At 40.1% G+C, this 72,089-nt stretch overlaps 3 protein-coding genes across 6 annotated transcripts in view; 2 read left to right on the forward strand and 1 right to left on the reverse strand.

Annotated features, from left to right (window-relative positions):
- Positions 1–7,783, forward strand: part of ocm1.S (oncomodulin 2 S homeolog) — an 11,996-nt gene extending 4,213 nt beyond the window's left edge. Inside the window, exons 2-5 of the mRNA XM_018239177.2 lie at positions 1,071–1,138; positions 3,637–3,769; positions 6,608–6,717; positions 7,545–7,783. Of these exons, the coding sequence (XP_018094666.1) occupies positions 1,078–1,138; positions 3,637–3,769; positions 6,608–6,717; positions 7,545–7,573 (333 nt within the window). The 5' untranslated portion in view covers positions 1,071–1,077 and the 3' untranslated portion in view covers positions 7,574–7,783. The remainder of the gene's footprint in view (positions 1–1,070; positions 1,139–3,636; positions 3,770–6,607; positions 6,718–7,544) is intronic.
- Positions 7,784–17,385: 9,602 nt separating this feature from the next.
- Positions 17,386–46,253, forward strand: ccz1b.S (CCZ1 homolog B, vacuolar protein trafficking and biogenesis associated S homeolog). Of its 4 annotated transcripts, none has more exons than XM_018237235.2 (17): positions 17,386–17,544; positions 19,381–19,460; positions 20,172–20,262; positions 22,269–22,366; positions 23,628–23,721; positions 23,929–24,003; positions 24,889–24,936; positions 26,177–26,260; positions 27,278–27,453; positions 37,489–37,570; positions 38,734–38,795; positions 40,574–40,685; positions 40,854–40,887; positions 41,071–41,188; positions 42,403–42,561; positions 43,055–43,182; positions 45,908–46,253. In XM_018237235.2, the coding sequence occupies exons 3-17, from the start codon at positions 20,173–20,175 to the stop codon at positions 45,961–45,963; spliced, it is 1,416 nt and encodes a 471-aa protein (XP_018092724.1). In that variant the 5' UTR covers positions 17,386–17,544; positions 19,381–19,460; position 20,172; the 3' UTR covers positions 45,964–46,253.
- Positions 46,254–56,353: 10,100 nt separating this feature from the next.
- rsph10b.S (radial spoke head 10 homolog B (Chlamydomonas) S homeolog) overlaps positions 56,354–72,089 on the reverse strand; it is an 18,498-nt gene continuing 2,762 nt past the window's right edge. Inside the window, exons 5-19 of the mRNA XM_041578762.1 lie at positions 71,708–71,881; positions 71,000–71,085; positions 70,647–70,767; positions 69,791–69,967; positions 67,144–67,285; positions 66,484–66,608; positions 66,137–66,326; positions 65,220–65,331; positions 64,958–65,037; positions 64,722–64,870; positions 63,371–63,472; positions 62,828–62,989; positions 61,717–61,804; positions 57,901–58,081; positions 56,354–56,614 (exon numbers count right to left, since the gene is read on the reverse strand). Coding sequence (XP_041434696.1) covers positions 56,401–56,614; positions 57,901–58,081; positions 61,717–61,804; positions 62,828–62,989; positions 63,371–63,472; positions 64,722–64,870; positions 64,958–65,037; positions 65,220–65,331; positions 66,137–66,326; positions 66,484–66,608; positions 67,144–67,285; positions 69,791–69,967; positions 70,647–70,767; positions 71,000–71,085; positions 71,708–71,881 — 2,103 coding nt within the window. The 3' untranslated portion in view covers positions 56,354–56,400. The remainder of the gene's footprint in view (positions 56,615–57,900; positions 58,082–61,716; positions 61,805–62,827; positions 62,990–63,370; positions 63,473–64,721; positions 64,871–64,957; positions 65,038–65,219; positions 65,332–66,136; positions 66,327–66,483; positions 66,609–67,143; positions 67,286–69,790; positions 69,968–70,646; positions 70,768–70,999; positions 71,086–71,707; positions 71,882–72,089) is intronic.

The raw sequence follows: 72,089 nt of genomic DNA on the forward strand, positions 1-72,089 counted from the left end.
ATATTAGCAAATTAGCGTAGTGGTAGTGTAGTGCTAGCGAATTTGCGCCTGGCGAAGTGATGCAATGTGTGCGAAGCGGTCGCTGCCGACAATTCGCCCTTTAGTGAATCTGCCCCCAGGTGTTCAGCAACTCTATCACATAACTGATCCTTGTCTTAAAATGTATCCACAGCAGCTCTCCACCTTCTCATCTTATTAGGCCATCTTTTGATTGTCTGCACATGCTCAGTGTTTTCTGGGCTGTTGTTAAGAAGCTAAGCTTAGCCTAAGCGGTTGTGGCAATTCATCACAACATAAGCAGAAGGCGAGGTTACAGTTCTCATAGAAGTTGATGCTACAGGGCTGTTTATTAATCAATTATGGTGCAGAATACACTGGTTTATATGCTGCCTTGAAGAGAAATCTGAAATAACAACCATTCAGCTTGGTATTGTGAATTTGATATTTTCTCTATACTGTGTATTGTGTGTTAGTTTCTAAGCTCAGGTAACACAGCAGCCCAGAGCATGAAAGAAGATAGGGGCATCCTCTGAGGCACAGATCTGCGCTGTAAGGGTTGTGGATTCAATAAGCCCAAAAAGGTGCTGAATTTCCAGCCTGATTCTTTGTTGAGCTTTAGTTTTCTTAATTTTCGAATGGGGCTGACATGTGCCTGAGAGCACTGTACTCTTGTGCCAGATGAGTGAACACATGCACAACCAGCATAAGTGTGCACATCGCACCTGCACCGAGGTATTGGGTAGATACGGGTGCAAACTGCGTGCAATTTGTGAAAAGTTGTCTGTCCCTATTTTTCATTATAGTATTCTCAGATGAATAATTATCAGAGATATTTGATTTTGCCTAGATCTTTCTAGGAAGGCTGGGAACACTATATACACTGCTGAATGCAGCCTCCCGACTTTCAAAATTCTGGAACACACTGTAATAAATGCAGAGATAGCAGGGCTGCAAGGATTGCAAATGAATAGCATTACACGGAGAGGCAGTTACCATAAACCCCCTTGGTGGCCCCTTTGATATATTCCTTAATTCCAGGTTCTGATGATGGGTTCTGTTTCTATTAACAGCTTCAAGATGAGCATCACAGATGTCCTCAGTGCTGCTGATATAGCTGCTGCTATGAGGGAGTGCCAAGGTAATGTAAGACTTTTTCAACACCCAGTATTATGTGTAACACAACTCACATCCCTGGACACAGTGTGAGCTCTGCAGTTCCTGTAATATTCTACTGTTTCATTATCAAGAAAACTAGTATCGTACATTGGGAGCTTCAGTTGTCTAACAACTCAGTTCAAGGTGGTGACATCTACAGTATTCCGTCTCTGAAGTGCCACCCCCAGGAGCATTAGCCAAAATCACAAATGCAACCAGGGTCACGACAAGCTTTATTTCAGAATTGATTATACCCCGAAGATGGAAAAAGTCAGAATCAGAAAATCCGGCATCTCAGACCCGTCGAGGTTGCATATAAGTCAACGGGAGAAGTCCCAATGATTTTTTGATATGCACTGTGTTTCATGCAATAACCCGAAGATTTCGGGAAAAAGCATACAAAATCTGAGTTTTCGGGTGGAAAATCCGAACAATTAAGATTTTTCCCGCAAACCAGATTTTCGGGAAAATGTAATAATAAATAAGTGGAAAAAACCCGTGCGGATGTGATCAGAGTTTTTGGCAGAACATGTTGAGATAAATTCAGACTTTGATAAATAACCCCCATAAACTACGTAAGAAGCCACAGCCCCCTCCAAGAGGCTGTTATCTCCAGCTGATATGATACACATTATCGTCATCTCACATTATTGCACCTGTTATCCCACCAAAGGCTTTCATCCTCAGCTGCTACTACTGGTCAATACTCACCCTTTATTTCTTCCTATTGCTCCTGTAATAAATACCATTGCCCATGGCCTAAATTTGCGGAAAGGCCACAAAGGCCCGGGCCTAGGGCGATACAAATTAAGAGTCGGCAATCAGCCTAGTGGCTTCTATATTTTTTAGGCAGGTTTCAGAATTGGGAAAGAAGCAGATTTTGCAGCTTGAATCTCCTGCGCACTCAGTCCCGAAAACGGAGAAGGAGCAGAAGGGAGGGACAGATGCATAATTAAGTGAGACTTGGCCTTGGGGCGGCCAGCTGCTAAATCTGGGCCTGCCAATTCCCAGGTCAGAAAAAAAACTAGGACCTTGGGTTATAAAGTCTCACAGTTTGTAACATAGTCCATAGACAAATAGACATTGTTAAGCTCATTCTAATGTCTAAAAGCTCATGAGGTTCTGTAAGTAGTCCTAAAAAACAGCATGTGACCCCTTCTTTCAGGGCGAATTTAGAAATAAATAGAGCAAATCGTTTTAGTACCCCCCCAGACTTTTGTAATAAGAGATATTGCATAAACAGTATTGCAGCTATTTATCAGGGCTCCAACAGACACAGAATCTACTTCCATTATGGCAGATTTTGCCATGTAAAATGTGAAAGTATGCATTTTTGCACCAAATTCTTCCTCTTGTGTGATTCAGAAGCATTGGTTTAATAAGTCTATGCAGGATAATAACCCAGTAACACTGGTTCATGATTCAAAAGGACATGAAACCAAAGCTTACATTTTGCTCTGTTTTAGTGTCAAAAACTGGTAAATATTATCCCCCATCTCTCTCTTAGTGAGATAAAAAATGTGCACCAAATATTTCATGTCAGGTATATTTGGATACTGCCATTCAAATCAAGGATTAAGCAGCACAAACATACATATACCAGAAGACAAAATCTCAGATGGGTCACCCTTATCCCAAATTCCATCATCAGCCTATAGGTACCGTTGCATTTGTTCTGATACCTCAAAAAATGATTCTTAGAAAACTGATACATAAACATACTGAAAGAAAATGTCCTCCACTATAATAAGTGGCAGGAAAAAAACAACCAGCTACCTACCAGAATACTCCATCAGAATACCACAATTTTTGGTTCTTCTCCCAAAGATCTCTTGCACCACTGGGGGCACAGCACAGTTTACAAGTTTAATTTTGCATGAGAACATAAAGTGATCCCTAAAAGAATAAGACAAAATGGCATCCCGTCTGCTCTAATGCAAGGAAACCTGGGGCAGTATATTATTTAGAAGAGGAATATATTATTTGGAAGAGGTATGCCATGCCGTGGTGTTTTTTGTGACCTTAAGAATGCAAGCTGACTGCATCAGTATATATGTTTTTATACACCTAAGTGCATCTTTGTATTTTATTGCATTATGAAAATGCATTGCTGGCACACAATTGATTTCATAGGTATGGAATCCCTTATCCAGTAACCTGTTATCCAGAAAGTTCAGAATTACAGGAAGGCCATCTCCCATAGAGTTCATTTTAAGCAAATACTTTTTATTTTTTTTAAATGATTTCCCTTTTCTCAGTAATAATAATAATGTAGTTGATGACGACTAAGCTGCACAAATCCATACTGGTAGCAATCCTATTAGGTTTAATGTTTAAATGTGTTTTTAGTAGTATTAAGCTATGGAGATCCAAATAACGGAAAATTACCTTTATCAAGAAAACCCAAGTAGTCTGGATAAGAGATGCCATACCTGTAACTGCAAAGCTGCAAAGTAAGACTGTTCTTTTTTTTCCCTGTAGCTCCTGACACTTTCAGTTACAAGAAATTCTTCAAGACCTGTGGTCTAACTAAAAAGTCACCTAACGAAATGAAACAAGTTTTTGGAGTGATGGATAATGATGAGAGTGGCTATGTTGAAGAACACGAACTTAAGTAAGACATATCCTGCATGATTATTTAAATTTGATGTGACATGTGTAATGCAGTGTAGAAGGTTTTATAGAACATTTAACAGAAATATGACTTAAAGAGCTAGTTCTTCTAGAGTTACCCAAGAATTATTCTAGCAACCAAGAAGTAACATTAAAGTCACGGAGATAAACAAGAGTCTGAACAGTAAGTTAAGCAATAATCCTCTCAGTAAATTAGCAATTGGTTTCCAGGGTCAGTGACCCCAACAAACACTTTTTTTATGCAGGCTGGAAAGTAGTAGAATAGAAATTTTAATAAATAAAAAAACATACAAAATAAAAAAGGAACACCATCTGAAAAATGTCTCAGAATTGGGAAGCTCATTTAAAAGGTAGGCACCTCCTTTAAGAAAAAGTTTTACAATTCTTCATACACTTGTCAGCAACATTTATACAGAGGGAGCATATTCCCCAAATAAACTGGAACGGTGCACTCTGCATCAGGTATTATATTCCCAATTTATTTGTACATCAGGAACATGGAACTCAATACACATAAGTAGCCCGCACAAACGTGCTTAGTCGGCGTTTGCTTAATTTTATTTCAGTTCAGAACCGATGTTGGCATCCAGTATGTTAAAGGAGAAATAAACCCTTAACAGGAATATGTCTAAAAATTCTAAAAAGACCTTGTTGCATCAGCCTAAAGTTTCAGCTTGTCAATAGCAGCAATGATTCAGGACTTCAAACTTGTCACAGGGGGTCACCACCTTGGAAAGTGTCTGTGACACTCACATGCTCAGTGGGCTCTGAGCAGCTGTTGAGAAGCTAAGCTTAGGGGTCTGTTACAAATTATCCAGCAGAAAATGAGGTTTGTCTGTAATATAAGCTGATGCTACAGGGTAATTATCTGTATTAATTACTAATCAGCCTTATACTATGACATTTCTATTCTATGTGTACTGTATATTGTGAGTGGGTCCCTAAGCTCAGTAAGTGACAGCAGCACAGAGCATGTGCAGTGAATCAGCAGAAAAGAAGATGGGGGGCTACTGGGGGATCTTTAGAGACACAAATCTTTACTGCTGTGGTTGCCTTGGGCTGGTACAGAAGCCCAAAACATAATGTACAACAAAGTCCAAAGTTGCTGTAGCACACAAATCCGTTTTGGTGATGCAAAAAGTGATTTTTTATTGGCTCATTGCAGACTTCAAAACAGACGTGTTTTGAAGTCTGCAATGAGCCAATAAAAATCACTTTTTGCATAACCAAAACGGATTTGTGTGCTACAGCAACTTTGGACTTTGTTGTAACTGTGCTGGCTCTTAGCAGGGGGCCTTCTATGCTGTTTAGCACAAGACACCTGAAAAGGTCTATGGAGTAATAGGTGAGCGCTCTAACTGCTGTGCAAAACATAATGTACAACATTTCTAGCCTACTTCTTTAGTTAAGCTTTAGTTCTCCTTTAAGCTGCTTTTCTGGCTGTCTGGGAAAGCATTAAACTAAACCCAACCATAAAACTATCCTAGTGCACCCCCTCTTTCTCGGAAGAATTTGGCAACAGAGGTTATAGTGTAATTTTTGAATTCATTATAGTTTATCAGACATGGCGATAAAGGACAGACATGTTGAGCTAAAAGCTTCCAACTACAAATGCGGGTACAAAGAACATGGAACCAGATCAGGTGGGATTGTCATTGGAGGATTATTTAGCATTTTAATGCAGCCGAGAATTTGAGAGAGGTTTTATTCAGCAATATTGCTTTAAGAATAGAACTTAAAGTATAACATAAATCTGATAGTATGTTAAAGTATACTGGGATTTAAAGCTGCAGTTAACCAACTTTGAGTTATTGAAGTATAAAAATCTTCCTTTTGTTTTGCTGCCCTGGTGAGGCTCCAAAGAACTGATAGGAGGCAGGTGCCTATATGTATTTAAAGGGATACTGTCATGGGAAAAAACATTTTTTTCAAAATGAATCAGTTAATAGTGCTGCTCCAGCAGAATTCTGCACTGAAATCCATTTCGCAAAAGAGCAAACAGATTTTTTTATATTCAATTTTGAAATCTGACATGGGGCTAGACATATTGTCAATTTCCCAGCTGCCCCAAGTCATGTGACTTGTGCTCTGATAAACTTCAATCACTCTTTACTGCTGTACTGCAAGTTGGAGTGATATCACCCCCCTCCCTTTTCCCCCCAGCAGCCAATCAAAAGAACAATGGGAAGGTAACCAGATAGCAGCTCCCTAAAACAAGATAACAGCTGCCTGGTAGATCTAAGAACAACACTCAATAGTAAAAACCCATGTCCCACTGAGACACATTCAATTATATTGAGAAGGAAAAACAGCAGCCTGCCAAAAAGCATTTCTCTCTTAAAGTGCAGGCACAAGTCACATGACCAGGGGCAGCTGGGAAATTGACAAAATGTCTAGCCCCATGTCAGAATTCAAAATTTAATATAAAAAAATCTGTTTGCTCTTTTGAGAAATGGATTTCAGTGCAGAATTCTGTTGGAGCAGCACTATTAACTGATTAATTTTGAAAAAAAAAAATTTTCCCATGACAGTATCCCTTTAAATATTCCTTTTGTATCATTTACACTATTTACTGAATAACAATATTCAATTGACACAGCACTATCAAGAAAAGTTATGGTTAAGATAGTGTAGCAATGATTAAAGTAGGCATATCAGAAATGCAGAGTAGGCTTCCCTCCAAAGTAGCATGATAGGTGTACGCTTCCAGGGGTAGGCTCCAGTAAAGAACTAATGGTATTGCTGATAATGTTGTTGGCAGTGCACACCCAATATTGTGCCAGAAGATAATTATGCCAATGTTTGCCATTTCGCTTAGGTTTTTTCTTCAGCGTTTTGATTCTTCAGCCAGAGTGCTAACATCCTCTGAGACAAAAGATTTCATGGCTGGAGCCGATCATGATGGAGATGGGAAAATTGGATTTGAAGGTGAGTAACAAAGCAAAGTAGCAATGCTTCCAGTGCTGTATATTATAGAGAGGTTATCAGAAAAATATAAGTGGAGTCAAAGTAGTTTTGGAAAGCTGACTACATGGCAGGGATGCGGTAAAGATCTGTAATGTTAGTTTCTTGCCTTGTATACCTAATACCCAACAGAAAAAAATCCTCACTGATGTTTCCAGCTGCTATCTAATAATTTTAATTTAAAACCAGTAATGGTCATTCATACTGATCCACTGTTTGTCTTTCTAAATAATAAATCAAATTCCATAACCTTCAGACTGAACCCCAGGGTTAATTCTTGGCCACTGAGTGGGTGACTTGGTACTTGTTGTGGAATTTCACATTGACCACAAATCTGCAAGATGAGCAAAATTGTGATTCATAAAGAAAGCAATTAAGCCAATAAGCAAGAGTGGGGTTTCTTTGTCATTCCTAAAACAGGACAGAAAATATTCCACAGCAGCTGAGATTTTTTTTAAGAATATCCATTATATAAATGGTGAATGTTGTAAACACCACCTTTAGACTAATGACCAAGGAATTGCTGATTCTAGTTTTATCTATCTATATCTATATTTATCTATAATGGATGCAAACGGCTGAAAATTAAACCCACTTACAGATGCAATCTAATTGGCTTTTGACCCCCACCCCTCATTCAAACCAGATTCTGTATTTTAAGTCATCAAACTTAATCAATGTTCCTTTGATCCTCACTAATGTGGCTCTAGGGATTTAAATTCCCCAAGATAATGTTACACTACCTGCAACGTATATTTTGTCCCTAACTGTCTCATGTATCTTTCACACAGAGTTCCAAGCAATGGTTCATTCCTGTTAAAGCCAGTGATGAGCAAAGCCTGGTGATTTTTTTTTTTGGCAAAACCCATTTTACACTGAAAGAAGAACAACCCTCAAAACATCAAATGACTTTCAATCCTCATCATAACATGTGAATTTCTGGCGCACTAGTGGTGGGGCCTCCTAAAATGTGCTGTTTTATGTGGGACCTGCTAACACTGCATGTGTTAATTATCCAATAAACAATAAACCACCAAAAAGTTGTTTTTTCATATGTATGAAAGATCATAGAAATATAAAAATATATACTTCTTAAAGTTCTTTCTGTATAGCATAACACAAAAAAGAGCAAGCCCATACCTGCATACTGTAAATTCCAACAAAACAATAATTAAATATACCACAATACAAATAATTAAGCTGTAAATTTAAGCCTATAGCTGGATACCCTAATGAATTAGTTTGAGTTTTGCATGTGGATGAAGGGTTTAGTGGCATAAGATGACTGTGGCTGGGCCCCCTTATATGTCATGTTAGTCACAATTACTCTGACCCCAGTGCAGGAGGTAAGGTATGGCTATGGAGAAGTATGTCCCTGCATGTTGTACTAAAGTTATGCCACCGGATTCAACTGGATACCATCTCTTTAGTCTAACTAGTAAGTCACATGGCTCTTCGCCTTAGGTTGCAGTAGGAGTTTCAAATGTGGACCTCCTTCCAACAACTGTGTAATGTGGTCTGTGGTCCTGTGCATGGCCTCCACCAGAAATCTATTTGCCTTTTAGGACCCTGAACAAATAAGACATAAGGAATCCCTTTCTGGAGGGTAGTTCTTTTTTTAGAGCCACTAGCCACTAAAGGACGAAGTGGCTAACGCTAGCGACAATTCGCCAGCATTACCATCCGCAGGGACATTGCCTATTCACTAACAGGTGCAGGTGTCAATTCAATATTGAAAGAGACCGTCGCTAGCATTCTTTCGCATTTTATCATCAGACGACTTTTTGCTCTGGCGAAAGGTTGTTACTCTCGAAATTCAGTAAAGTGCGGATTTTACTGAACCATACCTCTTTGTCAGAGTTGACTTCGCCACCTCAGACCAGGCGAAGTGCTTAAAAGAAGCTAGATCTTCATCAATCTTCTGTAACTTACATCATATCCTGTGTGCCGAAAATGCATTAAAGTTCAAAAAGTGCTGGTGACTTTTCCTGTTTTTAAGAAAGGAATTGCCTGCAAAAGTCCTAGCTTTTTTTTGAGTAACCGGTTTTCTTCAGACATTTCATAACATATGGAACATACATTTTACAGTGTAGGGCATTATATTAACTCTCTTGTCTTTATTAAGGTTCCCTGGACATTTGTAATAAAAAGTAGTAACCTCAAGCATTTGCACCAACATTTATAATAAACAACAACTTTAAATTACCCGCCCTATGCAAATTGACCTAAGCGCAAGATCACTAGCAAATCTTCGCTAGGCACAAATGAACGCTAACACATCTTCGCTATGAAATGCTCACACTGCCAAAGTAACGCTAGCGAAAAGTCGCCGACATTCGGCGCCCAAGACGAAACTTCTGTGAATTGGCGTAGTCATAGCGCATTTGCGCCTGGCGAAGTGATGCGAGCTGTGCGAAGCTGACGCTGGCGTAAATTAGTTAGTGAATCTACTCCATGGTATCTTGTAAAATAACACACCTTCTTAACAAACTGACAAATGTGAAAGAACTGCAATTTTAGGGTGGGTTTCACATATATATTTTAAATCGAATGGAGCTATTTGGTTGTGAGACCAAGTAAGAGATATATGATACAACAGAGAACTCTGCTACACTATTTAAGCAAAGTAGATACAAGGTGACCCAACTGAGGAAAATACAGTGTATAGATACAGGATTAGGCATATACAGGCAAACAAATAGACCAGCATCACTACCAAGTGTGATATCATCCTCCTGTCAAAAAATCCAGGTTCATCAGTATAGTCCAATTGAGGAGTATCAGTATTGGTATGATAGAATAAACTTGATTTAGCTGTATCACCTACATGTAATAAAGCTAGCTGCAGTAAACTGTAACAATAAATGCTACCCACGGATTGGTTACGATAGGTGACCAAAACTGTAGTCAACGTTGCACTTTTTATTACATAATCTCATATCTGGATATTTCTGCTCTCAAGGTTGTTAACAAAGAAAACTGTAATAGCGGATTTGACAATAGCATAACTTGAAGTTATTGTACTCTGCTGCATTTTATGTTTCCACTAAACTTTAAGATGTATGCCCTTGGCTATTGAGGACTTTTATAGTGGTCATACATGCTAATGATAGGAGTAGAAACACGTCTTCAAAACATTCATTGGCATTACATGGCAGATGTTGGCTCTGTGGAAATTACTATAGTGTGTATTCCATTATTTTTAATAGGTGTTCATTTTGTGCATACTTAGGCTTGGCTGCACGTTTTTAAAAACTCCACCTGTGACCTTGCCCTAAAGGCAAAAATGAAAATGTAATATAAGCTTCCTCATACTGAAATAAGCGACTTTCCACTGTAAATACAATCAATTAAATATTCTGCATCTTTTATGAAATAATCAAGTTTATATTCACTATTCCTCTCTCAGCATCTAATAATCCATAATATATCTAATAGGGGGTCTCCCTTTCCTAGCAGATGTATTAGAGCTCACTAAAATAACTGATTCCAGTACAAACAAAATCTAACAAAATAACTGCCTTTTATACAAATTCTACATGTAAAGAGACTTGGGGGCAGATTCCCTAAAGGGCGAAACTTCACCAGCATGACATCATTTTGAGATAGACTCTAGTGCTTCTTCACACTCTAACGGCAGGCACATTTTCACTCTGGTGAAAGAGCGTTACTCCGCAAATTCACTAAGATGCAGATTTTACTGAACGTTACCTCTTGCGCCAGACTTGCCTTCGTCACCTCAGACCAGGCAAAGTGCAATAGAGTAGATAGGACTTCCTCAATTTTTTGTGAGCTCTAATACATCTTCTAGGCAAAAGAAGCCCCTATATAAGATATATTGGATCATTCATCTGACACCCAACTTCTGAATGAAGACAGAATGAGGAGAAACAGATGCTGAGGGAGGAATAGTGATGATAAACTTGATTATTTCCGAAACGGTACAGAATTTTAAATTGATTGTGTTTAGAAAGTTTCTTATTTCAGTATGCTGAAGCTAATTTAAAATTTTCATTTTCACTATAGTTCCCCTTTAACTAAAGAAGTAGAAATGTTGTACATGGCAACCACAGCCCTTTAGCAGGGAAGACATGTGCCTCCAAAGATGTATGTATGTATGTATGTATGTATGTATAACTTTATTTGTTAAGGAGCCACAGCGATGTAAAGTGCATAAACGTACAATATATATAAGTATACATGGGGGAGACAAATCACTTAATAAATATATACAGAATCATATGACAAAGAGCATAAGTGTTATGTGGTAAGAGACATAGTGGGAAGGAGGTGCCTGCCCCGTAGAGCTTACAGTCTAAGTGAATGGGTGGCTAACATACAGGTACAAATTGGAGATAAAAAGTGCACAAGGTAAGGTATAGTCAGTAGGGACAGGACTAGGCTAATGTTCTACTGGTCCAAAAGGTAGACTCTTCATTTTTTCTTGAAGAGATTAAGAGAGGATTCCTTACGGAGGAATTTAGGGATGGAATTCCAGGTAAGGAGCAGCAAGATAGAAGGGTTTCAGACGAAAGGTGGCAGTGGATGTGGATGGTGTGAGGAGAAGGTGGCTCTGAGAAGAGCAGAGAAGAAGACCAGGAACATATAGTGAGACAAGAGAAGAAATGTAGTGAGGAGCAGAGGAGTATAGGGCTTTGAATGTTAGTATAAGGGTTTTATATGTTATCCTTTGCTTAACAGGCAGCATGCTAAGGATTTTAGTTGGGGTTGAGCAGGTTCCCTTTGCAGAGTTTAAGATTGATTGGAGGGGAAAGAGATGGGAGTCAGGAAGACAAGTTAGGAGGAGATTGCAATAGTCTAAACGGGATACGATAAGGGCATGGATCAGTGTTTTGGCTGTTGTTTGTGAAAGAAACTGGCGTATCTTGGCCTTTTTGCAGAGGAAGAAGTGACAGGTTTTGGCAGTATTATTAATATGATTAGAGAAGGAGAGGGACTGGTCAAAGATGACCCCTAAGCAGCGTGCTGACTTAACCGGGTTAATAGTCATGCCATCAAAAGTAATGGTGAAAGGAAGAGAAGGGCTTGGTTTGGTGGAAAGACCATGAGCTCAGTCTTGGCCAAGTTCAGCTTGAGTTGGCGTTGCTTCATCCAGGAAGAGATAGCTACTAGGCAGTCTGCTATCTGGGTTTGAACGTCAGAGGTTAATGAGGGAGTGTCTAAATATATCGGAATGTCATCGGCATAGAGGTGATATTTAAGGCCAAATGAAGATATAAGGTCTCCTTAAGATGCCCCAGTAGCTCCCCTTCTTCTTTTCTGCTGATTCACTGCACATGCTCTGTGCTCTGTCACTTACTGAGCTTAGGGACCCACTCACAATATACAGGACACATAGAATAGAAATAAACTCACTTTATGGAGTGCTCACCTCCCAGAAAAAACACTTTTTTTGGGTCAGGTGCTGTACTGGAAGATTCATTCCTGTTACCGGATCACAACAACATGTAGAAAAAAGCATATAAGAATATAAGGTTGATTAGTAATTAATACAGATAATTACTACATGGCGGCTCAGAAACCAGTGCAATTAGCACCAGAATTTAATCATCAGCCCTGTAACATCAGCTTGTATTGCAGGCCAACCTCATTTGTGACAACCCCTAAAATTAGCTTCTCAACAGCTGCTCAGAGCCCACTGAGCATGCGAGTGTTGCAGACACTTTCCAAGATGGTGACCCCCTGACCCCCTGACAAGTTTGAAGTCCTGGATCATTGCTGATTTCGACAATCTGAAAGTTTAGGCTGGTGCAAGAAGTTCAGTATGTAAAAAATGGCATTTTATCCATATTAATTTTTAGGGTTAATTTCTTCTTTAATAGGTGGTTTTGTAACATGGAAAACTTTGTTGAACGGATTCAAACAACTGTGCAGTTTGGGGAGATTAGTCGCCGGAAGAAGAGGCTATTTTTCGCCAGGGCGACGAAATCTCTCTGACTCTCCCCGTGTGTCTCTGCCCTTAAGAAAACAATGTCAGCAAAACAAAGATGAGAATTGAAGCTGTGGGCCTATTACAAAAACATCAATTGAAAAGGCTAATGAACATAATGATTTATTTCTAAAGTAAATGCAGGAGAACAAGTGTCAGCAGAATTTGGTCCTTTAATATTTAAGAGAAAAAATTGGAATATATTTTTAAAGCTATAACCCAAGTCGTAGCTTAGTTTGTTTACTTTTATCCAGGCCACGGTTGGAAAATCAATGTAATTCCAATATTTACAAAAGGGTTTATTGGCTCATTATGGTTGTTACTAACAAGACTACAGTTTGATGCCAGGATATGGAAATTTATTTGAGGCTTTGTAAAAAGATCATGTTTAAGAATATATCTTAATTAATTTTAAAATGTTTTAATGAGTTTGGTTTTATAAAGGCCAAATATACTTGCTTTTCATTATTTGGTAAATGGAAAAGTGGGTAGTAGCACTGCGGTAGGTGTGGCTTATTTAGATTAGGCCAAGATACTTGTTACATTACCACAAAGATTCTTGAGAAAGCATAAACTGTGAAATGTGTTTGCTCTGCCCGAGTCCTGCTGGAAAACTAGGCATGGTGAGTGACACAGAAAGAGAAGCTTACGTGGTGTGATATCAAACTATGCACGGCAGGGTACAGAGAACGGAGGGCCCTCATTTTTAATTTTAACATGTAGACCCCAGCTGGGAGCAAGATTGTTATATAGGTAAATTGTTGTATCCATAGGATGGGGGTTCTTAGTGCTATTTTAAACTGCAAAGTAGAGGATTTTTAAGGGGAACTCTAAGTAAGTGACCCTATATAGATTTAAAAGGTGTTTTATGTCACTAAGTTCTATGTGCAGAAAATACACAATATAAAAGCTGTGATTTGCATCTAACTTTCATCTAACCTGTTTATCAATGGCATTAAGATGGGCATTGAAAGTAATATATCTGTTGTTACTGAAGACAAAAACTATAGGGTGCAGGGACCTGTGGCAATGCTAGAAGACAAGATGTGCTAGAAGTGCAAGAAAATGGCTGAGGCCTGAGCTATATGGATAATTTCCATTGTTTACAGCAGTATGAGCCCGACTTTTTAGTTTTATCCCATCTTGAGGAAGATCAGCCATTAGCTCAAAGTCAAGGTGAACACATCTTTTGCGTGCATCCCCCAGAAGAAAATACATATAACGTGTGCTGGAAGATTGCTGTTTGAGGATCAGCCATTAGTCAGGGCCCCCTTAGGTCATAAAAAGGTTATAAATATAAGAAATCTTTGTTTTTTTAAGCATAGCCCCAAGAATATATAGAACAGCAAATAAATGTTCAACACCAAATCTCATTCGACAACTGTAGGTGCATATAGGATAGCAAACAGGCATTATTTCTAATTCTCACCCTAACTTTAACATGACCCCCCCCCCCACTAGTCTTAGGCATCTCATGGGGGCCAGCCCAACAGTTTAGATACCACTGCCTTAAGGGTTCAAGCATACGGGCAGATTCAGGGAGATTTAATTGCCCAGCTACTTATCACCTCTTCTTCGGGCCGACGATTTCCCTCAACTGCCTTCCACCTGCCTGCCGTCTGCTATAATGAGAAAACGACAGCGCCGATGCACTCGCGGCACTTCGATTTCCGAAGTCGCCTCAAGAGGAAACTTCGGGCGACTTGGAAATTGAAGTGCCGCAAGTGCATTGGCGCTGGCGTTTTCTCATTATAGCAGGCGGCAGGCAGGGGGAAGGCAGTTCGGGGAGATTGTTGCCCCGGAGAAGACGCCATTAGTTGCCAGGCGACTAAATCTTCCCGAATCTGCCCGTGTGCTTGAACCCTAAGGGATTACTCAAATTGCCATTATACCTTCCACTAGTTCTCTTGCTGCACAGCTGCCATCCATACAGTTAGGTATTATTGGTATTATTGACTTGCATATATAATGCTGTATTATGTACCAGTTAAAAAAATGTATATAAAGGGGCTGAGTTACATACATACAGTAGGTGCTAAAGTTCTACTGGCAAGACCAATTAGTTATTCTTGAGCAGTCTACTACATGCAACCAATACCAGATTGGTTGCAACGGGTGACGTAATTGGTGCTTTTTAGCACATCTGTTCACAAATATGTTTATTGAGTTATATGTGATGGCAAGGTAGAACCAGAAACCAGAGAGAAAGGTTACTTTCTAAGAAAGTTATTGCTGACCCCTACCTTAATTATATCCCAGACAACAGGCTGTCACTAAGTATCTCTCTTATCATCAAACACTCATGACTATTAAATATGCAAGAACTGTGTAAGGATTAAATGTACCTAAACAAAGGCCATTTATGATTTGTTGGGACTTCTACCAGAAATGAGGTAAAGGGGTAACTCTATGCTGAATAAAAAGAACTATATAAATGTTTACAAAGCAGGTGGAAACTGTACTATGGGTTCAAATTTCACCCATCTCATTAACTGTATAGACAGTAACCACACACCATGATATGTTCTGATGCTGCACTTAATTGTTGTTTCAGAGAAATGTGACTCTTCTCATCTTCATCATACAAACTGACACCGCCACACAAAAAAAAATGTACATTATTTATAAAACAGGGGAATCCCTTGCATAACCCAAGGAAGCACTGGGTATTTCTGAAAGGCAAAACTCCATCACTCTCTAATAATATACTCCAGGGTTATCTAATGTTTACCTGAGTTGTTATACTGCACTTTAAAGCACTTACTTACTCATTCTATCCTCCCAGAATAATTCAGAGGGAACACAAGGGGTGTTTTGGCATGTGGATGAGATTTTAGTTGTCTGTGCAACAGAGTATTCAAACCACAGCAGTTTGAATTTTAGTTTTTGAAGAAAATTGCTTTTCCAGGTTAGTTTTCACCATATTCTTGTGTTCCTGCAAGAAAATGCCTTTTGATGTTGAACTGGGAGAAGACATTTGCTAAAAGTGACATGTACTAGAATTTTAGGACAACAATCATCTACTAACACTCTAAAAGAAGATATTATGAAATGCACATTGCACAGAAGTTTAAAAAATCAGCCATTCTTAACCAAGTTATAGCAAGCGAAGTTCTTTAGCTCCTCATAATGACTCGTATTGTCCCTAAATTGGGAACAATTTGGTTCTGATTTTTATGTAAAACACTGGTATCATTTTTGCCAGAATAAAAAACTTGCCCCTAAAAACTTGATTACTTTTTGACACTATTCTCCTAAATTAGCCTTTTCTGTCCCTAAATTGTGAAGAATGTGGTCCACGTTTTTATATGAAACACTGGGACCCTTTTCTGCTAGAGAAAAAAACTCCAGAAAACTCAAGATTACTTTTGGCCAATTTCATCCATTATCTTCTCCTAAATAAGCCCATTTTTATCCCTAAATTTTCAAAAACATGGACCTAGTTTGCACAAAAATCCCTGGAACACACTGAAGCCTGAGGAAAATAAAGTTTTTTGGTCAATTTCAGTCATGGTATTCTTCTGAACTAGTCTTTTGTTTCATTCTTAAAACCTGGCACTTGTTTGCAAACACTTCACCCCTCATAGTACATAAATACTTGATTTCTGCTGGCTCTAGTTAGCACAAAAACAGTGCCCCTCATAGAACATAAATACTTGATTGCTGCTGGCTCTAGTTAGCACATAAATACTTGATTTCTGCAGGCTCTACTTAGCACAAAAACAGTGCCCCTCATAGTACATAAATACTTGATATCTGCTGGCTCTAGTTAGCACAAAAACACTGTGTTCCTCATAGCACATAAATACTTGATTTCTGCTGGCTCTAGTTAGCACAAAAACACTGTGTTCCTCATAGTACATAAATACTTGATTTCTGATGGCTCTTGTCTTCACAAAACTTTTATTTTAGTCAGCTTGGAAGCACAGGCTCCGGTAGGGTTGCCATCTGGCTGGTACTTTACTGGCCTGGCCGGTTAAAATGATGGTTGATGATCCCAATGTTATTAATAGGGAAAAAAGATAAATATACAGGAAGGCTGGTTATTTTCTTCCAGAAAAGGTGGCAACCCTAGTTGCCACCTGGCCGATATTTTACCAGCCTGGCTGGTAAAAGTGATTGTTGATCCCAATGCAGTGGCGTAACTACCGGGGAGCAGGGGGTGCGATTGAGCCAGGGCCCCACCCCCTCGGGGCCCCCCCGCAGCTCACGCGCCACAATTCCCGGGCGGTTCCCTTCCGGGTGTAAGGAGGGGGGCGGTGGGCCGGCAGCGTGTCCCGCGCCAGGGCCCGTCCCCCTCTAGTTACGTCACTGTCCCAATGTTATGAATAGGGACAAAACAAAAATATATAGGAAGGCCTGTATTTTTTCCCACAAAAGGTGGCTCAGGTGGGGTCAGCAGGTAAAACTGACGACAGGAAAAAACACAATTTTTAAGTTACAGAGACAAAAAAATAAACTGTTACAGTTGTGAGCAGCAGTGGTGATGGCATGTAGTGATCTTTTTAAACAAGAAAACAAAGTGTTTATTCTTTATTCCCTCCCTGGTACATGCAGAAGCTGTGAGCATAAACACACATAATGACTGCTGACTAATTATTGACCGTGCAACCTCCCATTATCAGCTTTGACACTAGCCGACAGCAACCAGGAAACGGCGCTTATATACGTGTCTGGCTGTGACGTCGTGGCCTCGCGAGATTAGACTTCTGACGTCGGGAATGCGGAAGGATGCGAGAAGCTGAACAGCTGCCGTGGGGGGACGTTTAAACAGCGACCCGGAACTGCCGGCTGTGTTGAGAAAATCGAGACTGTCCTGCGAAAAGCTGGACTATTAGGCGGTACGATATAAGGAAGGAAATCTATAAGATCTAGTAAGCCCTGTGCATAGAGTGATATATGCCTGCTGTGAATGCTCTGTCCTGTACTCCAGTTCTATAGCAGGGATTCCATTCTCTAGCCCTGTGTTACAGTGGGAATAACCTAGTCTTTTTCCTCTCTGGCCTGCACTTTGAGTGCTAGTTTAGTTCCAATATGGATTTATTTGTTTGTGGGGGCAAATGCTGTTCTGCAAAGGAGTGCTTGAACCTAATAAGTATGAAATCCCTTTGGGGTATATTTATTAAAAAGTGCAGGTAGAGATCACCACAGTCTAGGGTTGACTCCTTTTTCCACTGGTGGAGACTGGGCAGGGGCCAGTGTTGTGACATCGTGAGGCATGGCAGCGATTGGCCGATCAATCATGGGGAATCCTGGCCGGTTTTCCTTATTTTAAAGAACCGGGCAGGAAGTTTTGATCCGGGTAGCCCTTCAAAATAGCGGTCCCCAACCTTTTTGGCCTGGGGACCAGTATAGAGCCAAATTTTTTTTTCAAGGACTGGGGAGGGGGTCGGCGTCCAATTCAGCGCGTCACGTTAATTGTCCTCTAGGCTCAGTGGCCCAGATCAAGACTGTCTGAGGCCCGCGGTTGGGGACCCCTGCTTCAAAATACCGAGCTGTCCGGGTCAAAACCGGACAGGTGGCAACCCTATCACAGCCCTCTAGAGTGAAATTCCACCACTCTCCATTCATAGAAATGAATGGAGAGTGGCGGAATTTCACTCTAGACGACTGTGGATATAACTTAACTTTTTGATAAATATACCCCTTTGTGTAAGAGCAGCGATCCCTTACCAGTGGATCATGGAGCAACTTGTTGGCTGTTGCTCCCAGTGGCCTCAAAGCAGGGACTTAAAGAGATACTGACTTCACAAAATAACCTTTTTTTATTATCTATCATTACATTGTCTTTGAATAATTTTGGAATAAAAGCAGTTGCCTGATGCTTTTACATTACCTTTCTTACTAGCCTGTTCCTCTATGAGGGGGCTGCCATATTTGTGCAGCAGTGTTCCGTTAGCATTAGAAACTCGAACTGACTGGTTAAGAAGGGACAGTCAGGTTGGCAAAACAGTCAGGTTTAGGAACTTAAAGTGACAATTACTTACAAAAGCTGAACTATCAATGAAAAACGATCAACATGACCTATAGGTCTTTTAATGTAGATTAATATTTTGAAAATAAATTTTTTTTTGGCAGTATCACTTTAAGCTGGCCATAGACGCAAAGATTTTCGTACCGTGTGTGTGTGGAGTCCCGACATTTTTTGTCCCATGGAGATCGGTCGTTTTGTCGATCGGACAGATTTCTGTCGGCTGCCGTTAATATCTCTGCGTGTATTGCCGATCTGACAATATCAGTGGGAGACTGTCACCAGCTTTTGACAGACATAACTTTCGTACGATTGCTGTCAGGGGCCGAACATCGGCTGATCTGTTCTTTTACTACTTTATTTGATCTGAATGGTTAGTGGCAGGAAAAAAAGTTGGGGAGGCGCCTTGCAGACCGTGCCTTGGCTGGATTCAATCATAGAACCCCAGTGTTACAAAACAACAGTGCTAATCACTGCACCATTATGTATTATACTTTATTGATGTTGTGAAGCCATGTTTATTTCTAAGTCATTATTAAATTCTTTTTTGTTATGCTCACTTAATTTCACAATGACTATGGCTTTGTTTCTAAAGGAAAAGTAATCATAAGTGGTGAACGGTGTAGAAGGTCCACACACATATTTATGGGTAGAGCTTCCATTAATTCCTCCTATCAATCAGTATCTTTGTATTATTTTCCTGCAGTGCCATGACAGATAACACAGAAATATTGTCATCAAGGGCATATACTGACCAGCTTATCTGAATCCACTTAGCAAATGCAGGTAGGTGCATGTGTTAGATTCACAAAAGAAGTTCAAGATGTGTTAGTGTTCATCTGCAACATGTCCCCCCCCCCATTCACAGTGAAGTTAGCTGCAATTACAAGTCCTGCTTCTGATGGGCCCTGAAATCATTTTTATTACACTACTTTGTGAACAGACCCATAAATACTTGTCTGTACTTGCTCAAAGAGTATGTAGATAGACAATTATTTTACTTGGCAGACACTACTATGTATGTTTTATATCAGCCTGAAGTTCTTCCAGCATCTCAAAGGTTCAGGGCACACGAAGATTCTGGGAGTTTAGTTGCCTCGCGAGGAAACTTTGGGCGACTTCGGAAAACAAATCTATCCGAGTGCCATCCCACTGGCGATTTACATTTTAGCCGGCGGGGAGGCATTTTGAGGAGATTATTCGCCCCGAAGAAGAGGAGATTTGTCGCCGGGCAATTAATCTCCCTGAAAGTGCCCTGACCCTTAGCATCAAAAAACAGATTTATGCCACTGATTCCTGTTCACTTAAACTGCTGCCCAGTGGAACTTACTACCCAAGGTCCCAGTCATATACAAATACACTATGTTGAGTCTTATAAGGAGCCAGTTTGTGGTTCTACCTTTATTCTTCTATAGGTGTAATGATTTGCTAAATGTTATACTGAAGAACTGAACAGAACTATTTCTTTGACACCTGTGCTCATTTCTCTGTCTGCAGGATGGCATTTGCAGGCCAAGATAAGCGGTATGCTCCATCGTTATTAAGTTTTTTCATTTATAACCCAAAGTTTGGTCCAAGGGAAGGAGAAGTAAGTGTAACTTTTACTTGACTTTCTCTGTGAAAATGTTTTTAGACAATGTGCTATCTTATCCTTGTTGAATTATGTTAATCTAATGTACATATTCAGTGTTAGTAATAAGGGAGGTGTTTGCCTTGTTTGAGTTAACCCAAAGCATCAGTAGGCTATTTTTTAAATTCTGCTGTATAAGTAGCTATGCAAACATTTGATTGGTTGCTCTGGGTAACTGCACTGGTGCACTTATTAACTACACTGAACATAGTCATTTAATGTCACACAGTTGATCATCTGTTAATGTTCAGCTTCTGCTTAAACTACAGTTGCCACCTTGTTAGTGATTAGTATTAGATCCTAGCAGTCACAGGACCAGTGTAACGACGGCTTACCCTGGTGGTCTAGTGGACCGACGGGGACGCCCGCGCGCTCTCGGCGGGGACGCCCGCAGCGCCGTTCTTCTCCTTGATGTGCCGGTCAACTAAGGGCACACGCGGCACGTCTCTGTTCTTTTTATAGGCGCAGTGGCGTGTGACGTCAGCACGCAATGGCGCGAAGCCTTATGGGTATTTAAAGGGCCATTACACTATATTCTTTGCCCGTGATAGGATTTGTTTCCTGGTGGTTCCTGAGCCTTGTGCTAGTACCTGTTTTTGCCTGAATTCTGTTTTGAACTTCTGTGTTTTGACCTGGCCTGACTTCTCTGACCTCCGTAACCTGACCCTTGCCTGAAACCGACTCTTATTCCGTCTGTCCCTCCTGATTGACTTCCTGGTTTGACTCCTGCCTGTTGTTTGATCCCGATTCTGCCTCACTCCATCTGATTGATTACCCAGTTTGACCCTTGCCTGCCTGACAATCCTGCTATCTACCTGCCTCGATCCTGCCTGTCTAACCACAAATTTGCCTATTCCTGCTTGTACCGTGACCTTTGGCCTTAAAGACTTTATCTACAGTCGTGCCCCTCTGCCTATCCAGAACCCTCATCTTGCACCTCTCGTTTAAGTCCAGGTGGCATCCAAGTAAGCCGAGGACTCCTCCCGAGGCCCAAAGGCGGTCACACTACTGGTGAAGCACGAGCCGAGACCAGGGTGCCTCGTGTTTGTTCTGGTGTTGGGTGCCGACCGTGACATCCAGAAAATAAAGTGTAGTCTGCACAAAAGGATTTGCCACCTAAGCGGCCACGTGGCATAAAGTGAAATTTATCCGGAAAGGTTTTAGTCATACGCAGTTAATGGAACAGTAAAACCAAAACATTAAAGAAAAAAAGATTTTTGTATGCATTTACTGCAAATGTAATGTTTGGTTACTTACGCTACTATAGTTTCTATAAGTAAGTTATAAATGGCGGGAGGCAGCTAATAAATATGAAAAAGGAAAAATAGCACACATTAAAAAGTTGTTTGCCTGTGTGTATAGCACCCAGGTTTGTCTGTTCGGTGTAACAAACCAAGGGTGGATCAGAATTGTATGACATTCCACTGTTGATTGTGAAAGAAAGTCATCCTGCTATTGTTGTACAGGTATGGGACTGAAAATGCTAGGGGCCTGTCGTTTTCCAGGTAACATCTTTCCGTAATATGGATCTTCATACCTTAAGTCTACTAAAAAATAACTTGATAAGCCCAATAGGCTGGCTTTGCCTCCAATAAGGATTGATTATATCTTGGTTTGGATAACGGATCCTATACCTGTACTGCATATCCAAGAATGCTGCATACAACTCAAGCGAACTATATGGCATTAAGAATTCTAAGAGCGGAATACTGCTACCTGAACATCTTGTCTAAACAGGAAGGATTTACCCTGCTGTACTCAATACATGAATAATATTGATTTTAGGTCTCCAGAGACTATCTCGGAAGTCTAATACGATTATATTAAGATGAGCAGCAAAGTGTCTGCCACATGTTTTCATTCATCCTTATAACCGTATATAACCGTACATTCATGTTGTGTACCTTGTTTTGTTACCAAATCCCTGACTTATACTGTTGTTTCCTTTTTTATTTCCATGCAAGGAAGAAAAAAAGATTCTCTTCTACCACCCGAACGAAGTAGAACAAAATGAAAAAATTAGAAATGTCGGCTTATGTGAAGCAATCGTGCAGTTTACTAGGTATTATATTTGCTGAGTCAAATCTTCATCTTGCAGTAACAATGTAGAAATAGCTGTATGAAAATGTTTCTTGGACAGAGCAAGGTCAGACTAACGTAGGGCATGTGGGGCAGACACCCTATTGCCACTTATTTGCTTTACTTCAGTGCAAATTATTGTTCTAAGGTGAATATGCTCCTATAAGTACCGAGGTATTTTACAAATATCTTTTTGTTGTGTACTATTGTGGAACACAAAGATGGACAAATTGCAGCAACAAATGCCAGAATCTGGGTATACTGAGAATATAAGGGGGAACTATCGTGAAAATGAAAATGTAATATAAGCTCCATCATACTGAAATAAGAAACTTTGTAAATACAATCAATTAAATATTCTGCATTGTTTCTGAAATAATCAAGTTTATCTTCACTGCCCCTCTCTTGGCATCTTTTTCTCTTCATGCAGCAGTTGGGTGTCAGATATTCATTGACAGCTAGGTGCAATATATCTAATAGGGGGGCTTCCTTTCCTAGCAAATGTATTAGAGCTCACTCAAATAACTGATTCCAGTACAAACAAAATCTAACAAAATAACTGCCTTTTGCACAAATTCTGCATGTAGAGAGACATAATGTCTGATTATTTTAATAGAGTGAGCTCTAATACATCTTCTAGGCAAAAGGAGCCCCCCATAAGATATATTTGATCTAACTGACAATGATTTATCTGACACCCACTGATTATCTGACACTCCTGCATGAAGAGAGAATGAAGAGAAACAGATGCCATGAGAGGAATAGTGAAGATGAACTTGATTATTTCCGAAACAGTAAAGGATTTTTAATTGATTGTATTTAGAAAGTTTCTTATTTCAGTATGCTGAAGCTTATATTGAGTTTTAATTTCCGCTATAGTTCCCCTTTAACATGTGAACAACTGGAAGCTGGACAATCCTGGTCCTTTAACAACTTACCATCTGGACTTAAACCAGTGTGGTACGTAAACTTTACTCAGCAATTTTGTACTAAAGAATCTAATAATATAAAAAGTCTGAAGCAGATTTCTAAACAGATACAAACGTGGCATTATTTCTGACCATGCCTCTGTTTTAGAAATAAATGTATAGGCAATGGTTGTCTTTAGAAGCACTACTGTGCCAAGCAGTCTCTTCTAATACAGTGACAAGGTCAGAGTACAGCAACTCAGCCCATAGCATCAACAATAGTCACTCTTTATGTATCTGAAGAATTGATATTGAACTGTTTCCATTTTTTTAAAGGACCTTCAATCCAACAAAACCTGCTAAATCTTTACATACTCAAAAAAACAGACAGTTCTTCCATGAGCCAGAAGAGGGGTTTTGGATGGTTATGGTAAGTAAATCCATATAATAATTACGCATCTCTGCAGGGTAATTCCTTGCATATAATACACACCAATCAACATGTCTTGTTGTCATCTTTCATAAGTCAGACCCCTTCATATGCGTTGTCAACGCTTAATTGATTAAAATAGTATTCAAGTACTTTTGTAGGCATGCACCATCTTTGATGCTCACTCTGCCTGTCAACTGTCTTTAGGTGGTGAAAAATCCAGTCGCAGAGAAGCAAAAAGATGGCAAAACAGTGTTGGAATACCAAGAAGATGAGTTATTAGTGAGTATGAACTGGTTTTATTTTTTCCTGTGTTATATATTACTCTTTCTTTGAAAATGAGTGAATAGGATAGAGGAAAAGGTGCCAAAATTTACACATTAGGTAGCAGGGGACCCCCACATCCTAGGTCTACTTTTTACACCCTTTTGACCCTCTAGGACATCCTTACACCTAAGCAACTTAAGGTTCATCAGTAGCAACAGTGACATCACACACAGACATGCATGTGATGACATTTCTGCAAACTGAGGGCGAAGTTAGGTCATGGGGTTTTATAGCATTACTATTTGCTCGGGACCTGGGGTTTTCTGGATAATGGATCTTTCCATAATTTGGATCTTCATACCTTAATTCTACTATAAAATCATGTACATATTAAGCCCAATATGCTGGTTTTGCTTCTAATAAGGATTAATTATATCTCAGTTGGGATCAAAAACAAGGTACTGTTTTATTATTACAGAGAAAAAGGAAATAATTTTTAAAAAATTTGGATTATTTGGATAAAATGGAGCCTATGGGAGACAGCCATTCTATAATTGAAGCTTTCTGGATAACGGGTTTCCAGATAACAGATCCCGTACCTGTACATGATTGGTGTTCTACGTTTTTCTTTCACAACACTCTCCGCTAATCGGTGTGTAGTTTTAATCACAATTGGTGTATTTCTGAATTCTAGAACAATCTGCTGAATTTCTCAATTCATGAGCATTTCTGATAATAATGCACTATAGTAAGTTACAAAAAGCATGATATAATTACCCTGCCCCCCCCCCCATTCATTATTTTCTATGAATATAGCAGTTGATGAAACTGAATACACATTTCAAGGAGTGCAAAAAAATTAAATTAAACTTAATGCCTTTTTTTCTTATTCTCCTACAGGATAAAGTTTACTCCTCAGTGCTTCAACAGTGTTACAGAATGTACAAGGTAACTTTGCCAGTATTGAAAAAATTCTGCCTTAGGCTGATGTTCTTCCACAATGAGCTTCCAACCCAGTTTTTGGACACTTTTTTATAGAGCGTAGAGCTATCTTATTATACTAATGCTTCACAAGCATTTAGAAGTTTAGGGTTATATTCCTAAACATAAAAATTATTCTTCATCCGACCATCAAACATTGATATGTCCACTTCTATAGCATTGGCTGGTTGGTTTAACAGTAATGGGTCAAATATATGATTTTTTATGGGGGGGGGGCTGAATTTTATTTTTATGGCATTATTATTTTATGGTTCTGTAGAACCCTTTGGAAGTCTGGAGTATAGTAATATGCAACATCTGTTATAAGCTTTTAGACAGCACTGTCCTAAAGAGGTAATTCAAAACATTAAAAAGTACCTTTGGGCTTAAAAGGAGCATGAAAATTCCAATTTAAGAGGGGCTTGCAAGTGCCCTGGGCCAGTGCTGTTTTCTGCTAACAGGAACACCGACCCATATTAGGGTATTAGGTAAATGTTACAATCCTTGGGGGGTGCCCAAATATTTGGCATCCCCCTTGGATTGGAACTTTCCTTCTCCTTTAACTCCATTATGGCTTTCACTTATTTTATTAAGCCACAGACATGACTTTTGACAAAGATTCAAGATTTCAGGAGGGAAACAGAACCCTCTTATCAGGAATTGCCCTGATTGAGGTTAAAGTGAGCGCAGTTCCTAAATTTGTTATGGAAATTTATGCGTAGTAAAATGAAGTTTTACTATGATGTAATTAGTGGTATTCATTAGCATTTTCCATTTCATATGTGTATTTTGTTTTGCAGTCGTAATGTATGATTAATGTTGCAGACCCTTGAATATAAATATAAGCATTATGTAATAAGAAATAAAGCCTCACAGTCAATATCCTTTAGGTTGCCAAGGTCACTGACCCCAACAACCAGAAATGGTATGTTACTAATTGAAAAACCATAAGAAAAGGAAGGCCAATTCAAAAGTTAGAATAGTTTAACCTATTACATAACAAAAGATTATTTAAAAGTGAACCTAACCAAAGCTGTGTCTTTGGGATATGCAGTCATACATTTTGATCCATTGCCAGCTTTTATGTTTGAAAGCAAGTGAACTTTAGCTTGCAAATCCAATATATATGTATATTTATTAGATGTAATGTTTTTGCCTATTTTACATAGTTTTGCAATGCAGCTAATGGCCTGTTTTCTCAATTTAGCTATTTAATGGCACTTTCGGCAGGGCTATGGAAGTTGGACAGGTAGAGCTGCTAAAGGACAGACTGGAGAAATTCTTTCATCGGGTAAGTGTATTAGATTATTGCTTTATCCATAATACTCTGGATAACAAATATTTTTTTTCTTTGGCCTTCTTACCTTTTTTATCTGGGTATTTACCAATATTAATTCTTATCCCAATTTGCATTCCATTCATATTATCCGCATAATTCTGTGCTTGTGTGCAATTCAAATCACTCTTACTAGTCTGTTACTCATACCACTGTTGTCTGCCTTAGTGCAGCGCTTTTCATCCATGGACCTCACAGGTCTTTAAACAGATACTGTCACAGGAAAACAAGTTTGTTTTTTTTCAAAATGTATCGGTTAATAATGCTGCTCCAGCAGACTTCTGCAATGAAATCTATTTTTCAAAAGAGCAAATGGATTTTTTTATATTAAATTTTGAAATCTGACACGTGGCTAGAAATATTGTCAGTTTCCCAGGAGCCCCTAGTCATGTGCTCTGATAAACTTCAAAATTTGAGTGATATCATCCCCTCCCTTCCCCCCTCCCCAGCAGTCCAACAACAGAACAGTGGGAAGGTAACCAGATAACAGCTGCCTGGCTGATATTAGAACAGCACTCAATAGTAAAAATTCCGTTACACTTCTTCAGTTATATTGAGTAGGAGAAACAATAGCCTGCCAGAAAGCAGTTCCATCCTAAAGTGCTGGCTCTTTCTGAAAGCACGTGACCAGGCAAAATGGCCTGAGATAACTGCCTATACACCAATATTACAACTAAAAAAAATACACTTATTGGTTCAGGAATGAACTTTTAAACAGTAGAGTTAATTATTTGCAATGTACACAGTGTAGACATTAATGTAAATCGCATGAAAGTCACTCGTCAGCACTTTTTGGCCAGAACTATCCTGGAAATGCATACATATGTTGACACAAGCTATTCAATTAAATTCAGATTGCTGATGAAATCATCCATGACTTGTGATGCTACATTTCTGACCTTTGTCGTGTGTAATACTTTGGTCCGATGGATAAGATCTAATGCCATGATCCATCTTCCTTCCCTATCACAGTATTTGCAGACATTACATTTGCATTCCTGCGACCTCCTCGATGTGTTTGGCGGCATCAGCTTCTTTCCATTGGATAAGATGACGTACCTAAAAGTCCAGTCTTTTATCAACAGAATAGAAGAGAGTCTGAACATAGTGAAATACACAGCTTTTTTATACAACGACCAGCTTATATGGTAGGTACCAACCAGCAGTGCACATCATTTTAAAATTTGTGGAGCAGTATTCCCTACTGAAGGCAGGTGCGTTTAAACACTAACCCATAGACTGACCCATTACAGTCTAATTTTGGAGATTAAAGGATGGGAAATTGTATTTTCATGAAGCCACCAGAGAAATTAAAACATTTATCACTGCCTCAGATGTCTAAACAGGTTTTGCCACAATTTAAAATAAGTTCTGTACAGAAGTGCTCCCAAGTAAAAGCATGCAAACAAGCTACAGTTTTCATTCAACACTGTCAAGTGTTTTAGTGCACATTCAGCAGTTTTATTTTCTCAAGTATTATTGCTGAGTAATTGAACTCCGAACTCTTTAACATTCAAGGCAACCATGAAAAGCACCCTAAGGCTAAGGGGCACACGGGGAGTACGCTCCACTCCACTCTGCATAAAAACACGTTACAGTATTCATTCAACCCTGCCATGGTACGCTAAGTGTTTTTGTGCACATTCAGCTGTTTTTATTTTATTTTATTTATTGCTGAGTAATTATATTTGTTGAGGGATAGTGGGAATTAATTGGTAGGATGGTGTTAATAGACTTCTAGGTAGTTCAAAGTATTTTATTAATAACTTTGTTGTGTGTGTTCTCAAATCACCCATTTGATTTGAGTTACACCAAATCCGACTATGTTATAGTATAGCCAGCTCTTAGCAACTTTTCAGTTGATCTACATTTTATATATCTTAAATCATTTGCCTTCTTCTTCTGACTCTGTCCAGCTATTAAATGGGGGTCACTGACCTTGGCAGCCAAAACCTCCTGCTCTGTGAGGCTACAAATTTATTGTTATTGTTGCTTGTCATTACCATTACTGCCCTCTCCTATGTCTATTTCTAACATTCAAACCACTGACTGGTTACTAGGTTAGTTTGAAGCCCAACAACCAGATTGCTGCAGAAATTCCAAACTGAATAGCAACTGAATGAAAAGGCCAAATGCAAATTGTGTCAGAATATCACTCTGTGCATTAAGTTAAGTATAACACGTTAATTTAAAGGTGAATTACCCCTTTTCTAGAAAACATACTTCTGGCTTTTCCCTGGAATTGAACAAATCAGTCAGGAGGAAAGTTAAATTTAAGCAGAATGCCACTAATACAGGGCTAGGTGCAGAACACAGAGATAATGTTTATTCTAGAGCAGTGGTCCCCAACCAGTGGCTCGTGAGCAACAGGTTGCTCTCCGACCCTTTGGATGTTGCTCCCACGAGCCTCAAAGCAGGTGTTTATTTTTGAATTTCAGGCTTGGAGGCAAATTTTGGTTGCATAAAAACTAGGTGTTCTGCCAAACAGTGGCCCCTGTAGACTGCCAGTCTTCATGGAGGCTACTAAATGGTCAATCACAGCACTTTATTTGGTACCTCCAGGAACATTGTTCATGCTTGTGTGGCTCCCCAACTCCTTTTACATCGGAATGTAGCTCACAGGTAGAAAAGGTTGGGGACCCCTGTTCTATATTAACCTACCTAATCAGACCAGAAATATCAGCCTTGTACTTATCGGCTGAAGATCTAAGACCCAGGCTGCTTCAGCAAGGCAAGAAATTGCATGTGTAGTTTACAACCCATGTGTAAATTTGTGTGAAAGGGGAGAGCAGGAATATGTGTTACTTCTCTGGAGACTTCTCATTTGCACAGCTCTCTATTGGAATGGAAGAGATAGCGGTTTAAGAAGTCACACGCTGTAAAGGCTAAACGGAATGGTGTTTCTTTTTCCCAGAGAAACTTAGTGGATAACAACTGAGAAGTCCTTTTATTAAAGGCAAACTACACCCCATCAATAAACATGTTATTTTACATTTATAGACTCCTAAATCACAGGGACCTATCATTTCTGCATAAATTCTCAGAAATTTAGTTCTGTTAAGCTGCTTTAATTGAGGTAAAGCTGAAAATGGACTGTAGACGCTGATAGCAATGATATTCCTGATGGTTGCTCCTTGTGAAGCTAGTGAGCCAGCTGGACAGTTTCTTGTGAGTGACATCACTTGGGAATGCTCAGAACATGGGCTGTGACTAATTATCTTAATCATCATAAGCCAGTCATCCTTAACGTGAAGCTGGCTGGCCATGAATGTGATCATGAGGTTGGCATAGCCAGCCAACTGGCATTCTGTGTCTTCTGAAAAGGAATGCCTACCCTGGCAGAAATTAACTTAACCAGTCCATCAGTCATCCAAATACAAAATCTTCCATAACAAAACAAACCCTCATTTTCATATTAACTCTGAAAAAAATGTGCTGTACAGATCTTTAAAATTTTATGACTTTTAAGTGTTCAAATTAGATTCACCAAACACTTGGAGTCCGATTTATTAGCATTCACGTCATCATTTATGTACGCAAGCGCATTGAGTAAAGTGGAATTTCAAATGCAATCACAATTTTAGTGCAATTGCACTTCCTTGCTAATCAGCCGCAATTTGTGTCAAATACAGTCTGGTTGGTATTATTTCTGGTGGTCAGAATGTGAGTGACATGTACAATGTCTTTTAAGTGCCCGTTGACATAGAGTAATAAGGAAATCTTAACCTACTGTTCCTAATCAAGCCTACTGATGCAGAGGAACCCTGGAGCTACCACCACCCCTGGTGAAGGCAGTAGCTCCAGGGTTCCTCTGCATCAGTAGGCTTAATTGGGAACAGTAGGTAGCGCCTGCAAGCACAACTATAGACGTGTGAGCAGTGCACCTGGTCCAAGAGTGGTGATAAGTCCAGGGTTCCTCTACTTCAAGCTTCATTGGAAACAGTAGGTAGCACCTGCAAGCACAACTATACAGGAGTGCACCTGGTCTAAGGGTGGTGGTAGCTCCAGGGTTCCTCTGCATCAGTAGTCTTGATTGGGAACAGTAGGTAGCACCTGCAAGCGCAACTATATAGAAGTGCAAGGAGTACACCTGGTCCAGGGGTGGCGGTAGTTTCAGGGTTTCTCTACTTCAGGCTTGATTGGGAACAGTAGATAGCAACTGCAAGTGCAACTATACAGACGTGCGAGGAGTGCACCTGGTCCCAAGGATGGTGGTAGTTCCAGGGTTCCTCTGCATCAGTAGGCTTGATTGGGAACAGTAGGTGGCACCTTCAAGCACAACGATATAAAAGTGCAAGGAGTGCACCTGGTCCAGGGGTAGTGATAGCTCCAGGGTTCCTCTTCTTCAGACTTGATTGGGAACAGTAGGTAGCACCTGCAAGTGCAACTATACAGATGTGTGAGGAGTGCACCTGGTCCAAGGGTGGTGGTAGTTCCAGGGTTCCGCTACTTCAGGCTTGATTGGGAAAAGTAGGTAGCATCTGCAAGCGCAACTATACAGGAGTGCACCTGGTCCAAGGGTGGTGGTAGCTCCAGGGTTCCTCTACTTCAGGCTTGATTGGAAACAGTAGGTAGCACCTGCAAGCGCTACTATATAGGAGTGCACCTGGTCCAAGGGTGGTGGTAGCTCCAGGGTTCCTCTACTTCAGGCTTGATTGGAAACCGTAGGTAGCACCTGCAAGCGCAACTATACAGGAGTGCACCTGGTCAAGGGTGGTGGTAGCTCCAGGGTTCCTCTACTTCAGGCTTGATTGGAAACCGTAGGTAGCACCTGCAAGCGCAACTATACAGAAGTGCACTTGTCTCGATCACAAACCAGACCGCACTCCAGTTTAAATAACAGTGGTTTATTGCAACAAGCTGCTGAACAATAAGGTCTACAGAAGTACAAGCGGTGTATTTCGACGCAAATACCTTTAACAAAAGGGAAAGAAATTTGTGCAAATGCTACTGCTCTTGCAGCTGTAACTTAGATCTTATATTTAATAAAAGTGCCCCTAATGATTCAGCTGAATCCGTATCCTCAAATGTTCTGGGATCCCAGACCAAATGTTCTATTCAGTGAATCTGTGCAGTGTGATTTTTTTTTTAATCTCTTGTTACTGTTTAGTATGATAAAATATTAAAACATATGACCGTAGATAATTCTGCAAATAGTATATTTATATAAGTGATTATGTGCAGGGGCTGCTTTCCAACACGGCTTTCTCTGCCAAAAGTAAAGTCAATACCATCCAAACTGCAAAGATACAACGCCCTCTAGTGGGCAAATGCCATGAAAACACATTGAATACATTCCTCTGTTTTACAGATATTCAAGAACCCTTGGTTATTTCAATATTTCTAAAATGTATAGTTTAGCAGTGAAGTAATGGTTGTTTTGTTAAAAACAAAATCAAGCAAGAACTGACTTCTAGTTTATTCCCGAAAGGACTGACTTTTATATTTTTATAATGCACAAAAGCCATGAATATCTTGTAAATGATATCCTTATAAATGGTGAGTACTGATGTCATCAGTTATAAACGGTGAGTTCTGATGTCATTTCAGTCACATGACTCACCAAAACTTGTGTATTATAATAAATAAAGTACCCCCAGTTGTAAAATATGAGGATATTATAAGTTACCTCGGAGTTCCATGACCAGTATAAAAATATTTTATATGGTCATGAAACTCTTCGGTAACTTATAATATCCTTATAATACACAAAAGCCATGAATATCTTGTAAATTATATCCTTATAAACGGTGAGTAGTGATGTCATCAGTTATAAACGGTGAGTAGTGATGTAATTTCTGTCACATGACTCACTAAAATTTGTGTATTATAATTAATAAAGTACCCCCAGTTGTAAAATATGAGGATATTATAAGTTACCTCGGAGTTCCATGACCTGTATAAAAACACTCGGCCTTCGGCCTCGTGTTTTTATATGGTCATGAAACTCCTCAGTAACTTATAATATCCTTATATTTTACAAGAGGGGGAACTTTATTCACTATATATTTTACAAGGGGGGGTACTTTATTCACTATATTATCACCAATAAATTGAGGTAAAGCCAGTAATGTTTAGAGTTCAGTGGTTCTTTTTAAAACTGTTGAGGCCTGGGGGATTGATTATCGCGCTAGTGAGAGCCTATTAAAACATTCTTTAAGCTCTTTATCTAGATACACTATAAGCTTTGCTTAATAATGTATGCTTAAGGGAAATTAAATTAAAGGCAAACTGTACTCATAAATAGGTAATATGTTCTCATCGTAAATGTCATGTTTTATTTACATTAGTGCACAGGGATCACACGAGGAAAGGTTTTCATGAAAACATTAAACCAATATGGTGCATCTGTCCAAATGACTTACCCGCTTAAGGTGGCCATACACGGACCAATAAAAGATGCCGACAGACCAAGTCGGCAGCTTATTGGCCCATGTATGGGGCCCCCCGACGGGCTTCCCTGATCGAGATCTGGCCGAAAGTCAGGCAGATCTCGATCGGAGGGGAGAAAAAATCCCGTCGTATCGCGGCCACATATGTTTGTTGATGCAGTCCCGCGATCCGACCCCCGTTCCCATTCGTTAGGATCCGATCATTGGGCCCTAGGGCCACATCAAGGTGGGCATATCGGAGAGAGATCCGCTCGTTTAGCGACATCGCCAAATGAGCGGATCTCTCCGTGTATGGCCACCAGGGGTCCCCAATCTTTTTTACCTGTGAGCCACATTCAAATGTAAAAAGAGTTGGGGAGCAACACAAGCATGAAATAGTCCCTTGGGTGCCAAATAAGGGCTGTTATTGGATGTTTGGTAGCCCCTATATGGACTGGCAGCCTACAGGAGGCTCTACTTGGCACTATACTTAGTTTTTATGCAATTAAAACTGGCTTTGAAGCCTGAAATTCAAAAATAAGCTCCTGCTTTGAGGACACTGAGAGCAACTTCCAAAAGGTTGGAGAGCAACACGTTGCTCACGATTTACTGGTTGGGGATCACTGCTCTAAGTGGTCAAAAGTCAATGCAATGTATGTGTGGAGCTAAATATATAGGAACCTGGAAAGGTTTTAGATCTTGGTAATGCAGTAAGAAACATTTGACAGGGCTTGCATTTGTCTTCCCCAGCCATTTTGTATAATGGTTTATTCTAGCTTTCTCACCAGGAAGTGAAATGTTCTTTTCAAGATAGCTTCCCAGAACAATAATATTTAAACAAACAAGACAGAAATTACTATTTGCTAGTGATGTGTAAATTTTCACACAATATATCTGTTAGTGAGGTGTGCAAGAGGTTTTCAAGCATTCGTTTTGGAAGGGGGAGGGGATGTTCAAGATGTGATTTGTGTTGTTTTGTTTCCTGTGGTAACGGGGCGGCTCACGCAGTGGGAATGTACGTTTGTGCATGCTAATCTCTTTTCTTGCAGGCTAAGAAATAATAAGGAAACTTGTCCTTGTGTCCCTGCCTGTCACCCCTGTCATCATGAGCCACTTCATTCTCCCGCTCCCTGTTAACACTCCACAGGATGGCAGTGCGCAGCTTCAGTTTCACGTTGTAGATCTCCTCCTCCGATTACAGCACACGCTACAGAGTAGCTCAGTTACATGGCGCACTTGGATATAAATAAAGTTCCAAACTGCTGGCCTTGTTTGAGGGAAACAAGTTTTTTTTTTTTCTTAAACACTATGCGCTACGTTACCCATTTATGGGTTTAAAACATTATTTTAATCCGTACCCGGCTGAATTTAGTATGCCATTTTCTGAGACTGGCAGCAGATTTTGTAGCAGCTGCTTTCTGTCATTGTATGCCATATCTTAACTTCATAAGCCTCAAAGAACTAAGATATTATTTTAAGATAATATAACATTACTTTCTACCTACAATTTTGAAGTAAAATTGGGCACCTAAATGTGACCCTAGGGCCCAACGATTGGATCAGAATGGAGGCAATACAGGCGGTCACATCAATGAACCGATGCGGCTGCAATCCAAGGGACTTTTTACCCTGCATGATCGACATCTGGCCGACTTTTGGGCTGATATCGATCAGGGACGCCGTCTGGGGGCCCCACACATGGGCCAATAAGTTGCCGACTCAGTCTGTCAGCAGCTTTTAACGGCCCGTGTGGAATCCTAGATTTATTGAATCCCTAGCATTTCAGAGAATTCAGAAATAAGAAAGTTACTTTAAATCCTAGAATCATCAGCTGTCCAAATGCATGTCTTCTACCCAATAAAAGGGGAATGTACGTATAAATCAACGTTTAGTATGGTGTATATGGACTTTAACTTACTTAAAGGGGTTGCTCACCTTCAACCATTTTTTTTCAGGTTTCAGATAGTTCACCAGAAGTAAAAACTTTTTCCAACTACTTTCTATTTGTGACCATTTTTCTAATATTGAAGTGTAAAAGTTTCATTTTTCACCTTCTAAAGCAGCTCTGGGAGCTTTAGCTGTTCTAAATTATTCATCTTTCTCCCTGCTGAGCTGAATCCCTGAGTTCCATTCAAGGCAGCTGTTAGAAGTGATACCATAGTTGCTAATATTCCACAGATACTGCTGAGAAATATATCAACCAATTGTATCCATTAAATGTAGCAAATTGTAACAGTTCAGATGCAACTGCCTTATCCGCAACCCGCTGACCATCATCAAACAGGAAGTGATGTTGCTGCAAACCGGAAGTGGCATCATCAAAACTGGGCGGGGACAGAAACACGTTTTGTAAAATTTTAAAAGGACTAAAATATAGACAATATTACATAAGATAAGAAATTTAGATGAAACCTGCAGACCCGCATCTATACCCGCACCTGAAAATCCTACCCTCATTCCACAGGGTACCCACTTTTTTTTTTCGGGTACCCGACCCGCTGCAAACATTAAACTTTGAACTTATATTTTGGGAAATAGTAAAAAGAAAAAGACGGAAAGTAATTGAAAAAAAGTATTCGTTTATGGTGAACAATCTAAAAACAACTTAACTGAAAAAAAGTGTTTAGAAGGTGAACAACCGCTTTAATTTAATATTGTATCACTTTTTTATTTCTTGGCCTTTCCAGCCTGTATGTGGAACATACTGACTGATTGTTAGGGTCACTTAGGTATACACAAGACCGCAAATAAGCATGCAAGCACCAGAATTGTGTTTTTTTAGCTGTAAAGTTAATTATTATTTTCTAAAGTGTGTCTAAAACTGTCATTAATTCAGCCATTCGATTAATCAATCGCATTTCCAATTCCATAATTATTTAAACATTTTAATGCAAAATTTAAGAGGATGTGGGTTGCTGAATAAGGAAAACCATGGCCCTGCTTGGCATGGAAGTGAAACAGATACGTAAAACAAAAACCACAAAAGCCATCTTTATTATCTGCACAGGACACATAATTCATCGGTGTCCACAGAGATTTTCTGCCTGTTCAATTTTGCAACGTCTCCCCGGTGGCTATTTTAATCGCTGTTCGGTCACTGGATACTAGCACAGAGCAATGCCGGGTCAGAATGTTAGCTGTGTTTAATATACATTTCATGTAAAGTGCAATCAATCAAGTTTGTATTGAAGAGAACATTTTACCAGGCAGCATTTTTGACATAAAGAATCCATTGAGTTTGCTGCACCAATGTAATTTAAGATGGATTCTCGTCAGTTTTCCTGTGCAGAATCTTGACTAGACGCAGCTGTATCTGGCCTAGTATTTCCTATATGCAGATAGCATGCAATGCCTTCACTTAGAATGTTTTAAAGAGAAATATGCTTTATATGAGCATATATGTCTGTGTTAATCCTTACTCTAATATAAATGCAAAACATAAGTATTTTTATTAGACTTTTTTTTGATCTTCCCCTTGTTTTGGTCTAACATGTATATTAATTGATCCAATTCCACCATTTAGGGCCTAGTTAGTAGTTAGTTACAATTTATGCAACAAACATCAGAGCTGATTAGTAATCATCGCTGTGAGTGTGTAGGTGTTTGCTTTAAAATTAGGGATGCACCTAATCCACTATTTTGTATTCAGCCGAACCCCCGAATCCTTCTCAAAAGATTCGGCCTAATACTGAACCGAATCCTAATTTGCATATGCAAATTAGAAGTGGGAAGGGGAAAACATTTTTTACTTCCTTGTTTTATGACAAAAAGTTAAGCGATTCCCTCTCCCGCCCCTAATTTGCATATGCAAATTTGGTTTGGCCGGGCAGAAGGATTCGGCCGAATCCAAATCCTGCTGAAAAAGGCCGAATCCTGAACTGAATACTGGATTCGGTGCATCCCTATTTAAAATAGAAAATATATTCCTTTATAATAAAACTTGCAGCAGTTTTTAAGCTTCTAGGAGTCAAGTCCCCTTTTGTGTTCAAAAATTTGATAACCCATTTTGCCTATAGCACGTCATGACCACACAGAATCCATCACATTCTGCAACATGCATAATTAACCCTGCAGCATGGAGATTTTTTAGGTGTTGTTTCTAAATAGGTGAAGGAACTATAGGCAGAAATGATCTGCTATAACGTTCAGTCCAGAATAATAAAGATCAGTGATGAATGTAAACAGCAAGTCACTTCACTACCACTAAAGCAATGGAGAAGAAGAAGAATTCTGTCAAGAGATATGGATTTTCTAGGATAATGGGTTGAAAATATAATCTGAGGCCGTTAATGATTCCTAAAGGTGGCCATAGACGTAACAATTATGATCTTTCAGAACGGTTTTTCAATACAGACATGTTAGAGCTGAATCATCAGACATGCAGGTAGAAATTCTACCTGTATCTAACGATTCAGCAGTAACAGTGGGGCGTAGTTCGGGTGACAGAATTTTCCAGCCTGCCCGATCGATGAGCCAACCGATATCCAAGTCTTATGGCAATATTGGATGGCTCGTCTCCCGCCATACACAGACCAAATTTCATACAATATAATCTGTGCGTCTATGGCCACTTTAGTCTGGTAAAATAAAATTGTATGCAACAAAAAATGGAATCCTGAATGATGATGTGATACAAAGTAGTCTTTCTAGTTCTTGACTAGACTTGGGGCCATAAAAATCAACTGTAAAGCCTCTACATTAACAATCCTGTATAATCTACACATAACCTATGCAATGCAATTCCCTGTACTGTTCATGACTGGGTTTTTAATGTCTTTCTAGAAGTAAAAGGATGTTGTTTCTTATTTTTAGGAGCGGGTTAGAACAAGAAGATATGAGAATCCTGTATAAATACCTCACTACTACACTGTTCCCTAGGTATACGGAGCCTGAGGTAAAGTTATTTTGCACAGTTTCTGTAAAACATTGGCTTTATAGGTGAAATTTGGGGCTCATATACAAATATTCTGTTCTGTTGTATTTTAGAAATAGAATTATGTCTTTACAAGTTTGTGTGGATAGTTGTCACACTGCAGAGACCATTATTGTTTCCCTGGACTTTTAAGCAATGACAATGCACTACGCACGTGTGGGCTTTTTTCAAGCTGAGTAATTAATAGCTCTTGGGGCAAGAACAAAATGCTCAGAATTGCTCCCTATTAACGTGGCATTCTTGCACACCCTGGGTGCACTTGTAACTCAACCAACTTCTCAGAAATGTGACACAGTTGTCTGGCCCACAAGTGCACCTGCAGTTGCTACTGAAATGATTAGGTAGGGATTCTTGGTGTTTTGTTACCCAGGCTTGAAGCTGTTGATTCGTGTTCAGTGTAAAAATAAAAACTGGGTAAATAGATATTATGTGCAAAATAAAAAATATTTCTAATATAGTTGGTGAGCCACAAATGTAATGTATAAAGGCTGGAGTGACTGGATGTGTAACATAATAGCCAGAACACTACTTCCTGCTTTGCAGATCTCTAACTCTGAGTTAGTCAGCGAATTGAAGGGGGGCCACATGGGACATAACTGTTCAGTGAGTTTGCAATTGATCCTCAGCATTCAGCTCAGATTCAAAAGCAACAGTTATGACCCATGTGGCCCTCTCTCAAGTCACTGATTGGTTACTGACTAGTAACCAATCAGTGTAAACAAGAGAGTTGCAAAGCAGGAAGTTCTGTTCTGTTAGACATCCAGTCACTCCAGCCTTTATACATTACATTTTTGGATAACTAACTATATTAGAAACATTTTTTATTTTGCACAGTCTATCTATTCACCCAGTTTTATTTTTACTCTGGACAGTTCCTTTAAGCCAGCATGTGTGACTGATCCTTTATCCACTGTGTGTGTAGAAATGTCTCCTAGTTGTTGTTCATGTTTGAAGTGCATGATAGGGAAAGTTAGCCTTTAAGATAAAGCTTTTCTGTAATTTTCCTGCAGGCAAATCAGAAGTGATACTTTTTATAAAGCTTGATGCCTGTTGTAATCTGGAATCATGAAGCAGGTGTTAAACATTTTAGGAAACCAATGTTTTATTCTTTGTCCCTATTTTAGCTAGCTGGTAGAGATTCGCCCATTCGCCCCGAAATGCCAGGGAATTTACAGCATTATGGAAGGTACACTGTATATTTTCTGTATGACTTTCAGAAAACAGCTGATGTTAAAGAATGTTTCATTTGTATTAGTAGTACTAGGTCCCTTTAATTGCTCAGCTCTAAATGGAAGTTGGATGGGAAGATTTTTTTTTTCCCATGAACATTGTTGGCAGGGCCAGCATCAGTAATCATGGGTACCCTCTTCTTAGGGTATTAAAGGAAAACTGTACCCCCAAACTAATATAGGTCTGTCTAAAAATATATAGTGCATAAAGCAGCTCAAATATAAAACCCTGCTTCATGTAAATAAACAATTTTCATAATATATGAGTAGTATGTGCCATTGATCGGGTAATCATAAATAGAAAATTGCCATTTTAAAAAATAAGAGGCTGCCCCCTGGGATCTTAAGATTCATGATGCACACAAACAAGCCATACATGTTGGGTCACAATTAACGGACAAAGTTCTGTATTTCACTCCCTCACTTCTTCCTATTAAAGAGCTGCAGTTTTTCTGGTCAGGTGATCTCTAAGGTGGGACAGAAAATATCTTAAATGGGGGCTCAAGAAAAAAGTAAAAGGGCAATATTTCCTTAAATAAATAAATATATATATATATATATATATATATATATATATATATATATATATATATATATATTCTAGTTTGGTAAGATTCTTTAAAATGCCACTTAATATAATGTAAAGAATCTGTTCCTTAAGTGTTCATTTTGGTGTTATAGTTTGTCAGTTACCTACTGCCCATAAGTAGAATGGAAAAAAAAAATTCCACGCACATGCTTTGTCACATTCATGATCTGCCCAAATCCAGCCCACTTCCCTACAAGCTCCTCCTTTTGCCACCCGCAGATCACACTTTTCCTGTCTCTTGGGGGCCCCTCTGCAATTGGGCCCTTGACTGGAGTATGCCCTGTGTCCTCTGATGATGATGATGGCAGTGGTGGGCTGAAAAAAACCTTTTATGATGTAGTACCCTTCCTCTTTAGGGTAGAGACACGAGCGCAGATTCGAGGAGATTAGTCGCCAGCCGACTAATCTCCTCTTCTTCAGGGTGACTAATCTCCCCGAACTGCCTTCCCGGCGGCTAGAATGTAAATCGCTGGCAGGATGGCACTCGGAGCGCTTCATTTTGCGAAGTTGCCTAACAAGAAAACTTTAGACGACTTCGGAAAATGAAGAGCTTGAATGCCACCCGCCTGCAATTTACATTCTAGCCGCCGGGAAGGCAGGGGAGGCAGTTCGGGGAGATTAGTCGCCTTGAAGAAGAGGAGATTTGTCTCCGGGCGACTAATCTCCCCGAATCTGACCGTGTGTCTTGACCCTAAAGGCTACCCTGTCTGTGTGTTCTCCCAAAGAATACACCAATATATAGGTGGGATTGGTCTTTGCAAGGGAACCAATATTATTATGGGTGGTTTCACTATTAGTTATCATTACAGGCCAAAACATGTGTACAGTATGTGTTCATTAAATCTACAGTCGGAACTGTTCTACAAATAGAAATGCATAGAAATATGCACTGTTATGATTAGAAATATGCACTGTTAGCATGCTCATCTCATAAATAGCATTGCAGCCTCCATTTTTTTGTACGGATTCAAAGCAGCCTGCATTACAGTCTTTGCTTTTGGTGATGGCGCTGTTGAAGTATTATCCCTCTGTTATAAGTAACATATTACTGAAAAGGTGCCTTTGGTTAAGAATCATACAAAACTTTAGCATTATAAATAAAATCAGGCTCTGAACTGTTTGGTTTTCTTTTTCATTTTTCTTTAGGTTTCTCACTGGACCCCTGAATCTCAATGATTCCGAAGTAAAATTTAGGTTTCCAAAAATCTTTGTGAATACAGAGGACTCTTATGAGGAACTTCATCTGATTGTTTACAAGGTGACCAATGGTTGAATTGTCCATGATGGTGTTTTTGACCCAAATGGGATCTGGGTTTGGCTCATATATGTCCCAGGGGACTACTGGACCCTAGGCAACTACACGACTGAAGTAATATTTCTGTTATAATTCTTCTGCATACATCAATGACTTTTTGTTTATTTTTAGGCCATGAGCGCCTCTGTGTGCTTCATGATTGACGGTGAGTATTGTCACAGAAAAGGAATTCAAAATCTTATCAAGATCGCTTCCTCAGGAGTAATGAATATATACAGTATCTATAGTTCATTGTAGGCAGTGTCTTCTCTTAACATTTCTTCTATTCCTTTGAGTGGTAGCTCCCATATTGCTTGCTTTTTCTCATATTAATTCAATGCTATCTTAGCGTCTGTGCAGCTAACAGTGGATTTCTGTCGAAAACTGGACAGCCTTGTTGGACCTCAGCTTACAGTGTTGGCGTCGGATATATGTGAGCAATACAACAGCAACAGACGAATATCGGGGTGAGTGAGTTCTCTTTATTCTGTTGTATGCAGTCGTTTTGGAGGCATTGTACAATCTGAAGTTATGATACGGGTATGGGATCCGTTATCTGCAAAGCAACCAGGAAGGCCATCTCTCAAACTCAATTTTAACCAAATTATTTAGAATTAAACAAAATATTTCTATTTTCTCTGTAATAATAAAACAGTACCTTGATCCAAACTAAGATAAAATTAATTCTTATTGGTGGCAGAGCAATCCTAATATTTAATATTTACTTTTTTTTTATAGTAGACATAGGGGCACATTTACTTAGGGTCAAATATCGAGGGTTAATTAACCCTTGATATTCGACTGTCGAAGTTAAATCCTTCGACTTTGAATATCGAAGTCGAAGGATTTACCGCAATTCGTTCGATCGAACGATTGAAGGAAAAATCGAATGATTCGAAGGATTTTAATCGATCGATCGAACGTTTTTCCTTCGACCAAAAATTTGTTAGGAAGCCTATGGGGACCTCCCTAACATTGCACCTCGGTAGGTTTTACTTGGCGAAGTGGGGGGTCAAAGTTTTTTTTAAAGAGACGGTACTTTGACTATTGAATGGTCGAATAGTCGAACGATTTTTTAGTTAGTTTTTTAGTTAGAATCATTTGATTCGAAGTTGTAGTCGAAGTAGCCAATTCGATGGTCGAAGTAGCCCAAAAAACGTTCGAAATTCAAAGTATTTTTTCTTCTATTCCTTCACTCAAGCTAAGTAAATGTGCCCCTTAATCTATCCAAATTACGGAAAGATTCCTTATCCGGAAAATCCCATGTAGCTTTTCTTAGTCAGCAGGACAACACTCCCATTTTAGATACTTGCAGAGCTAAAAAACATATTGCTTGCTACAGTACATTGTTACATATTGTAGTTAATTTGGGTTAAAAAAAAAAAAAAAAAAAGTTAAACCTCTTAAATGAACCCCAGTTCACATATATGCACATATACGATATATACATACAGTATATATAATATATGCTGCCATTTTTCTTGACAGTTTGACCACTTGGTGAGTCTGTAAATTAGATTTCACATTAACTTGCCAGCAGCCATTGATTATTTAATGCAGGAGACATTATGCATCATATTTGAATACATATATTGAATACATATTTGAGTTCATAAATTGATTGAGGTTAAATCTTCAGAATTGACAGATATCTTCTCTAATGTGTTCTTTTCCTTTCTAGGTCTGAAAAGGAACCACAATTTAAATTTATTTATTTCAACCATATGAATCTAGCAGAGAAAAGTACAATCCACCTCCGAAAAACACCAAATATGTCCCTGACTTCTGTGCAACCAGAACTAATGAAGATCCTTGGAGATATAAACAGCGATTTTACGAGGTGACTGTTTCCCACTTTTCAAAGAGTGCTAGAACTGTTGAAGAAATACAGCTCACAGCATCCCATGTTTGTAGATGTTGCCTGGTAGCTGGTGTGCCTAAGGTTGCTTTATTTTTTTGTCTAAACTTATAGGGGAAAATATAGCTAGTGATGTCCACATTTCTAAACCTAAAACAAACAAAAAAAAAACGCGTGGAGTGCCAGGCAGGGCTATCGACTTAAACCCTTATTCACAACCCAATGTGCTGATTGGCCAAAGGGATGGTTTTCCTCCTGACTCAACTGATATCCAAATGGCCTGTGATCAGATTCCAATAGGCAGCTGGATGAGTTCACTAGTTCAATGATTTTCTTAGAAACTATTTTAGAGTTTAACCACAGCAAAAAATATATATATACTAAAAGTTCTGCTCACCTTCCAATATGCACAGAAATGAATTTGCCACTATACATGTTTGCCATCAGTTTTCCTAAGTGACTGATGTTGTTCTAGGGTGGATGAAGACGAGGAAATCATAGTAAAAGCTATGAGCGATTACTGGGTTGTAGGGAAAAAGTCTGACCAGCGAGAATTATACGTTATATTGAACCAGAAGAACTCCAATCTCATTGAAGTAAATGGTAAGTCCTTTGATCCGCTTCTTCAAAAATGTTACCTATCCATTTTTTTAGGTGGAAATAAGTGCTCATTCCAACACCAGAATTTGCCTCGGTAACAGCTTTATAGAATCCAAAATCCAAATCTAAAGGCAGAGACACACGCTGCTATTTCGGGAGATTAATCGCCCAGCGACAAATCGATTCTTCTTCGGGCGATTAATCTCCTCGAACTGCCTTTCCGCCAGCAATTTAGAATCTCGGAGCACTTCATTATCCAATGCTGCCCGAAGTTGCCCCACAAGGAAACTTTGTGTGGGTTTAGATTCTAGCCAGCGGGAAGGCTTTTCGAGGAGATTAGTCAACCCAAAGAAGAGGCGATTTGTCAACGGGCGACTAAATCTCCCCGAATCTTCGCGTGTATCTCTGCCCTAAGGCTCAAAACCTTTCCTTTATGTATTTGTTGTCCTTACAAAATGCCCTTTGTATTGCCTATCTATATTCTATTTATTTCCCTGCCATGGCTGATTTATAGTCACTCTCTCATTTTATTTGTTAACTTGTTGTGTCAGTGCAATTAGTTGCTCCACCATAACCTTTGCACCATTAAGGTGTCTGGATAATTATCTGTCTATATGTCACGGGCAAAGCAACCTCTTTGTGTTCCTGCTAATCTTTTGTGTCGGGTCATGTTGCTTTTAAGGTGTCTTGTTTCGGTCCCATAGTAAAGTTTGGAACAAATCCGAGACAACATCAATATTCAGACCCTCTTTTTTTTTCAGTGAATTGTCTTAATTATTAAAGTGTAACCACTATCTCGCACCTAGACGTTAATAGCATTCTTGTGGCTGGGCCTCCTTTTACTGCTTCTATTACAATGTGTTTATAGCCTCCTCCAAGAACAGGTGCCATTATTAATGCCTTAAATGTCAACATTGTCATTGCAATATTACCAGCCATCGGCATCCTTGTAGCTCTGACAGCTCTTCTCATCACATTAATAAGAGATGTGTAAGTGAATGAAAAAACCCTGCAGTGGCAGCATGTTCCCATTGGAAATGTTCAAGGCTTGACTTGAATATGTGGGTGTTGCCTCTTTGGGTCCATATATTACCCAATAAAAATGGTGGTTGGGTGAACAGAAGAACGACCGTACCAAGCAGCCCTGGCACATTGCTGAAGGCTTAAGACAGAACCATTACAGTGTGAAACATTATACAGACTGGCTTTCTCATTGTTTGCTTATGCCAAGCTCAGATATAATCCTCAAATGCAGTTATGTACTGACATAGCTCCCAGCTGTCTGAATGTCACCCGGCAATAAAGCAAAGCAGTAACAGGAAACAACAGATTGCCAGCAAATAGTCTCCGCCAAAGGCCACTGAATTGCAATGGAAAGCATTAGTATCGTATTTTGCAAATTGGATGCTTACAACCCTTTGCAACAGGGATCCCCCAACATTTCTTATTACACATGAGCCACATTCAAATGTAAAAACAAAAGTTGGAGAGCAACACAAGCATAAAAAAATGTTCCTCGGTGGGAAGAATAAGTAATGTGATTGGCCATTTGGTAGCACCTACAGCTGTGTCCAGAATAATAGCAGTCTGACATCACTAACCTGAATCGCTGTTTTTGGTAGAAACGGGGGGAATTCACAAAAGTGGAGAAAGCAAAGCATGGAGCCATGTTTGTTTAAAAGGCAGTGCACAAGATTTCAAGATAACAACCCATCTTTAGGTGAAGATCAAAAAGGAATTTTTAGTTTTGGACTCATTTTGCAGGCGAAAGGCTCCCTCCCCAACCACATCACTGACACTTAACCAACCTATTTGTCCATTACATAGTTGCCGCCGCCTTCCATCAAACAGGCACTTGGACACTAGAAGCTAACCTTTGGTCTGGTTAAGATCCATGCTGGAAAAGGACAGTACGTGGGCAAAGATGCCAGTTTAGCTCTTACTAGAGGATATTTCTCCTCCTCCCTTATGTCTGTTGAACAAAGAGAGGGCATAAAATATAACTGGACAGAACATGTTGGCTAGTCTTCTTCAAATTATGAAAAAAGTTCTAACTTTATGTAAAGGCCCCCATACATAGGCCGATAAAAGTTGCTGACAGACCAAGTCGGCAGCTTATCGGCATGTGTGTAGAGCCCTCCGATGGGCTTTCCCAATCTATATCTGGCCGAGAGTCGGGCAGGGTAAAAAATCCCGTCAGATCGCGGCCGCATGTTTTCGTTGATGCAGTCCCGAGATCCGATCACCCATTTGGCCTCCATTCTGATCCAATCGTTGGGCCCTAGGACCCACGATCAAATCAGCCCGATATCGCCCACTTCAATGTGGACATATTGGGAAGAGATCTGCTCATCTCCCTGTGTATGGCCACCATAAGCCTAAAATACCTAGACATATATCTAGAGCAGTGATCCCCAACCAGTAGCTCATGAGCAGCCTGTTGCTCCCAGTGGCCTCAAAGCAGGAGCTTATTTTTCAATTCCAGGCAAGTTTTGGTTGTATAAAAACCAGATGTAATGCCAAACAGAGTCTTAAGTAGGTTGACAATCCACATAGGGGCTATCAAATGGCCAATCACATCCCTTATTTGGCACCCCAAGAACATTTTTCATGCTAGTGTTGCTCCCCAACTCTTTTTACTTCTGAATGTTTTTCGCAGGTTCAAAAGGTTGGGGGTCCCTGATTCTGAGTCCATTCTAACCTCTCTACCTTTTTTGTTTTTTCACAGAAGAAATCAAGAAACTCTGTGCGACCCATTTCAGTAATATCTTTTTCCTGGATTAACATGCGCACGTTCAGCAGCAGCAGCAGCATTTTCCAAAATAGCCTTTTTGTGTTCCATGGACAGAATATCGGTCATATTATTGACTGGAATGACTGTTGTAAGGCAATACTTGCCTTGTAAGACTCTCATTTCTATCCTTTGGTTAAATGAGCAGACCGTTTTTAGATTTTAATTATTTATCTGAACTCACGCAGAAGTCTCCACGCTAAAACGGCTGTACCATTCCATTTCTGTTACTTTAATATCTGACTGGAAAGAATAAATCCACTAACCATTGTTATACTTTTAACAAGACTCCATTAACTTCTGTATCTGGTGCCATGTTTAATACATCAAAGATTAATGAGCTACATGTGCTGAGTACTGATGGGCCCAGGCTTCTTCCCTACACTGATCCATTACTGAAGAGCTGTCAAACAAAAGCACATCCATTGGAGGAGAAGACTAGTGATTGCACCATCAGCAAAGCCACAGTTTCCTGCTCTAAGGCCAGTCTTGATATACAACATGATTGGACATTCCATTTTGTTGTGCAAAATTGTGGTTGAAAACATATCTTGAATATTTTATCTAATTCAAGTATTCCAGTCTCACATGTTAATGATTTGTCAGCCAAATTCAATTTGGCAAGCTTCTTTATTTTCGGGTATTTTCGACTTTCAAGCTAATTTTTTTTTTTTTTAGAATGTATTTGAAAGATTTTAGTTAAAGGGATACTGTCATCGGAAAACATGTTTTTTTCAAAACACATCAGTTAATAGTTCTGCTCCAGCAGAATTCTGCACTGAAATCCATTTCTCAAAAGAGCAAACAGATTTTTTTATATTCAATTTTGAAATCTGACATGGGGCTAGACATATTGTCAATTTCCCAGCTGCCCCTGGTCATGTGACTTGTGCCTGCACTTTAGGAGAGAAATGCTTTCTGGCAGGCTGCTGTTTTTCCTTCTCAATGTAACTGAATGTGTCTCAGTGAGACATGGGTTTTTACTATTGAGTGTTGTTCTCAGATCTACCAGGCAGCTGTTATCTTGTGTTAGGGAGCTGTTATCTGGTTACCTTCCCATTGTTCTTTTGTTCGGCTGCTGGGGGGGAAAAGGGAGGGGGTGATATCACTCCAACTTGCAGCACAGCAGTAAAGAGTGATTGAAGTTTATCAGAGCACAAGTCACATGACTTGGGGCAGCTGGGAAATTGACAATATGTCTAGCCCCATGTTAGATTTCAAAATTGAATATAAAAAAATCTGTTTGCTCTTTTGAGAAATGGATTTCAGTGCAGAATTCTGCTGGAGCAGCACTATTAACTGATGCAGTTTGAAAAAAAAAAAATTTTTCCCATGACAGTATCCCTTTAAACAAAGAAACAATTAGGACTTCCAAAAAAAAATTCTGCTACCCGGTGTCCCATTAGTTAAATGACCCTTAGGGCAGAGACACACGTGATTCGGGGAGATAAATCGCCCAGGATGGCACTCGGAGCGCTTAATTTTCTGAAGTTGCCTCACAAGGAAACTTCAGGCGACTTCGGAAAACTAATTGCTCCGAGTGCCATGTCACCGGTGATTTTCATTCTAGCTGGCAGGAGGCAGTTCAGGGAGATTAGTGGCCCCGAAGAAGAGGAGATTTGTCGTCTGGAGACTAATCTCCCCGAATCGCAGGGTGTCTCTGCCCTTAGCTGTATTACTGTTTCGTGCAGAGTGTATCTCAGTACTGCTGATGTGTGGTAGAGGCAAGTAGGCATAGAGGACTGAATTAGTAGTGAAAGGAGTTGCAGGGAGGAAAGTGAGTGATTTAGGAACACACAGAAGCTTTAGCTGGTTCATTATAGAGAGAGGAAAAGAGAGAGTGCTGCAAAGCAGTGGTTTATGCATAAAGATGGAATGGAGAGAAGCGAGGGATATGGAGAAAATGGGTTATTAAAGCGACACTGATACGTTCCTATAAAAATCATAAGAACGTGTCAATATCAAGGAACTGCTGAATGCCAAATATTTTCTTCTAAAAGCCGCCCTCAGCCCCGCAAACCTTTGTGAAGCCGACCCTCTGACACTACTAACTGATATCCTGCAATGTTTCAGTGATGCTGGGCTGGGGGCGGAGCAATCCTTCCATAGGCTGAAGTCCTGTTTATATTTGTAATTAACCTATGGAATGATCACGCCACCCCCAGCCCAGCGTCACTGAAACAACGCAGAAGATCCGTTAGCAGTATAGGAATGTCGGCTTCGCTTTAAGGCAGTCCTAGTTACATAGTTAATTTGGGTTTGGAAAAAAGAACTTTAAAAAAATGTCAATCAAGGCCATACACCAATCTATACAGTTACACACACGTTATACCCACATGCCTAAAATACTGTACATCTTTAAAGCCATACTGACACAAAAAAAAACTACTTTGCAAAATATAATATACTTTTGTATTCAGGCTTTTAACATCATCGGGGGTTTAATAAATCACGATAAAATTCTATTTTTTATTCATTTTTTTTAGGAATTTTTTTTTCCTCCATTAAAAGTCCGACCAGACTTTAATAAATAACCCCCCAAAAGTTACCTATAGGTCATGTTGATTGAGGTTGTAAGTAATTGTAAGTTGAAGTTCCTAAACCTGATTGTTTCTAATGATAACGGACTCCTGCTGCACAAATATGGCAGCCCCCTCATAGACAAACACAGGGAGTCAGATTGGTAATGTAAAAGCATTGGGCAAATACTTTATGGCAAAGTAGCACGCAAAGCCAATATCATGATAGATGTAAAAAAAGGTTTACTTTCTGTTGTCAGTATCTCTGTAAGATAGAGATCTCCATGGGTCTGACCCTGCTATACCCCCTTCCCAAATCCACTTGCCTTCAGACCCGAGTACCCAAAACAATAACTGGAGTTGCCATGGACTAAAGTAACATCACTGGTGGGTGGATTAACCAGGTAAGAGGGAACAAATAACATTATAAAGGAGCATATCCGCACTTTAGCAGGTTCCTTGCTGTGAATCAAGGACACATGACCCAAAACCTGACCACATTGCAGGTACCTGACCCGCTGCAAGTCTCTCTCTTGAGATAACTCAAGCTTTGCTTATCTCAGCAGTCATCCAAGCCACTTAGAGACGCTCGCTCCGATTCGGGAAGATTAGTCGCCACTTCTTCTGGTGACTAATCTCCCCGAACTGCCTCCCGCCGGCTAAAATCTAAATCGCCAGCCGAGATGACACTCAGATTGCTTTGTTTTCCCGAAGTTTCCTTGTGAGGCGACTTCGGAGAACGCATCGCTCCGATTGCCATCCCGCCGACGATTTTAGCCAGTGGAAGGTGGTTTGTGGAGATTAGTCGCACGAAGAAGACGAGATTTGTCGCTGGGTTCCCTGTGGAACGGTTTATTTTGAGGCTCATGTGCTCCTGCAAGGCTACATGCCATGTATCTGCATATATTTCATCTGAAAATCGGAGTTGTGTTGAAAGATTTATTTGACTTTTCCTTTGAAAGGCTCAGTGAGATGGCAGCTGCCAGCTAAGCGCACCCCAGAGACTCAATGGTATTTTATTGGCATGTAATGACTTTCCACCAAGTCAGAACTTCTCTACGGCAGTAGCTAGCAGCTCCGACACACTGGTAAGAAAGATACACCCAGTAAGGTTTCTGTGCAGTTTCATTGGTCCAGCAGCCAAGTGCAGTTGCAGATGTGTGATTTTTTTTTATAAATCTGCATATCGTGTTGATCCATAACATGGCAGTCCAAATAAAGGTCCCTCAAGCCAGCCATCCATGGAGTCAGATTTATGGCCTCCCAGACTGATATCTGGCTTGGGACTCTACATATGGCCATACACTCACTGATAATACAGACAAAACTAATTTCAGCCACTGAAAATAGAAAATGAATGTAAAAGTGCTCTGATTAGGTTGGGGGGTTATTTATCAAAATCCCAAAATTTCTGATCATTTCTGTAAAATAGTCCGGCCAAAGCTGTACTGATTTTTTTTCCCTTATCAATAAATTTTTTCCGAAAATTTCCTGTGCAGGATTAATGTTGTGAAAAAATTTGAATTGTACACATTTTTGGCGAATTTGACACCCGAAAAGATTTTTTCGTACTTTTGCCCGAAAACCATAAAATCTTCGAATTATTGCATGAAACCCAGGATATCTCCGGGACTTCTCCCATTGGCTTCTTCATGAATTCGGCAGGTCTGAGTTGGAGTACTTTTTTGATTTGGACTTTTGGGGTTTAATAAATTCCGAAAGAATTCTAGTTTTTCGCCCACTAAAAATTCAGTAAAAGAATTTTTCAAGTTTTTGGAATTCAGACTTTATTAAATAACCCCCTTAAAGGAGAAGGGAAGGCTAGAATTAACTACGTTTTATCAGAAAGGTCTATATAAATATACCAGTAAACCCTCAAAGTAATGCTGCTCTGAGTCCTCTGTCAAAAGAAACACCACATTTCTTTCCTTCTATTGTGTACTCATGGGTTTCTGTATCAGACTTTCTGTTTTTAGCATAAACCTCCAGTGCAGGGCTTGAGCATGCTCAGTTTGCTCCTCTGCCCCTCCCTGCTGTAATCTGAGCCTAGAGTTATGAGTGAGCAGGGAGAGAGTCAGGCAGGAAGTGATGTCACAGCAAGCTAATATGGCAGCTGTTATCCTAAACAAACCGAGAGAGCTTCTAGAATGGTAAAGCATTCTGCAGAATAAAAAGTGTTATAGCTTGCACTATTGTGGCTAATCTATTGGCAATAAACTGCTTTGCTAGCTTTCCTTCTCCTTTAACGTGGGTTTAGATTCCATTTACAGCCTCATGGTTAAAACCATGCTCTTTTCTTCTGCGCTGTCCTATTACAGTTGTCCAATTCCGTGTGACCCGGGCTGTGAATACTCTGCTAACTGACAAGTTGAAAGCAGATCGGGACACCCTGCAGGAGGTGCACTGCTAGAACATCCCATCATCCTCCTGGAAAGGAACGTGTGCACGGGCCTATGGAGAGTGGGCCATTCCTTATGATAAAAATATGAAGGTTAGCAGGAAAAGTCCCGAATTGCATTTGCCCCCTCATTTAAAGAGACCTGCACCAGGCAATTGCACGAGATGTGCTTCTCCTATAACTCTTGCAGTAGATTATTTTACAAGCAACGTGGCTTTTACAGGTGTTTATTACCCCATTTTCTAAATGCACTTGATACACTGACATGTTCCTCCCTGCCTTTCAGTAAACTGCAGTAATGTGTAAAATAGCTGCGCGGTGTATTTTGTGTTAATCCTTGGTCAGCAGATCTGTAGCCAGGCAGCTGCTTCTCTTGGCTATTTTGGCAGCTGTTACCCTTCTGGTGTTCCAAGCTCGCTGATGAAAATGTTACTATGTTCAGTCCCCACGGCCCTGGCCCATTTATAGAGTCTGGATATTTCACAAGACTTGCATAACTGCTGATAAGTTCTTTATGAAATACACTTCATTTGTATCACCTTTTTTTTTTTTTTTTTTTTAAATGGCTACTCGATTGAGGGACCTGCTCTGCTTCTAACATTGTGTTATTTGCATGGCTGAAGTGAAAAACAAATATTTAATTTGGAACAAGTTGCTCCTGGCTGTTCTTGCATGGCCGGCCTCCTGTCTAAGCCCTTCATAATTACAGTTCAGGGTGCCATGTTTAAAGGAACAGTTCAGTGTGAAAATACAAACTGGGTAAATAGATAGGCCGTGCAAAATAAAAAATGTTTCTAATATAGTTAGTTAGCCAAATATGTAATGTATAAAGGCTGGAGTGACTGGATGTGTAACATAACAGAACACTACTTCCTGCTTTTCAGCTCTCGAACTCTGAGTTAGTCCGCGACTTTAAGGGGGGCCATGTGGGACATAACTGTTCAGTGAGTTTGCAATTGATCCTCAGCATTCAGCTCAGATTCAAAAGCAACAGATATGACCCATGTGGCCCTCCCCCCAAGTCACTGATTAGTTACTGCCTCGTAACCAATCAGTGGAAACCAAGAGAGCTGCAAAGCAGGAAGTTCTGACTATTATGTTAGTAACCCAGTCACTACTTTATACATTACATTTTTGGCTAACTAACTATATTAGAATTGTTTTTTATTTTGTACAGTCTATTTAACCAGTTTTTATTTTCATTTTGAACTATTCCTTTAAAGGGGCGTGCTACTGACCGTTATAGAATTGGATCAGATGGTATTTTCAGTGATGAATACTGGCTACTCTTACATACTGTAGGAGAGGAGCTTGCTCTCTAATTTATTGTTTATTACTGGGCATATTTATTAACATTGGTGACAACATCACTGGTGAAGTTGCCCATAGCAATCATTCAGCAATTAGAACAGTCACCCAGGGCTGGAACTAGGGGTAGGCAGAAGAGGCACATGCCTAGGGCGCAATGGAAAGGGGGCGCTGGGCAGGTACCTGTCTTCCCCTAGTCTATGTTTGTTGCTCTCCCCTCCGGCGCTCTTCCGTCTGCCTCCCTCCCCTCTGACGCACTCCCTCCCCTCCGATGCTCTACCCTCCCCTCCAGCATGCTAGCCCTGCCTCCCTCCCCTTGCATGCTCACACTGAAATCCGGGGGAGCCTGGGCTCGCTTGGTGTAGGAGCGCGGTGGCCAGCCGGGTCGCCTTGGGCGCCCGGTCAGCCTGGCCTGTCGCAGTTTTGCCTTAAAGATCGGTCTTACTCTCGGATGTGCTACTTGCAGTTGCTCTACTATGCAAAAAAGGTTGTCCTAATGTGATGGCAAAAATGACTGAACGCCTCCCTCCAGAGCCAGAAACTCATCCACTTAGCTAGAGGTTGCCCTGAGAAGTTTAATGCTATATGGGGCACATGGCTTGATTTACGGAATCATTTACGGCATGTTTAAGCCAAATATATATGTCCTGTTCCCTTTCCTCACTTCTTTCTTTCCTTCCCTCTTGTTTTTTAGTTGTTTTTTTTTTCCCATTGTAATGAATGGTTTGTAGTTTTGCACACTGTCATCAGTGACAGAAATCCCAAAAAAGCCCTGAGATCACACATCTCCCCGGCCTTAAGAGACACATTTTAGGGTGGAACTAAATGCTTATCTGGAATAACCACAGCACCACCTGTCTAAAAGCCAGAGGCATGACACTAGCTTCACAGATTCATTACTGGGGCTTATTTGCTAACATAGATGTTAATACTAGTGGGGTGTTGGCTGGCCTTTGACCTACCAATCAGGGTTAGCAAACATCCCCCTGTAGTGGGTGGTGGGCCTTTCCATTGCTGTTTCCCAGTTCCTCTTGTGCTGTTTGTCCTACCCTGTCTTGGCCCATCTGGTGATGTAACTTCAATAACTTCTATTCTATTATAGATCAGATTCGGGGAGATTAGTCGCGGCAAACAAATCTCCTCTTCATCTGGGCGACTAATCACCCTGAACTGCCTTCCCGTCGGCGATATACATTAGTCGTGCTTCGTTTTCCAAAGTTGCCTCATGAAGAAACTTCAGGCGACTTCGGAAAACTATGCACTACGAGTGCCATTCCACCGGTGATTTACATTCTAGCCGGCGGGAAGGCAGTTCGGGGAGATTAGTCGCGCTTCGTTTTCCAAAGTTGTCCGAAGTTGCCTCACGACGAAACTTCAGACGAATTCGGAAAATGAAGTTCTCTGAGTGCCATTCCACGGGTGATTTACATACTAGCTGGCAGGGGAAGGCAGTTCGGGGAGATTCGGGCAGAAGAGGAGATTTGTCGCCAGGCAACTAATCTGCCTGAATCTGACCATGTGTCTCTGCCCTTAGGCCCTTAGAAAATATTAGTTATTCACCAACAGAGGGCGTTGCGATATGTACCCTATATATATGGACATTCTAGACATTGTTCTTTTAAGCCTATGATTAAGGCTGAAACGCGTCAGATGACATACTCTGCGTGCTGTTTTAATGTGGATTAATAAAAATGATTACTTTTAAACAACCAATCGATGTTGCTGGGCTCCATTCCGATTTCCTCCGTTTTAGGCAGCACGAGACACCAACGGACTCCAGCACTCGATGATGATTGTGACTACCAGGGTTGTCAGGTCTAATTTTCAAAACCAGCCAAAGTCGTCTACAAAATCAGCCCAAAACTAGCCAAGAGGCACTTCAAAAGTAGCCAACAAATAGCACAATATGTGCAGTGAAAACAAGTCTGAAAAATAAATATTTGTGAAAATACGCCTTTTTCAAATTTTCACATATTTTTCCATGAAGCAAAAAGGAACAGATTCACCAGGGTGTAACTACATAGCGGGGCCCAGGAGGTATAGGGGCCCCATAAGGCCTAATACATATACAATTTCAATAAATATTGCTAAAACAGCTCATCCTCTCGACATTTTGGTGGCCGGCAGATTTGTGCCCCAAAATTGTCTGAAATTGAGGAAAGTCATTGGAAAAAGCAAGAATGCTTTAGAGTGACCAAAATCTGGTAACTCCCGAATTCTACACAAGTCAGTCCCATTGCATGCTGGGTATTGTAGTCTAACATTAAACTAGGCAGTTGGCAAATTGTTACACAAAAACTGCATTACCCAACATGCATTGGGAGACACTCAAGACTTTGATGCAAGCGGGCCAAGCCCTGAGTGTTTATTCAAAATAACGTTTCGGGGTTTTCAGTTTGACGAAACGGTAAGCCCCGAAACGTTATTTTGAGTAAACACTCAGGGCTTGGCCCGCTTGCACCAAAGTCTTGAAGTGCCGATAATTTCCTTTACCAGGGTACTGAAGTTACATCGAAAAGTAAACAGTAACCGATCCGACTCACCATCGACTCACAGTTGTAAAGTTCAAATAGCAAGGTCAGTAGTCACCAGGGTTGCTGTAGTCATGGCGGTTTTCCAGCCAAATTGGGCTACTAATTTAAAGGCCGGGCTGGTTTTGAAAGAACAAACTAGCCAAGGTATGGGTTTGGGCTACTTTTTGGCCTTTGGCTGGTTTGTACTTTGGAAACCAGCCAAAGTTTTTTTTCTTGCCCTAATGTGTTTGATAAATCACCATTTCCATGTATTCTGTATTTGTATATATCTTTAAAGTTTTCATTTAATGCTTTAACAGTTACAACAAAACAGTTAAACGTAAGAGCACACTGGGCGATTCGAGGAGATTTAGTCGCCTGGCGACTAATCGCCTCGTCTTTGCGGCGACCAATCTCCCTGAACGCCTTCCCTCACTCTTGCACTGGTTAAAACGAAAAATCGCCGGCGCTAAAGCACATGCGTCGATTCGTTTTCCGTTTTCTGAAGTCGCCCATTTCGGGTGACTAAATCTCCCCGAATCGCCCAGTGTAACCCTACCTTTAAGCGGGGAAAGAAGAGTAGAGATAGAAGTAGAGATAAGCCTTTGTGAGTCATACCTATTTATAATGATTGAGCAAGTGTCCCATATTGTGTTGAACTTCCTCTTGACAAGTAAACCAAATTTTGTTTTGGTAACACATCATTAATTTGTTTCTTCCAGAGGGGAAATGCTGGAGCTGATGTAGATTTCCAAGTCATCAATATAGCTTTTTTCACATAAAACAACAGTTGGAGATATGTATTCTGTATTTATATGGGTTGTTTGCCATAACTTTTAGTATGACATATAAAGGGATACTCTGAGACCATTTGCAATTGATTTTCATTTATTATTATTTAAGGTTTTTGAGTTATTTAGCTTTTTATTCAGCAGCTCTTCAATTTGCATTTTAAGCAATCTGGTTGCTAGGGTCCAAATCACATACTTAGCAACCATGCATTTATTTAAATCAGAGACTGGAATATGAAGAAGAGTGGACCTGAATAGAACAATGAGTAATAAAAATTAGCAAAAACATTTGTAGCCGTACAGAGCATTAGCTTTTTAGAAGGGGTCAGCGACGCCCATCTGAAAGCTGCAAAAAAAAAAAAAGGCAAAGGCAAGAAAAAAGAATATATAAAAATAAATAACGAAGACCAATTTAAAAGTTGCTTAGAATTCTATAATAGGGATGCACCGAATCCAGTATTTTGGATTCAGCCGAACCCCCGAATCCTTCGCGAAAGATTTGCATATGCAAATTAGGGGTGTACAGGGGAAAACATTTTTTACTTCCTTGTTTTGTGACAAAAAATAACGTGATGTCCCTCCCCGCCCCTAATTTGCATATGCAAATTAGGATTCCGATTCGGTTCAGCCGGGCAGAAGGATTCACTGAATCCAAATCCTTTTAAAAAAGGCCGAATCCTGATTTCGGTGCATTCCTATTCTATAACATACTAAAAGATACCTTAAAGTCGAAATGTGCAAAAGGAAATAAGAGAAAGGAATCAGACTCCTGGTCCATAAAAAAATGTACAAAATGATCCCGTTCCATTTTTGTCACAGCCCAGTGTATGTAGAAATCACAGAAGGCCAATACATATGTATATGAAACATTTTACATTTTCTAGGAGCATAATTTGAAACCTCATTTCCTCTTCTTTCTGCTTGCAGTTGCAGTCTTTGTGCCAGGCTGTGGTGGGATAATCAGAGAGTCGTCGTGAGGAGTGGGGGGAGGCTGGGGACTCTGTTCTTCTCCTTGTGCCTGTGCTGCATGTTCTGCTTCCATCAGAGCATTGGCCTTTTCTAACTTCTCCTGCTCAATCCTCCTGGCCTCTTCTGCCTCCCTTTCTGCTTTTAGTCTAAGCATTTTGGGACAGGTAAAAGGAAGAGACAAGGGTTGAGTATATTATTTTGTCATTATTGTGTATTCTGCAAGCAGGGTGGGACTGGCCTGACAGAGTACCAAAGGATCAACCAATGGACCCCAGTCTGGGACAATTTCCATTACCCTTTCCTAGTTCCACCATGAATCTATATAAACTGTATCTACTATTAGTGGGTCCTGGTAAGGTTCTATGGTGGACCCTGGATGTAAGGTTCTACGGTGGGCCCTGGACTTAAGGCTCTATGGTGGGCCCTGGACATAAGGCTCTATGGTGGGCCCTGGAAGTAAGGTTCTATGGTGGGCCCTGGATGTAAGGTTCTATGGTGGGCCCTGGATGTAAGGTTCTATGGTGGACCCTGGACGTAAGGCTCTATGGTGAGCCCTGGACGAAAGGCTCTGTGGTGGGCCCTGGACGTAAGGTTCTGTGGTGGGCCCTGGACGTAAGGTTCTGTGGTGGGCCCTGGACGTAAGGTTCTGTGGTGGGCCCTGGACGTAAGGTTCTGTGGTGGGCCCTGGACGTAAGGTTCTGTGGTGGGCCCTGGATGTAAGGTTCTGTGGTGGGCCCTGGACGTAAGGTTCTGTGGTGGGCCCTGGACGTAAGGTTCTATGGTGGGCCCTGGACGTAAGGTTCTATGGTGGGCCCTGGACGTAAGGTTCTATGGTGGGCCCTGGACGTAAGGTTCTATGGTGGGCCCTGGACGTAAGGTTCTATGGTGGGCCCTGGACGTAAGGTTCTATGGTGGGCCCTGGACGTAAGGTTCTATGGTGGGCCCTGGACGTAAGGTTCTATGGTGGGCCCTGGACGTAAGGTTCTATGGTGGGCCCTGGACGTAGGGCTCTATGGTGGGCCCTGGACGTAAGGTTCTGTGGTGGGCCCTGGACGTAAGGTTCTGTGGTGGGCCCTGGACGTAAGGTTCTGTGGTGGGCCCTGGACGTAAGGTTCTGTGGTGGGCCCTGGACGTAAGGTTCTGTGGTGGGCCCTGGACGTAAGGTTCTGTGGTGGGCCCTGGACGTAAGGTTCTGTGGTGGGCCCTGGACGTAAGGTTCTGTGGTGGGCCCTGGACGTAAGGTTCTGTGGTGGGCCCTGGACGTAAGGTTCTTTGGTGGGCCCTGGACGTAAGGTTCTATGGTGGGCCCTGGACGTAAGGTTCTATGGTGGGCCCTGGACGTAAGGTTCTATGGTGGGCCCTGGATGTAAGGTTCTATGGTGGGCCCTAGGAGGCCTCTACCCATATTGGCTCTAGTCTCTGCTAAACAAACCTTGCTTCTTCCTCTTCTTTTATCTGTTGTTGTCTGGCCTTCTCAGCCTGCCGCTCTCTGATTTTGGGAATTTCCTCTTTCAGTCGTTCTTTGTGTTCATGTGCTGGGAAGAACTTCTTCAGGAAAAATATATCAGTCTGATGGAACCACTTCTCTGCTCTGGCCTCTCTATGCTGCTTCTCTGCAACAAAATAGACAGTGCTATAGTAGGAAAATACTACTTAGGCCTTTGAAGAGAGTTAATTGCTTTCCCTCAGGTCAAAGTTCAAACTAATCATGCAGAATTAGGGTGCTGTGCTTGGCAAGAGGATCTTTATACCAGGCTCCAGCCTACAACACGAGTCATTCTACAACCCCAGATTCCATAGACCTCATTAGCTTGTCACATGAGCTGTATTCTTATGGCTCTGCTTACCCTTTAATAAGATATAGGCAGCAGATTTAAAAATAATACAATTGTCTTGTAGTGAGATAATTTGCAGTTGGTCTTTATTTTTTCCAATTGGTATTGTAGCCATGTACTCCAGTACGGAGGGTGATGTGCCAATGAGGCCAGGAGGTGGGGTGGATTAAGCACTGGGTGGAGGACCTCTAGTATTATACCAACAAAGGCATATGATGTAGAGTCCTGTGCGGAACCAATTTGTTAAACCCGAACCGCAACCCGCTTACTTACCCGCGACCATCAATAAACAGGAAGTGCTGTCATTGTAAACCGGAAGTGACATCATTAGAAGTTGGTGTGATCAGAAAAAGGGGGGTAAAACAGGAAGTGCTGTCATTGTAAACCGGAAGTGACATCATTGGAAGTAGGAGTGATTAAAAAAAAGGAGTAAAACTCGCTATTGAGAAGACCCGCGACCCGCAAACCTGGAGAACCGCCGACCCTCGTCTATACCTGCTCCCGAAACTTCTACCTGCAACCAGCAGGTAGCAGGTTAACCCGCGGGTACCCTACCCGCTGCAGGACTCATGGTTAATTGTTATTACCTTTGTTTGGTTAGAATACAATTGTTTGCATTCATGAATACAATTTTCTTTTACACCTACAGGGTTGGCCTTATTAAAAATTTTAGTTTACAAAGTGGAGCCATAGGGTGTACCCAGTGTATTATACAGGAAAGCTCCATCTGTAGGTTTCGTTTCGGTTTTCGGCCGAATCTTTTGCAAACGATTCGGGGGTTCAGCCAAATTCAAAATAGTGGATTCAGTGCATCCCTAGTTCCAATGGAATATGGAAACAGTCTAAGGAACTGGTAACTTTTCTGTTATACTCTGCTGCCCTCCAGTGGTGGATATAAATTAAATAAGACAAAAAGACCTGTGATTTTATATACAGTTATGGGACCTGGGGTTTTCCGGATAACTGGTCTTTCTGTAATTTGGATTTTCATACCGTATGTCTACTAGAAAATCATGTGAACATTAAATAACCCCAATAGCCTGGTTTTGCCTCCAATAAGGATTAATTATATCTTAGTTTGGAGCAAGTACAATGTTCTGTTTTATTATTACTGAGAAAAAAGAAATCATTTTGAAAAATTTGGATTATTTGATTATCATGGAGTCTATGGGAGACAGCCTTTGCTTAATTCGAATATTTCTGGATAACAGATCCCATATCTGAACCATAAATCAACTGACATAACATGTGGCAACCGAAAATCCAAGAGCCTATATGAGCCTATAGCTTCCAATAAAATCCACTAAAGGTTGGACCTAGCAACACTAGAGGGACTGAGTTCCACTAGTCACTGGACAAAATGCCAATATGTTTGAGCAGGGCTTTCTTTAACTCCTACATTGATCAGTATTTGTATGTAATCTGTGTATTTGATGTATTTGCCCCTCTATTGTACAGTGTTGTGGATTAGGATGGTGCTTTTTAAATATGTATCAAAAGTCCAATAGGCATAAAGTATGTTTAAAGGAACAGTAACACCAAAAAACAGTGGCGTAACTAGATGTTGCTGGGCCCCACATCAAATTAATTTTAGGGCCCGAACATATCCAGTGTTTGTCCTGTTTTACCAATATATGTTCAAATTGCTCATCAATGAGAGCCTCATGGGGCCCCCTGCAGCTGCAGGGTCTGCTTCCTCTGTAGTTACGCCCCTGCCAAAAAATGTAAGTGTTTTAAAGTAATGAAAATATCATGTAGTGTTGCCCTGCACTGGTAAAACTGATGTGTTTGCTTCAGAAACACTACTATAGTTCATATAAACAGGCTGCTGTGGGGCAATGGTGGAAATTGAAAAAAGGCTTTATGGCACAGGTTAAATAGTGGATAACAGATAACATTATGTTCTACAGAGCTTATCTGCTGTGTAACCTGAGCCTTTTCTCCTTTGAATGGCTGCCCCCATTGCTACACAGCAGCTTATTCATATAATAATATAGAGTTTCTGAAGCAAGCACACCAGTTTTACCAGAGCAGGGCAACACTGTATTATATTTTCATTACTTTAAAACACTTTTATTTTTTGACGTTACTGTTCCTTTAAGCACAAGCCTTATATTGAACTCATGCTGAACAAGAGGTATACTGGCCTTTTAACCATACATGTTGTGGTATTACACTGCCCCCTAATGCTTGAAACTAGGTACTTGTATGTATTTATAGCTAGGTATGAAGCGATCACATCCAAACACTGTAACTGTATAAAGTATAAAGTATGTGTGCTACAAATCAGGAGACTAAGCATGTAACATCAGTGGCTCCCAACTGAATATGTTATACCAGTTTCTAAATGTGGAATTTCATTTTGAGCCAGAAGAAGGATCTTAATACTGACAGTGTTTGCTGCTGTGGTTCATTCTGTTTATATGGTTGGAGCTTGGAGTGGAAGGTAATGCAGAATACTCTAGCCTACAAGAGATGTGGCAGGGTCAAATATTAGTGCTACTTAGCACTCTTCTGTATTTTAGAAATGTTATGGATGGGGAGGTTTGGCAAGGGGCTAGTACCAGATATTGTAAGAGAATATGTACACAGAGAAAGAATTCTGACAGCCAAGCAGCTTGTTGTTGTTGCAAAAGGGAGCGAACGGATTTAATGGCGATAATTAGGGAGGTATGATAAATAGCTCAGTGTCTGACATGTTCATTCTGTGAACACTCTGTCGTCCAGGCTAAAATTACCAGCCAGCAATCTGTAATGTGAGAGTGAGCTGAAGGTGACCTCTAGGTCAGGTATGGAGAGTTGGGTGTCATTTGCTTACAGATGTTATTATGAGCCAAATCAGCTAATGACTTTGCTAAGGGAGAGTCAGGTGAAGGAACAGGAGAATGACTGCAGGACAGAGGGATATGGAGGAGAGGTCACGACTGGAGGGAAAAGGACCATTTATGATACACAAAGACAAGCAAGAATCCATTTCAGAAACAAAGTACTGGATGTAAGGAGACAGATAAATATCATACTGGAGGAGTGCAGCATGTTCAATCAGTCCCATCCATGACTCCTACCCGGTTCCCATTGACAGATGTGCCTGAAACCTCTCAGATACAGTTCTGCCCACAGCATCTTCCGCATCAGTAACAGGCTCTTCTGATTTTTATATCTGAGTATCTAGTTCTACGCCTGCAGCCATAGAGATAAGTATAATGGCACATTTAGCAAGTTTGGCACCTGCCATACGTCAGAAAACAGTGCCACTCAAAACACCCCATGTGCCATTAGCCTAAGCACTGATGTACTTCTTTCCTTGTTCAGCATTCTGTCCATTTGGATACATACCCACAGGCAAGCACAGACTGAATTCACACTTTTCTATAGAGTGGTTGGAAGTGGAAACCAGTTGATAAAAAACTTACTTGTAGAAAAGACTGGCATAGAAGGGCTCTGCCTTTTATCCTTGAGGTTTATGGAGCTTCTCAGAAACAGGTCCTGCAGAAAATCAGCCTGGGGATGGGTAAAAGAAATGGAATATAATTATACACAGTATATATTATTAATTTCTTGCCCTAGACTGGTCAGAGTGGGTCAGATTTTTTACTCCTGGGCTTTGTCACAAGCCATAAATATCCTCAGTAATGTCAAATGAACAACCAGCCAATGGGAACTGTAATGCCCAGCACTGGCAATCTGAGATTGTGGGAGTAGTAAGGAACAGTAAGAAACACAGCCCTGCAAAATATGTTGGTGGTGCTTTATAAAAAGTTACAAGTGTTTAGCTATGTTTTTGAAGGAAATGTAAACAAATGAATGTAAAATTGCTCAATGCGCCCTTCTAAGAACTTCTGCAATGATGCAATTTTTTTCTCATGTACAAGATATTAGCCATTTACAGACAGTTAAAATAACAAATTTGAAACAACTGCACCACCTGCTGTTCATTATGGCCAACATTAACATATAATATACTGTTAATATACATTGGTAAAAGCTGTGTGTTTGCTTCAGAAAGACTACTATAGTTTATATAAATTAGCTACTGTACTGTGTATACTGTTGCCACCTTTTCCGGCCTTCCGATATTTTTGTGGTTTTCCCTATGAATAACATTGGCATCAACCAACATTTTTACTGGCCAGGCCGGTAAAATACCGACCAGATGGCAACCCTGTGTAGCCATGGGGGCAGCCATTCAAGCTGGAAATAAAGGAGAAAAGACACAGGTTACATAGCACATAACAGATAAGCTCTGTCCAATACAATGGTGGTTTATCTGGTATTTGCTGTGTAACCTGTGCCTTTTCTCCTTTTTTTTCCTGCTTGAACGGCTGCCCCATGACTACACAACAGCTTGTTTATATAGACTATACTAGTTTTTTCTGAGCAAACATACCAGTGCAGAGCAACATTACATTATATTTCACACTTGCATTTTCGGTGTTACAGTTCCTTTAAATGTTAAACTAAGTGCAGCTGCAGAGCAAGAGAAATTGAGATATGGGTTTTTTGGCAACAATTGACTGTACAAACCTGAAAGGAATGCTCTGGTTGGTCTTCTTTTAGATAAGTGGTGACTTCTCCAATCGGCTCATCTCCCTTCAGCAATTTATTCTCCGACTGCTGTATTTGCTCTTCAGGAACACATATGGAAGCGCAGCCAAGGAGCGCTTCAAAGAACTCAAGAAACGTTAGCTAAATATCAAAGAAAACAGTCAGTTAGATGGCTGTTTATAACAATGTTCATATACTCATGTATCATACAGCTAGCAAACCACATACTTGTGCCAGTTCATTAGAATGCAAATAACTATTTTAAGCAGTTGAATGTCATCCTGATCTATGGAGAGACAGAGCTCATCTCCTGTGTGAATTGTTCAAAGGAAACTTAGTTCCAGCATGGCAAATAATCTGCTAACTCTGGAACTGTCAGTATGTGTTTACAGGAGCAGAAGCTATTGAGACGATTAGGTATAAATTCAACTAAGTTTTCAGCTGATGATGCTGCCTTGCTAAAGCAATACATTTTTTTTAAAAAAAATGCAATCTAGGCTAAATGATAATTCTAACTCTTACCTCCAATTCCAGGTTGACTTCCTGGTCAATACGCACACATGGGTCATCTGTTGCTAAAATGTCAACAATGTTTGTAGCGGTCAGTCCTGGGATTTTTAGATCCTGGTTTCATAAAAGAAGCAGACACAGCACCCAAAAAAGAATCAATTAGTACAGGATTAGTACAATCACTGGCTGGCATACACAGGACAATCTTATAGGTAACTCATATATATATATATATATATATATATATATATATATATATATATATATATATATATATATATATATACAGAAAAGCCATGAATATCCTGTAAACTATATCCTTATAAACAGTGAGTTCTGATGTCATCAGTTATAAACGGTGAGTTCTGATGTCATTTCTGTCACATGACTCACTGAAACTTGTGTATTATAATAAATAAAGTACCCCCAGTTGCAAAATATGAGGATATTAGAAGTTACCTCAGAGTTCCATGACCTGTATAAAAACGCTCGGCCTTTGGCCTTGTGTTTTTATATGGTCATGAAACTCCTCGGTAACTTATATCCTTATATTTTACAAGAGGGGGAACTTTATTCACTATATATGTGTGTGTGTTTGTTAGTCATGTGACACGCACATTAAATCTATTATAAATGTTGTCATGACTAAAGGTTTATAGGATATATTCAACATGATAATCATGGCTTTCTTGCTCTCTGTCTCTGTCTCTGTCCCTCTCTCTCTCTCTCTCTCTCTCACTCAAACAGACCAGGGGGAGTAAAGCAAGTGAGTGTTGACCGGGAGGGCCTGGGTGGAAACAGTGCGGTGGCTGGGGGTTAGTGGAAGTAAGTGGGTGGGGGGGGCTGGCCGGAGGGGTGTCAAGTCATATAGTTTTGCCTTTGGCAGCAATATTACTGGCCTATGCTGGGGACAGAAAGGCAGCAGTTTCATTGACTGATGCTGGAAGCTATAGAACTGAGCAGTGAAGTTTCAGGAAAATACTGTCTCCTTTAAAAATCAATATAAATACTATACACCATCTACATTCATATTAAATAGATGCACATCTATAAATATTTACTCTTTTGCATGCTATCAACAATTACTTTAGTTATACTTCCCCTTTAGGGTAAGAACACATGTGACATTTGGTCAACCTTTGCTAAATCGCTTCCAGCACATACAAAAATACCTTTGAAATGGACAAATACAACAGTTTACTTGCATAAATCACTCAAATGATTCATATTTGTTCCAATACAGAAGGAATTTCAGATGAGCTGCAGGCCATTTAGCAGGGACAAAATCTACCTTTTGTTTTTACCCTTAAGGATCAGGAGAGAAATATATGCAGCATTACTAGTTACATAAATAGATGGTTACATTCATTAGCAAGAGAAAGTGCCTCATTTTCATGGTAGGTTCATAGGGGTGGAAAGGGTTTGGCGTGCAATAGAGTCTGTAGACTTCCCAAGACTTTTCAATATAAGAAATGGCGTAGGATGCCTTCTGGGCATCAGAAAACAAAAACCCTATGGAAGAAAGCAGATGAAAAAGTTTCTTCAGTTAAAGTAATGACAAAATGGTTATTACACATATAAGCCTACTGAAGCACAAACCTGTGATATTAGTTGCATGAGGCCGGATATTCTGCGTCATGACTTTTGTAAAGCAGTCAGCAAGGGAAATGTTCTTCTCTCTACAATGGATAGTTTGTTGCTGGTTTTAGAACAATACACAGGCTGCCATATAATAATGGATATCTACTCAATAATTCATGGCCACCTCCACAAGCAAATGCAGAGTTAATACCATTGGTGTCCAATACACTTGGCACAAGTCAGTAGAACCTAATGATGTAACTGAGGGTTAGGTACTTACTGGTTTCCCGTTTGACAGATGTGATACGCTAAGTAGACAATGTTAGTCAAAAAGGTTCGAAGAAGCATCGTGGAATGGGGTGAATGAACCTCTTCAGTATCCGTATTCTCTACTGTAAAAATAATATATATTACTTTTAATTCAGTCCCTATGCAAACAATCATAGCAAACCAGTTAAAAGCTAACTGGTAATTGGCTGCAATAGATACTTAACCTTCAGCAGTGAAAGTAACAATTGTGTGCACCGGGGGGCCCCTGCCCAAAGATTTTTTTGCTGGAGGGCCAGGCACTTTCAAGTTATGCCACTGGAAGGCTGTGAATTGCTGGATTGCTCAGGAGCGTAACTCACTGTGTAAGCACATGGCAAGTTGTGCTTGAGAGTGCAAGCATGGAGTAGAGGCCCAGCACATTTCTTCTGCTGGGGGCCTACAAAATTACGCCCCTGTTTTCAATCATTTAAATGTGTGGGACAATTATTACTCACTACAGATTCAAAGACCAGTTAGTAAAATTATGACGTCTATGGAGTCCTTGAGCATACCACAGGAGCATAATGTAGAGGACCACATTCAGCCAGCCAGCCTCCAGTTGGGTAGCTCTGCTCTGCATAACCAAGGGAAAAAATAATCACCTTCAGACATATTTGAGATTGCCTAAGGATGAGATAAGATAAAACCAAAAGATTTGGAGGAAAATGTTTCCATGTTAAGTGACGTGAGAACCATAAATATCTCATAAATAGGATCACATCCAGCCTACAGTACTCCACATGGAAAACCCTGCTCTATGAGCAAAACTTTATGTGCCAAATTGGTCTATAATGATATCTATAGTTTGAGAAGATTTCTTTAACCTACTTCATACATGTGCAACGGTGAAATTGCTTTGGTTTTCCAAAATCTTATACATTAACTAACCGGTTAGGATACGATCCATTTCAGAAAGTGTGATACTGTAGTGATGCAACTTGCAATCTTTCAGAAATCTCCAGAACTGCAGCTTTGTCATGAGAAGAGTATTGTCAGGGGAGCCATCACTTCCAAGCTGGCTGTACAATTTGTAGATCTTGCGCAGGTCTGTGAGGTTCCGTAGAACAGCATATTCAACCTGAGTTATTGCATGTTACAAATATTTATTGGACACACATATATAGTTTTTTCCTTTGTGTGCATCTATGTTGCCATATTTACTGCAGTATATGCAGACACTTAGCTAATAGACAGTCGCAGACTGGATTAGTTGGGAGTATTTTCAAGGAATCTACCTGCTTCAGTTCTTCTTGCCTGTCCTCCTCCGGAAATGAGTATAACAATGCCGATAAGTCGAGCTCAATGTATGACCCCGATAAACTTGGAATGCCTGTATTATATCTGGATGTACCACTTCTTGCTGAAAAAGAATCAAATGTATCACTAAGTTAGGCAAACTGAAAGACATCCAAGCTGCAGCAATAAATTATTATGGGAGTTGTATATTTCACTAAACTTTAAAAACAAGCAAAGTGTTTGAAATGGGTTTCATAAGGACTACCTACAATGATCCCTAAAGGCCTTATTGGATGCACTGTGTATTACTACACATGGAGTTACTATATCCTTTAAGCTCTAATAAATATGCCTTTTTTTCACATAAATTTACAAAATGTGGCAAGCTCATGTTTTACGATCTGATAAATATCCCCTTTTGTTTGCACTGATTTCCACAAAAAACAGACAGGATAATTTATATAGTAAAATAATAAATGATCAGTCATGCCTCCTCTAAAGGGAAAGTTCAAGTTTAAGTTAAGAAAATATATTAAGGCAGATAAATGTTAAGAGAACTGTTATATGAACCGCTGTTTGGTAGTTACTGCAGAAACTAGGCCAAGGATAACTGAAAACTGAATTTATATTCCAGGCCTAATACTGCCCACTTAAATTACCCAAATTCATGGAACTCTGTGTCCGGATACCACTCAGATCTGGAGTATTCACTCGATCGTACTTAAAATTTGGATACTCGGCTATCTGATCCTCCACAAATTCTCCAATGTAAATCTGCCCGTTCTTAAAGATAAACTTTCCCTAGAAGTAAAAAAAAAATCACTGAATTTTAGAAAACACAAATTTAAAGACACGTTTCTAAAATAAAGAGAGTTGACCGGTCTCACTAGAGTTTCTAAGCAGAGGCTGGTGAACATGGTTCCACCACTCAGCTGCACATAATACATAATGTTGCTGAGAGTTCAATGAATGAAAATGCTCCTACAGCTTCTGAATATAAAGGGTATAAAGTTCTACCACTCACACTTTATGAACATTGTTGCTAGGGGTCTAATGATTTTAAATGCACTTCAATATTTAGTATGCAGTAGGCAGCATAGGCCTTGACATAGTATGTGAGCTTAAGTATTTTGGCCAAAATGTAGTACGAACACCTTTCATTTTTGTAAAATGTATTTAAAGGGAATTCCATGGGTTGAATTTGAGTGTTGGAAGTTCTCTCTTTTTTGTATGTGCAAATAATGACTGTATATCGTTTGTAGCAGCTGGACAACTCCAGAATGTAGGTTAGTCCAAGCTGTATAAAAAGTAGCAGCTGGTCAACGCTACAGCGTGGATTAGACCGAGCTCACAATTAATATTGAACATTCTTTTCAGTAGGTCAGAAGATAAGGTATCATTTACCCCTATTAGCATCTAATTATGGGTACAAACTAAAGGGCAAATAAGTTTTCAGGGGGACATACACAGGCAATTCCAAGCATCAACTAACTAGGCTAACATTATGGGGTATATTTATCAAAGAGTGAAGTTAATAGTGAAGTTCCGCCACTAGAGTGAAATTCCGCCACTTTCCATTCATTTCTATGGGATTTTTAAAGGCGTATTTATCAAAGGGTGAACTTTCACTTTCACCCATTGATAAATATGCCTTTGAAAATCCCATAGAGACGAATTCGGAGCTGCGGAATTTCACTCTAGTGGCGGAACTTCACTCTTTGATAAATTTACCCCTATGTGGTTTTTTTTGGCAAAGGGCAAAGTGGAGCCAAAAATGTTGCTCTAAAGTAGGGGTCAGCAACCTTAACTATCAAAAGAGCCATTTTGCCCCCTCTTCCACTAAAGAAAAACCGCAAAACCGCAAAACATAACACAGCTTATAAACTTTTAAAAGTTTTAGCCTTTTTTAATTTTAACCGTAACAACAACAGAATACAACAAACAGAAGTGCAGTGTGTATGTGTAGGCTAACTTTGAAATAAATTAAACTCCTGGGATGTCTATACAGCCCTCACACCTGCTGGCGGCTTCCTGAGTGTGCGACCGCGTTAAGCTAACCGTTAGCAGTCGCACACTCAAGAAGCCGCCAGCAGGTGCGAGGGCTGTATAGACGGCATGACAGACAAAGCTGCAAGACCAAGCTGCAGCAAACAGGATGAAGAGAAGCATGAGGCTCCGAAACTGCGGGTTGCCTACCCCTGCTCTAAAGCAATATTTACAGTTTAACTATGGTGACCTAGAATAGCCAGATCATGTTGGAAAGCCACATAATCTCCAAATAAATTGCACATGCCAGGGCAAAAAATAGCTAGAATACTGTATTTCCAGCATATCCTATCCAGTCTTATTTTTTGATCTTCAGAGTCAACAAATGAGTAACATAGATAAGAACATGGAACTTCCCAAGGGAGTTGAACCAAAGCCTTCTCATGTTAAAATCAAACATTTTAAATACTTAATACCTATCCAGTAAAAGTGAATCAGTCTTTCCTGATTAGGTTTAAGTCTGACCCAATCAGCGCTATTGGTCTGTTTTTTTAGCTAAAGGTGAACATACACGTAACAATTACAATCTTTCCTGCAACCATTGGTTTGTTTTCTTTACAAACATTAAGAGCTGAATTGTCATATATACAGGTAGAACCAACAGAATTCTACCTCTATCTAACAAATCAGCAGTAAACCCTGGTTATTGTTCAGGCAACCTTCAAAGGTGCCCGATCAAAAATTTCCATCTTGGCTGATTGACGAGCTGTCTGATATCAGTCGGCTTGTCTTCCACCATACACGCACCAAATATGGTACGAAACGTATTATTATTCGTATGATAATATCTGTGCATCTATGGCCACCTTAAGGGTAAGGTCCCACTGGGAGATTTGGGGAGATTTAGTCGTCCAGCAACTAACCGCCTCTCCTTTGGGGCAACTAATCTCCCCGAACTGCTTCCCCCTGTCTTCCACCTGCTAGAATGAGAAATCGCCTATGACATGGCACTCGAGTCGCTTCGTTTTCCGAAGTTGCCTCACTAGGAAACTTTGGGCGACTTCAGAAAACGAAACACCTCGAGTGCCATGTTGTAGGCGATTTCTCATTCTAGCAGGCGAAAGACAGGGGGAAGCAATACGGGGAGATTAGTCGCCCCAAAGAAGAGGCGATTAGTCACTGGGTGACTAAATCTCCCCAAACCTCCCTGTGTGACCTTACCCTTAGGGTCTATACTGTCTGCAGCGAATTATATACAATTTATATAATTAAGTTCCTTTATCCTATCACACAAGTCTTCAGGAATAGAACTAAACTTACCTGTCCATGCTTCTTGTTATTATTCCATTCTCCATCGTACATAGCACCATTTGCATAATAAAATTGCCCCTGCCCTTGGCGTATGCCATTGACAAAGTTTCCAACATACTCATTCCTGAGTGAGTACTGTGTACCTGCAATCCTCCTTAAAAACCAAGTGTGGGTCCCAGAACCATTCTGCATAATAAGCAGACAGAAGTACAGTGAGATATACTGGTGGGAATAGAAAATACAGAAAGATCCATATTGAATGGAAACAGTATGTGGTGGTGTTATCAAGAAAAGTCCAGTTTACAGTACAGCAATGCCATTTACCATAGTGTTCTATATAAACAAATTATTATTCACTTTCTTCTGTGTGACAGACATGTTTTAAGCTATATATGTTTTAATAATGTATGTGTCACATAATGGTCCTGAGTATTTGTATAATAGATGCCATAGCTGGGATATACTGTATGCTTTGTTAGATTTACCATAGATAACTATGCATATGTTACAGTAAAATTAAATTCAGATTTAATAGGAAAATTGATTTTAATTACCTTTGAGGGACCCTTTAAAAATTATTATATATGCAGTGTGGATCCATAAGGGTTAGACTACTGGTATATGTATGGGTATATAGAATTTTAATTAAAAGTAGTTAGGGGTGTGTGTATGGATGCTGGGTTTTCATTTGGAGGGGTTGAACTTGATGGACTTTGTCTTTTTTCAACCCAATTTAACTATGTAACTAACTATGTAACTATGTACATCATGCACCTCTTACCGAACTAACATCCCATGCATATCAAGTACAGGAAAAATACAAAATGAACCCGATCATCTCTTGCTTCTGTTTTGTAAATCCTACCTGGATGCCATTTTCCCAGTGCCCTGCATACTCTTCATTTGACGTTAGCCATCTCATTTTCCCCATCCCATGAAATGTATTGTTTTTCCATTGGCCTTCATAAATGTTGCCAGAGCTAAAGCTGTAAAAATCATAACATTTGCAAAGAAATCTACATAAACAAATGATATTTGAAATTATTTTGATTACAAAACAGGCATTTTGGGTTTGTTTGCTGGTATGAATTACCACTAGAAGCAAGTCAGAGCATGCCCTAAATAAAACTGTGAAAACTATAAAGAGAAATATATCTTGGAGTAACTGTATATGTACACCTAAGAGCAGAACCAGCTGTTCCAATACCCAATACATACCACTGTACTCCCCAGCCCTCCTTCCTGTTAGATATCCAGTCTCCTTCATACCATGAGGTTCCCTCTTTATTATAGTAAATAACTCCCTGCAATGAAAAGAAAATCAATAACAGATTTCTGGTTAGTGATGTTAAGGTTCAGACGTATTAGGGTATAGAAAAATATACTTTGTTTAATATATAAGAATGTGAGTAACCTTGTCATTTATGATTTTCTATTACAATTACAATCTTTTGTTACTGTTATTTAATTGCTAAATATTACAACAATAAGGGTTGGTAGTAGCATAATTAAATTTAGCAATCAAAATATGTTTTTTTGGGCAGTTAGGAAGGAGGTCCAGGTCCAGATATTTTCACTTGGTCCATTTGCCTCTAATTACACATGTGACTGGCTGAGTCAATCAAACCTCTCCATCTCCCTAGGGTCAAAGCTAAGAATTGCTTATGTTCCACCACAGCTTTGTTTATGCTGCTCCAAACTATTATCTATACCTGTATATTTTCTTCTTTTATTTTTCAAAATCCCAGCCCACCTTCCTACACTTTTGCACACAATCAAGTATAACATTTGATATGATCTGTGTCTTATAAAGCCAGGGTGATTGTTAATTATTCAATGTGACCTCCCGGCTTTGTTCACATCAATATTGTCATGATATCTGAGTGTAGCAATCTAGTATCTAACCCAAAATCAACAATCATTTACCTTCCCATTCCGAGTGCCTTTATGCCAGTCTCCAACATATGAAACCTGCTGATTACTGGATGTGTAAATGCCATGCCCATGTCTGATTGCCTTATGCACTTCTCCTTCATATCGGCTGCCATCAGGCCATTTATATACACCATGTCCCATGGGAAAGTTCATGTAAAAATCTCCCTAGAATAACAATCACACACAGTGCTTTATATTGCAGCAGATAGTGAACTGGAAAGAGAGTGATAAGTTAGCATTCCTAGTATTAATAACTGGTGGGCACCAAGTATTTATACAGATATGTTAGGGCACAGCCTGCAGGAGCTTTTATGTGCTAATGTAACAAATGGAATCAGGATTTTGTGGGGGACTAATGTATGTTAACGTGATA

This window comes from Xenopus laevis, chromosome 9_10S (genome assembly GCF_017654675.1).
Source record: "Xenopus laevis strain J_2021 chromosome 9_10S, Xenopus_laevis_v10.1, whole genome shotgun sequence".
NCBI lineage: Eukaryota > Metazoa > Chordata > Amphibia > Anura > Pipidae > Xenopus > Xenopus laevis.

Bases quoted from the DNA above. Each gene is read 5' to 3' on its own strand.
- ccz1b.S (XM_018237235.2), top strand. From the start codon at position 20,173: ATGGCATTTGCAGGCCAAGATAAGCGGTATGCTCCATCGTTATTAAGT. The intron at 20,263-22,268 runs GTAAGTGTAACT...TTTCCATGCAAG, and splicing joins TTGGTCCAAGGGAAGGAGAA to GAAGAAAAAAAGATTCTCTT. The intron at 27,454-37,488 runs GTAGGTACCAAC...TCTTATTTTTAG, and splicing joins TACAACGACCAGCTTATATG to GAGCGGGTTAGAACAAGAAG.